General features: G+C 62.8%; 6 protein-coding genes and 1 pseudogene across 9 annotated transcripts in view; 1 reads left to right on the top strand and 6 right to left on the bottom strand.

Moving 5' to 3' along the window:
* PAXX (PAXX non-homologous end joining factor) overlaps positions 1-984 on the top strand; it is a 1,645-nt gene extending 661 nt beyond the window's left edge. Inside the window, exons 4-7 of the mRNA XM_036260744.1 lie at positions 1-184; positions 271-339; positions 510-594; positions 691-984. The exon at positions 1-184 is cut by the window's left edge and continues 7 nt beyond it. Coding sequence (XP_036116637.1) covers positions 1-184; positions 271-339; positions 510-594; positions 691-730 — 378 coding nt within the window. The 3' untranslated portion in view covers positions 731-984. The remainder of the gene's footprint in view (positions 185-270; positions 340-509; positions 595-690) is intronic.
* A 660-nt stretch (positions 985-1,644) lies between these two features.
* Positions 1,645-5,093, bottom strand: CLIC3 (chloride intracellular channel 3). 2 transcript variants are annotated; one of them, XM_036260743.1, is made up of 6 exons: positions 4,973-5,093; positions 2,644-2,753; positions 2,439-2,564; positions 2,208-2,314; positions 1,943-2,118; positions 1,645-1,859 (listed from the first exon to the last, which is right to left on the bottom strand). In XM_036260743.1, exons 2-6 carry the CDS (start codon positions 2,697-2,699, stop codon positions 1,701-1,703), a joined length of 624 nt encoding a protein of 207 aa, XP_036116636.1. In that variant the 5' UTR covers positions 2,700-2,753; positions 4,973-5,093; the 3' UTR covers positions 1,645-1,700. The 2 variants fall into 2 exon arrangements, with proteins under 2 accessions (XP_036116636.1, XP_036116635.1); XM_036260742.1 differs by lacking the exon at positions 4,973-5,093 and adding an exon at positions 3,583-3,620.
* A 2,371-nt stretch (positions 5,094-7,464) lies between these two features.
* Positions 7,465-29,248, bottom strand: ABCA2 (ATP binding cassette subfamily A member 2). Of its 2 annotated transcripts, XM_036260740.1 has the most exons (49): positions 29,183-29,248; positions 25,771-25,864; positions 25,480-25,482; positions 24,650-24,761; positions 24,406-24,569; positions 23,798-23,925; positions 23,506-23,619; positions 23,009-23,227; positions 22,277-22,644; positions 21,863-22,022; positions 20,950-21,078; positions 20,697-20,864; positions 20,533-20,629; positions 19,239-19,412; positions 19,066-19,168; positions 18,874-18,988; positions 18,594-18,784; positions 18,352-18,502; positions 18,075-18,279; positions 17,801-17,965; positions 17,530-17,710; positions 17,222-17,434; positions 16,528-16,724; positions 16,261-16,443; positions 15,874-16,058; positions 15,487-15,607; positions 15,040-15,279; positions 14,753-14,959; positions 14,431-14,533; positions 14,005-14,324; positions 13,720-13,933; positions 13,526-13,631; positions 13,320-13,431; positions 13,186-13,246; positions 12,929-13,103; positions 11,313-11,428; positions 11,088-11,235; positions 10,888-11,011; positions 10,476-10,608; positions 10,280-10,397; positions 9,984-10,162; positions 9,761-9,902; positions 9,560-9,694; positions 9,357-9,460; positions 9,187-9,279; positions 8,991-9,093; positions 8,781-8,918; positions 8,494-8,700; positions 7,465-8,160 (listed from the first exon to the last, which is right to left on the bottom strand). In XM_036260740.1, the coding sequence occupies exons 1-49, from the start codon at positions 29,246-29,248 to the stop codon at positions 8,125-8,127; spliced, it is 7,320 nt and encodes a 2,439-aa protein (XP_036116633.1). In that variant the 3' UTR covers positions 7,465-8,124. The 2 variants fall into 2 exon arrangements, with proteins under 2 accessions (XP_036116633.1, XP_036116634.1); XM_036260741.1 differs by lacking the exon at positions 25,480-25,482.
* A 1,583-nt stretch (positions 29,249-30,831) lies between these two features.
* On the bottom strand, positions 30,832-34,778 carry FUT7 (fucosyltransferase 7). Its single transcript, XM_036261179.1, has 3 exons — positions 33,382-34,778; positions 32,935-33,020; positions 30,832-32,843 (listed from the first exon to the last, which is right to left on the bottom strand). Exons 2-3 carry the CDS (start codon positions 32,938-32,940, stop codon positions 31,827-31,829), a joined length of 1,023 nt encoding a protein of 340 aa, XP_036117072.1. The 5' UTR covers positions 32,941-33,020; positions 33,382-34,778; the 3' UTR covers positions 30,832-31,826.
* A 3,051-nt stretch (positions 34,779-37,829) lies between these two features.
* LOC118630327 lies at positions 37,830-37,926 on the bottom strand (annotated as a pseudogene).
* Positions 37,927-38,307: 381 nt separating this feature from the next.
* On the bottom strand, positions 38,308-44,397 carry NPDC1 (neural proliferation, differentiation and control 1). Of its 2 annotated transcripts, none has more exons than XM_036261477.1 (9): positions 44,093-44,397; positions 40,766-40,912; positions 39,579-39,713; positions 39,313-39,486; positions 39,162-39,231; positions 39,002-39,086; positions 38,809-38,888; positions 38,572-38,668; positions 38,308-38,465 (listed from the first exon to the last, which is right to left on the bottom strand). In XM_036261477.1, the coding sequence occupies exons 1-9, from the start codon at positions 44,202-44,204 to the stop codon at positions 38,388-38,390; spliced, it is 978 nt and encodes a 325-aa protein (XP_036117370.1). In that variant the 5' UTR covers positions 44,205-44,397; the 3' UTR covers positions 38,308-38,387. The 2 variants fall into 2 exon arrangements, with proteins under 2 accessions (XP_036117370.1, XP_036117371.1); XM_036261478.1 differs by having other exon boundaries at positions 39,162-39,228.
* Positions 44,398-45,938: 1,541 nt separating this feature from the next.
* On the bottom strand, positions 45,939-51,216 carry ENTPD2 (ectonucleoside triphosphate diphosphohydrolase 2). Its single transcript, XM_036261111.1, has 9 exons — positions 51,100-51,216; positions 49,676-49,793; positions 48,981-49,131; positions 48,651-48,810; positions 48,343-48,570; positions 47,637-47,891; positions 47,438-47,557; positions 46,662-46,796; positions 45,939-46,550 (listed from the first exon to the last, which is right to left on the bottom strand). Exons 1-9 carry the CDS (start codon positions 51,214-51,216, stop codon positions 46,347-46,349), a joined length of 1,488 nt encoding a protein of 495 aa, XP_036117004.1. The 3' UTR covers positions 45,939-46,346.
* Between the last annotated feature and the right edge of the window lie 13,948 nt (positions 51,217-65,164).

The raw sequence follows: 65,164 nt of genomic DNA, 5'->3' as shown, positions 1-65,164 counted from the left end.
TTCAAGCAGCAAGCTGTGACTTTCACTCCGCAGGAGGTGGGAGCATCCCTGGCCCTTTCTGGGGGGCCCTCTGCTCTGGAGTTTGAGCTCTCCAAGGTGCCAGGCCCAGAGGCAGCCTCCAGGATACAGGCACTGACCCTGGGTCTGGCCGAGCGTGTGTGCAGCTTGGAGCGGCAGCTGGCAGGTAGGTTCGGGGGCAGGGGGACGGGCACACGGCAGCCTCGCTGGGGTCCCTCTGACTGTGCCTCCATTCCTGGCTTTCCCCCCCAGCTGTGGAAGAGAGAGCTGCCAGCCCCAGGAAGAGCCCTCGGCGAGTAGGGCCTCAGCAGTTCTTACCAGGTAAGGCCTCTCACCTATGACTGGAGTTGGGGCTGTGCTCATTCCTGTGACTCAGTTTCCCCAGAACAAGCCTCAAGCTCCAAAGAGAGGCTCTATCTATGTGGAGTAGGGGTTGTGGTCCTGGGATCCTACTGTATTCAGGAACCCCCCCCCCATCCTGCTTTCCCTAGACCCCGATTCTCAGAGAGGCTGCCCCGGACCTGGGGTCAGGAGACGGTGTCCTGGAGAGTCCCTCATCAACCCGGGCTTCAAAAGGTGCTCACCCACTGCCCCTCCCACCTGTGCTCAGGGTCCAGCCCGGGGCCCTTCCCTTTCTTCTACACACATAATGTCACCCCTCTTCCCTTCCAGTAAGAAGCCAGCCAGTGGTGTAGATTTTGACGACCTCTGACCGCACAGCACAAAGTGTGGCGTTTACCTGGGAGAAGAGGGGCAGTCCCGAGACCCCACCACATCCGCTGTGCGTCTGCTGTCTGGCAGGAGCAAACCTGCTTCTTGAGCCCCTTCCCCATCAAATAAACGGCTTCCTCAGGCAGAGGTCATGGCCAGGCTCTGGCTCTTGGGGGCCGGGTGGGGAGAGGGGCCATGCATTCCCCCCAGTCCTGCCTACAATCTGGGTGCTGGGCCACAGGATGTAAACAAGTGTGTCAGGTTCTTGATCCCTGGTGCAGACGGTGTCCTGGAGAGTCCCTCATCAACCCGGGCTTCAAAAGGTGCTCACCCACTGCCCCTCCCACCTGTGCTCAGGGTCCAGCCCGGGGCCCTTCCCTTTCTTCTACACCCCATAATGTCACCCCTCTTCCCTTCCAGTAAGAAACCAGAAGCCACCAGGTTCTCCCCACCTGCCCAGCTGTGCAAGGCAGGGCCAGGGCTCCCCAGGGCTGGAACTTGTCCACCCCATGGGGCCACACCTCTTGCAGACCCCAACCCAGCATGGCCTCGAGTACCCCATACCACGCACACAGTAGGTACTTCGGAAGATGGTGGGAGTGGCCTGCCACCAGGGGTGGGGCCGAGGAATGTGGGCCACCCCGCCCACTGGCAGGGAGCCCTAGGGTGCCCAGGGTAGGCTCTGCGCCCCACCCTCCTCGGCCATCCTGCTGCTCCACCCTGACCTGACTGGTTTGGGAGCCCAATCCAGTTCCCACCATCCCTAATGAATGGGGAGGATGGGCTGTGCCCCGCCCACCGACCTCTGCCCCTGTCAATCCCAGCTGTCATCTGGAACTGAGCAGCCCACGTGGGGGCTTCGGGGTGGCAAAAATCACAGGCCCTCTGGTCCCTGGGATGTGCGAACACGCTCACTGGAACAGAGATGGCTTTATGGGACGAGTGGGCGGAGGTGGCAGCGGAGGGGGGCGCTAGCGGGGGTGTACGACCGGCCGGTAGGCCGCCAGTATCTCGGAGCTGTGCGGACACGTGTACTTGAACTCCTTCTCCTGGAGCGCGCTGTCCAGGTAGCGGCGGACTCCGCGCAGCTCGGCAGGGATGGGCGCCTGGCGGAAGTGCGCGCACACCGTCTGCGGGCGGGCGGGCGAGGGGCGCGAGCTCGGTCAGGGCCTCCCGGAGGGCCGCCTCCCGCCCGCGCCCAGCCCGCGCTTACGTCCACGATGTGCAGCTTGGGCAGCAGGCCGCAGTCGGCCAGTGTGAGCTGCTCGCCGTCCAGGAAGCGGCGGCGCGACTCTTGCAGCTGCGGCTCCCGGGCCAGTTCGTGCTCCAGGGGCGTGCGCAGGTAGCCGTCTAGCTTGGCGAGGGCGCGCAGCAGCTGCTGGTACAGGGCTGGGGGCGCAGGGGGGCTCACTGAGGACCTCGCCTGGGAGGCAGCTGTCCTCACCTTCGCCAAGCCTTCCGACCCTGACCCTTCTCACCATCATCCTGCGTGGGCACCGGGTTCTTGATGAACGCGGAGAACTTGTGAAAGACATCGTTTCCCGCAGTGGCGGACTCCCTGTAGCGGGGAGCCAGGCTGGGGAATCTGGGATGGAGGAGAGCCGGGAGGGACTGTGGTCAGACCCTTGCACTACCACCCCGCCCCCGCCAGCCCTACATGTCCTTTCTGGGCGCCCCATCTTTGCCCTCCTGCTGTGCTGGGTTCTCACTCGGGGGGCCCCAGTGTCTCCTCCAGAAACTCCTCGATCTGCAGCGTGTCCGTCTTGGCATCACCGTCATAGAGCAAGATGGGCAGCTGTGAGCCAGGGGCAAAGTCCTTCAGCACATCCAGGGACCTGCGGACACGAGGGGGGAGAGGTAGTAGCCCCAGGGGACAGAGGTCCCCCAGGGGTCCCTTGGGGTGGAGGGGCTCACCTGCGAGTGTCCACCGTCGTGAGGGTGAAGGGCACACCCTTGAGTAGCAGGATCATGAAGAGCCTCTGACAAGAGGGGCAGTGTCCCACGCTCTCACAGTCCTCGCTCGCCTGGGGTGGGTGGAGTTGAGGGGTGTCAGGGCAGGGAGCAGACCCAGAAACCCCACCACCAGGCAGGGTGGGACCTGGCCTCCCACTGCCAAGAGACTGGAGCCATTCCAGGGCTCCGGCTAGGTTGGGCATGGCCTCAGCAAGTGGCCAGTGAGGGCCCTTGACTTTGTCCCTGGCGGTGGGGAAAGCCACAGAGCTGCTGGGAGCCTGGAGTATGAGAGCAGGCATAGGTGGGGGGGGACCCTGGCTCTGGGGCCTGACCCCTCAACCCTTATCTGAAGGGCCTGGGCAGAGGCCAGGGCCCTGGGCTCCAGGCCCCACAGGCTGGTCTCAAGGGTGGAGTAGGCCGAGTGAGCTGTTTTCGGAATGATTCACACGCCAACTGGGCACCAAGGCTGCAGCCCTAGCCACCCTGTGCCCCAAAAGTGGGGAGGGGGCCAAGGCCTGACAGCTTCATATAGAGCCCCACAAATCTGGGCACCAGTGGGGCTGTCTGGCTCAGCTCCCCCTCCTGCCACATTCACCCCAAGCTGCCTGGTTGGTGCCTCCCCACTAAGGGGTTTTATTTCCAAGAGGTCTGGGCTGGGCCCAGGAGCCCAGGCTAGGTGTTGGGACAGGGCCACCCCTACCCTTTTTGGGGACAACTCACTGGCCCTCTCCCCCAGGCTAACCCCCTTTTATTTAGCCTCCATAGGGCTGCCTGAGCCCACCCACCTCAAGAGAAGGAACACAGACACTGACATGGAGATCCACCCTTCAGCCCGCCCCAGAAAGCGGAGCCCCGAACAGCACCCCCTCCCGGAGGCCTCCCCCCAGTGCAGCCCGGCACCTTGACGAACAGCTGGAGTTTGGCAGTCTCAGCCATGGTGGGAGCTGCAGTGGCATGGGCGGGGACTGTCAGCTCTTTAAGGCTCCCTGGGCCCCGCCCTCCCAGCCCAGGGCCCGCCCTGGGAGTCACCTAAGAGGACGGATGAGGCTGGCAGCTGGCGGGCTGAGTCGGGGCATGAGGGTGTGACCATGCTGGGGGCTGAGTAGAGGGGGCTGGCACCTGGCACAGGCTGAGCAAGATGGGGACCTGAGTGCCCCCAAGGTACTGGTGTGGTGAGACAGCCCACGACCAGCGGACTGGGAGGCAGGGAGAGAGGGGCATCAGCCTGGGGGAGGGCAGCTCTGGATGAAATCACCCCCAGCATGAACCCCACTGCCCTCATGGTGTGAACATCCCGGTGTCTGTTGGGGCCCTGAGCCCAGAAAGCTGGGGGGTGGGTAGAGGACGGAACAGCTGGCCCCAGCCTCAGTTTCCCCATCTGCCTACCAGGGCATCACTAAAGTGGTAAGCTCACTTGGAGGGGATGCCCCCTCCCACCCACTGAGCTCTGTCAGGCAGAGCCCCCCCTCCCCAGGGCCGGCCCACATTCCAGGTGTGCCCTCTGGAGACAGGCCGGGCTCAGGTGTCCACCCAGCTGACCCCACGCCCCTGCCCCTCCCAGGCAGCTCAGGGCAGGTTTGTTTTGCTCTTAACCTTTAACAAGAGGAGCCAGGAGGGGTTTTGAAGCCGTAGCTTCCTGACCCAAGGTGTTGGCTCCCCTCCCCCCCACACCCTCAGCCGGAAGGCCAGAGGGCTGGGAGCCCGCCACCCCACAGGTGTGTACCTGCCCACCCTAAAGGGTGGCTTGGCACACCTCCCCCAGTCCACCAGTGGGTGGGCAGCTCCAGGGGACAACCCAAGGGAGGGGCCCACAGAAGCTCAGTGCCACCCAGTGGCGGAGAGCAGGATCTGCCCTGCAGTTCACCTCCCCAGGCTGTGGTCCCTCCTGGGGCCAGGTCTGATGGCTCCTTCCCAGACCCCACACCAGCCAGGCTCCTGGGCACAGGCCACAGGGAGAGCCCAGGGCTGACCTGGGCATGCTGCGGAGTTTGGCGCCCAGAGCTCCTCCCCTCCACCCACCTCCATTCCACCCGCTAGGATTTCAGGGGCTCCTCCACAACACGGGGGGCTTGCCCGCTTGTTTTCTTGGAAGGGATGCCCCCCAAACCAGGGCTCTGGAGAAGGGCCGAGGCCCCTCTGCACCTGTGAGCTCACCACAGATCTTGTGTGTAGAAAATACCCCCATACGCCTGTAAGGGAAACAGCTCTGCCCACGCACCTCCCCGCACCTACAGCACCTCGCCGCACTTACCGCACCTCCACCACACCTACCGCACCTCCCCGCACTTACCGCAAGACACAAACCGGAACAAGGTCGTGGTAGCGATAGGCTGGCATGCGGTGGTCACATTCTTGGCAGGAGTGTGGGAAAACAGACTTCTGGGGACGCGTGTCAGCAGCCTCATGACGGCTCACCCGTCTGGGAATTCACCCAGAGGAGTTCTTGTAAACACGAGGGAGGCATGCGCAGTGTGCGCTGGTGTGGGGTGGTCCGCGTGCGTCTGGGTGGTGTCAGGTTCAGTGGTGGTGTGAGCTGAACTGTGTCCCCCGAATTCATATGTTGAAGTCCTAGCCCCCAGCATCTTGGAATGTGATTGCATTGGGAGATGCGGGGTGGGGGATGTTCTTTAAAGAAGCAATCTAGTTAAAACGAGGTCACTGATGTCCTCACAAAAAGGGGAAATGTGGACAGACATGCACCCCGGGCAAACACTGCATGCAGATGGGGGCGGAGGTCAGGGGAAGGCTTCTGCAGGCCAAGGCGCCCAAAGACCCAGAAACACTATCAACTGGTACCCAGCGGGAACAGGGCTCCCTCCTCCTCAGAACCAACCCTGCTGACACCCTGATCTTGAACGCCTGGCCTCCAGGCTGAGAGCGTAAACGGCTACTGTTCTAAGCCCCCAGTTTGTGGTCATTTGTCATGGCAGCTCCGGGACCCCAGTACCAGTGGGAGGAACACCCCAGCCAAGGGAAACAGACCAAGCATCGGCGTGTGTCATTCCGAGCTCATGCTCATATACAAGCAGGAAGGGCGAAGGGAGCTGCAGGTGACCCCTGCCAGGCACAGGCACCAACTCCTGCTTCTCATCCATCTGACCGTCTGCTTTTTCTGCCAATTTTCCACAATAAATGTTTCCTTTTTTTAATTTTTATGTATATTTTCTTTTTAAATCCTCACTCGAGGATATTTTTCTTTTAATTTTTTTTCTTTATGATTTTAGGGAGAGATAGAAACATCGATGAGAGAGAACATCAGTTGGCCGCCTCCTGCACGCCCCTCACTGGGGATGGGCCCCCAACCTGGGCAGGTGCCCCGACCAGGCATCGAACTGGTGAGCTCTTGGTGCAGGGTTGACGCTCAACCCTGAGCCACACTGGCCGGGCCCGAGGATATTTTTCCATTTTATTTTCAGGCAGAGAGGGAGAGCTATACATACAGAGAGAAACACTAATGTGAGAGAGACACTCCGACTGGTTGCCTCCCAAACAACCCTGACCAGGGCCGAGGACCAAACCACAACTGAGGTACGTGCCCTTGACTGGAATTGAACCCGGGACTCTGGTCCACGGGCTAACGCTCTAACTGCTGAGCCAAACTGGCCAGGGCTAAAAAGATACGTTTTTAGCCCTGGCCGGTTTGGCTCAGCGGTTAGAGCGTCCGCCTGCGGTCCGGAGAGACCCGGGTTCGGTTCCCGCTAAGGGCACGTACCTCGGTTGCAGTTTGTCCCCGGCCCTGGTTGGTCGTGCGGGTGGCAGCCACTCGATGTGTCCCTTTCGCATAGATGTTTCTCTCTCTCTCTCTTCCTCTCTCTCCCTCTCACTCTATCTGTACAAAAAATGGAAAAATGTCCTCGGGTGAGGATAAAAAATAAAAAATAAAAATAAAAACGTATCTTTTTAAAAGACAACAGAATTGCACGTTTACACACGGTTGATGACATTTTGAACACTTCACCACAAGAAACACTTTCAAGGGGGACGGTGATGAGTGAGAACGTGTGTGTAAAGCCCACGGTCCGCAGTGGTTATTTCGGGAAGCGGGGGGGGGCTCTTTGCGAGACTGACAGCTGAGAAACGCAGAAGGGAAGTCCGCAGAAAATCTCCGTTTTGCAGCCCCCCCCCAGGTGAAAGGGAGCAGCTGACTGTGTGGCCCTCCACCTTCCTGCTCACAGAGGCGTCTAAGGAGGGAGACTGACCACGGCCACGCTCAAGGGGCCAGGCCCTGGGACCCTTCCTCGTGGCCAACCCATCTCCAGCCTCCTTGCGCCGGTCCTGGGAGCCTTTGTGCCACCTCCCAGCTCTGCACACGCTCCTGGACGTGGGTCTCCGCCCTGAGACCACCTCCTCCTGGAAGCCCTCGCACAGCCAGGATGAAGTGGAGACAGCCCGCCCAGCACGTGCCCACCGGCCCACGTGGGCAGTAGGCCCCTGGGAAGGGCGGCGGGAGCAGAGAAAGCCCACGCAGGGCCCGCCCGAGCCTAACCATGAAAACCCGCTGTCCACAGGCGCCTGAGCTCGGGGAGCCCGGCGGGGAGCGGGGGAGCGACGGACAGCCCCTGCCTGTCTGCACACCGGGAGCATCAGGGTGTGGGAGGGGTAACAGCCCCACCCCTCTCCCCAGCTGACCCGCTGTCCTCCCGCACACCGGGCCTGGGCTCCGGGGCACCGCGGACAGGCCTGCCCAGCAGGGGCCTACCACCACCCCAGCACCCAACTCCACACACACGCGTCTGTGGACTTTTCTGTTTATTTACTGAAACATCAGTGCGCTATGTACAGGTCGGCTCCGGGGTGGGCCGGTGGGCAGGGTGCCAATCTGGGTGGGGCAGCAGAGGCAGCTGAAGGGGTGGGGAGGGGTCAGCATCCTCTCCTGGCCAGTGGGGTCAGTTTTGCCATCCCCGGTACCCAGCCCACCGCCCCATTGCAGCCCCCAGCCCGGCCCACCGTGGGGACCTCCCAGCAGCAGAGCAGGGTAAGGGGGCCGCTTCCTAAAGCAAAATAAATAGGGACCTGGGTCTGGGACCCACCCTGCCCACCCGCAGTCCCAGGCCTCAGCAGCCTCTTTCATCCAAACTGGTGTAAGAAAGAGGCGGGCAGGAAGCCAGGCCACCAGGAGAGGGTCGGGCATCCCGCAGCCGTCACCCCAGTGCCCCCAGGGGGTTGGGCGGAGCTGGGCAGGGGCAGAGGTGAGGGCTCTGGCCCCATGGCTTTAAGGCAGAGCAGGGTGAGGGTGTCGCAGCCCAGGGCTGGGCCAGCCTTTGGCACAATGAGGGGAGGGCAGCCAGTGGCCGAGGGCAGGGGCTGGAGAGGACATGAAGAACCGGGGTCCTGGACCCTCCCACTCCAGGGCCTGGTGGGCGGAGCACGGGGGCTGGGGTGGGGCCCACCACCGCCTGAGTTCTGTGCCCTCCGCCGTGTCCTTGAGCCAGCTCCTGGAGGTCAGCAGAGCGTGTCCGTGTTGAAGGAAAGTTGGGCCTGGTGGATGGCAGGCAGGTAAGCTGGGGGGGGCATTTGGGGCCCAGCACTGCCCAACCCCGACTGGACGTGGTCCCCCCCTCAGCTCTGCCAGGGTGTGTGGCCTCTGCCCAGTCTGGTGCCCCCCAACCCTGCTCTGCCTATCTCTGAGGCTCTCCAAGCGTCTGTCGGGAGGGGTCTACAGTGGCTGTTTCCTCTGCCCACTCTTCCCGTGTGCACTCTTGTCCTGAGTATCGGGGATCCCTCTGTCCCCTTGAGCTTGGGACAGCCGCAGTCCCTGTGGCCACCAGCCCCAGACCCCAAAGCCTCTGCCCGCCTGGTGGCCCTGCTCACCCGTTCCTCCTCGAAGCTGATGAGGCCCTCGTCCTCCGTGTCCAGGTCCTCGGGCTCGTCAGCCACCAGCGCCCGCAGCTCTGTGGGGGCCGTCCGGCGCCGGAACAGGCTGAGCAGGCGGCCCAGTGGGGACTGCAGGGCGGAGGGCGGCCCTGTCTCCTGCTGCTCCAAGTTGTCGCTCTGCTTCTTGGCGAAGTTCACAAACACCTGGCAGGCAGGCAGAGGTGGGTGGTGGGCGGGGCGGGGCCCGGCGGCCGGGTCCCCGGCACCCCAACCCGGGCACTCACGTTGTCCAGGGTGGTCTGGCTGACCGAGTAGTCCTCGATGCCCAGCACGCCCACCACCTGCTCCATCTTGCTGAACACCTGGGCCAGTGAGATGCGCTCGGACTTCAGCTGGTACTGCACCTTCGTGTGGTGCCGCTCCTGGGGCGTGGGGGGCAGGAGGTCAGAGGCCGCTCTGGCCGCGCCCCCCACCCCACCCGGGGTCCCGCCCACCTTGAGCACGGCCTCCGGGAAGTTCCGGTTGAAGAACCGCACCACGTCCTTCACGTTCTGGCTGCTCTTGGTCCTCACGGTGATCATGTAGCCGTCTCCAAACCTGCCCGACAGGCCCGTGGCCAGAGCCCCGAATGCCCAGAGGAGCCCCCCGCCCCCCGCACCGCAGCCCGCGCCCACACCGCCCTCGGCTCACCGGTTCTTCAGGTGCTGGATGCTGCCCAGGCAGCGGAGACGTCCGTTCACCATGATGGCCAGCCGGGTGCACAGTGCCTCACACTCTTCCATGCTGCGGGCACAGGCACAGGCTGGCACCGGGCCGGGCCGGGCCGGGCCGGGCAGGGCGGGGGGCGGCGGGGTCCGCACCTGTGCGACGTCAGCACCACTGACCGCCCCGTCTTGATGAGGTCCAGGATGAGGTTCCAGAGGAAGCGCCTGGCCTTGGGGTCCATGCCTGTGGTGGGCTCATCCTGGGGGTGGCACCAGGCTTAGTTAGCAGCTCCCCCCACCAGTCACCTCCCTCCTGGACTCACCAAGAAAACGAAGGCAGAGCACCCAGCCCGGCTCACCAGGAAGACGAAGGCAGGGTACCCGATGAGGGCGATGGCGGTGGACAGCTTCCGCTTGTTGCCTCCACTGTAGGTACCGGCCGGCTGGTCGGCGTACTTGGTCAGCTCCAGCTTCTCCAGGGCCCACTTCACCACCTGGGGCAAGAGCGGACATCAGAGGCCCGCCCTCCCTGCGGCCCCGCCCCACCTGGGCCACCTCACCTGGGCCTCGTCCTTCCAGGGGATGCCTCGAAGCCGCGTGTACAGCTGCAGGTGCTCCCGGGCTGTGAGCTCGTCGAACAGGGCGTCGAACTGCGGGCAGTACCCCAGGCTCTGCTGCACCTGGAGCAGCTCCTTGAGCACGCTGGGGACACGGCGCCATCAGCACTGGGGTGCGGCCACGCCACCCGCCCAGACGCCCGCCCAGGCACGTGCCCGCCAGCACCTGTGCCCGTTGACGAAGGCCTCGCCCCCTGTGGTGCTCTCGTCGCCGGTCAGCATCTTGAAGGTGCTGGTCTTGCCCGCACCGTTGACGCCCAGGAGGCCGAAGCACTCGCCCGGACGCACGCCCAGGCACAGGCGGTCCACGGCCAAGATGCTGCCGATCTTCCTGGACTTGTACACCTGGCAGGCGAGGGGCGTCAGGGGTGCGGTGTGCCAGGCGGGCCGGCCCGAGCCTCGCCCCAACACCGTAGCCAGCCGGGGCCCGCACCCTGGCCCTCCCCAGCGCTCGAGGCCCACCTTGGTCAGGTTCTCGATCTTGACCATGTCATTGTCGGCGTCCCCCCGTAGCACCCGCTGCCGCTCACTGGCCACATCCACGTCGTCCTCCACGGGCTTGGTAGACACTGGCATGCGCCTGGGGACAGGAAGGGCAGCGTCTGGCCGGCCCGCCACACCGCCAGGCCCCCCGGCGCGCTCACCGGCCCGCACTCACTGTGGCTGCCGCAGGAAGTTGTACTGGCACATGATGGTGAGGAAGAAGCCCACGAAGCCCTCCACCGTCATGGCCACCAGCCCCCTGGTGACGATGTCCCACTCGAACGGGGACTTCATCTTATCAAACTGGCCTGTGGGGCGGACAGCTCAGGGCCTGTGCCTGGGGTCTCATGAGCCCCATTTGTCCACCAGTCCTGAAGCCCTCTGTCCTGCTGCCCACAGGCACATGCTCCTACCACCCACGGGCCCTGTGCCCCCCCACCCAGCCCCACTCCCGCTGTGAGGGCCCTGGTGCCCCCCCTGCCCGGGGTGCAGCCCCTGAGGGTCCCTGCAGCCTGCCCGCTCTGTGTCCAGCCCCCAGGCCCCTGTGCCCTCGCCCGGCCCCACGCCGTGCCCCGTGCCCGCCTCACCGATCTTGGCGTAGTACTCATTGACATACTCGTTGTACGCCATCTCCATGAGCCCGTGGCCCAGGTTGTAGTTGGGGAAGATGAGGAAGCAGCTCTTCAGGTAGCTGTTGACGACCTTCAGGTCCTGGAGGGGCACAGGGGTTACGGAGGCCCGGCGCGGCCTCAGCCGCCGGCGGCACCCCACACCCTGCCTGCCCCACCTTGTCATGCTCGAAGAGCTGCAGCAGGAAGGTGGCCACAGTGGCTGTGATGCCGATGAAGAGGTTGATGACGATGAGGAACACGTAGGCCGAGCTGGGGACCTCGAACCAGAAGGAGGCCGGGTACATGATGGGGGTGATGGACCACCTGCGGGCGGAAGGCGGACAGTGGTCAGCGGGCAGCCGGGCCCACCTCCCTCCCCCACCCCGCCCCCTCCCCCTTACCCATAGAGCAGGAACAGAGAGAGCACAGCGGGGAAGTTGGTGGGTGATGTGTAGGCCGGCAAGTCGAACACAAAGAGGATGATGACACAGCAGGTGGCTGGGACCAGGTAGTTCAGCTGCCAGAGCAGGGGTGGCTGGTGAGGGGCAGGGGTGAGGGACCTGGGGGTGGGGGTGAGGGACCTGGGGGCAGGGGTGAGGGACCTGGGGGCGGGGGTGAGGGACCTGGGGGCGGGGGTGAGGGACCTGGGGGCGGGGGTGAGGGACCTGGGGGGGGGGGGTGAGGGACCTGGGGGCGGGGGTGAGGGACCTGGGGGCGGGGGTGAGGGACCTGGGGGCGGGGGTGAGGAACCTGGGGGCGGGGGTGAGGGACCTGGGGGCGGGGGTGAGGGACCTGGGGGCGGGGGTGAGGGACCTGGGGGCGGGGGGTGAGGGACCTGGGGGCGGGGGTGAGGGACCTGGGGCAGGGGTGAGGGACCTGGGGGCAGGGGTGAGGAACCTGGGGGCAGGGGTGAGGGACCTGAGGGACTGGGGGCGGGGGTGAGGACCCCTGGGGGCGGGGGTGAGGGACCTGGGGCGGGGGGTGAGGGACCTGGGGGCGGGGGTGAGGGACCTGGGGGCAGGGTGTGAGGGACCTGGGGGCGGGGGTGAGGGACCTGGGGGCGGGGGTGAGGGACCTGGGGGCGGGGGTGAGGGACCTGGGGGCAGGGGTGAGGAACCTGGGGGCAGGGGTGAGGGACCTGGGGGCAGGGGTGAGGGACCTGGGGGCGGGGGTGAGGGACCTGGGGGCAGGGGTGAGGGACCTGGGGGCGGGGGTGAGGGACCTGGGGGCAGGGGTGGCTGGTGAGGGGCAGGGGTGAGGAACCTGGGGGCAGGGGTGAGGGACCTGGGGGCAGGGGTGAGGAACCTGGGGGCGGGGGTGAGGGACCTGGGGGCAGGGGTGAGGGACCTGGGGGCAGGGGTGGCTGGTGAGGGGCAGGGGTGAGGAACCTGGGGGCAGGGGTGAGGGACCTGGGGGCAGGGGTGAGGGACCTGGGGGCAGGGCTGAGGGACCTGGGGGCAGGGGTGAGGGACCTGGCAGCAGGGGTGAAGGCCCAGGGCAGGAGTGAGGGACCTGGGGGCAGGGGTGAGGGACCTGGGGGCAGGGGTGAGGGACCTGGGGGCAGGGCTGAGGGACCTGGGGGCAGGGGTGAGGGACCTGGGGGCAGGGCTGAGGGACCTGGGGGCAGGGGTGAGGGACCTGGGGGCAGGGCTGAGGGACCTGGGGGCAGGGGAACCTGGGGGCAGGGGTGAGGAACCTGGGGGCAGGGGTGAGGGACCTGGGGGCAGGGGTGAGGGACCTGGCAGCAGGGGTGAAGGCCCAGGGCAGGAGTGAGGGACCTGGGGGCAGGGGTGAGGGACCTGGGGGCAGGGCTGAGGGACCTGGGGGCAGGAGTGAGGGACCTGGGGGCAGGGGTGAGGGACCTGGGGGCAGGGCTGAGGGACCTGGGGGCAGGGGTGAGGGACCTGGGGGCAGGGGTGAAGGCCCAGGGCAGGAGTGAGGGACGTGAGGATCGGGTGAGGGGCCAGAGGTCTGGGGGTCAAGGGAACCCCCAGTCGGCCACGCGGGAGGGGCGCACCATGTCCCACACGTAGTTGGCCAGCCAATAGATGATGGGGTTGCAGCCGCTGACAAACTGCAGGTGCTTGGCCTTGGTGGACTTCTCGGCCACCAGGAAGACCACAAAGCTGGCCGGCACGAAGGACATGGCCACGATGATGAAGATGGCGATGACCACGTCCGTGCCCTGCAGCCTGGGGGCAAGGCAGTGCTCAGCCCTGCCCGGTACCCAGTCCCACAGCAGTGCCCCTGCCCCTGCCCTGCCCCCGCACATACAGGTAGTCCAGGGAGAGGCTGGCACTTGTCTTGTTCATGGGGTGGTTGGTGACAGTGATGCCTGTGGCACAGGAAGGACAGCCTCAGGGACCTGCTCCCAGCCGCCCTCCCTAGCCCGCCGAACCCCGGCTCACCATAGGCTGCCGGGTGGCCCTTGCTCTTGGGCAGATTGGCACGCAGAATGGCATTGTTGAGGCTGTTGAGGTAGGTGGGCATGCTGTGGTAACCCTTGTTGTTGTAGAAAACCTGGGGGCAGCACAGAAAGACCCGAAGACCCTGTGGGTGCCCGCAGAGCTCAGGCGAGGGCCGGATCCCAGGGGCCGGGGCCGGCGGTGCTCACCTGGGCTGCGCGGCGCACTGCGATCTTTCTCACCATGGCCGGGGCCCGGGCCCCGAAGGAAGCTGGGATGGACTTCTGGACGTTGCCAAAGGTGATGGCCCCGTACCTGGATGAGGTCGAGGAGCAATGAGGCCACCTGGGCAGTGAAAGGCTGCCCCTCCTGCTCCGCCAGCACGTGCCTCCCCCCCGCTCACCGGTGCAGCCGGAACCGGTCAGAGGTGAACAGCAGGTACTCAGAGACATTGTGGCCGGTGATGTCGGTTAGGATGTCGCCGGTGACCACCCGCATCTGGGGTGGGCGCCCGCCCACACCACTTGGGCAGGAGAAGCCGGTGCCCTGAGTGGAGCAGGTACAGCGAACGGGCTCCCGCACCAGGCGTGGCAGGGAGGGCGCCGATGTCCAGTTGTCTGCGGGCACAGCGGGCAGTCAGCAGGGCCTGCTCTGCCCCACACCCCCAGGCAGCTGCGAGGTTCAGTACCTGGCCCGGATGTGGGTGGCAGGGAAGTGTTCCAGGCCTGCAGCAGGTCCAAGTCCTGGGACACGGGCGAGTCGGACGGAGCGGGCGAGGGCGGGGGCGGCACGAAGTTGGACAGAGGCAGCCCCTGCGTGAAGGACTCCAGGCACATGCTGTCGAAGAACCTTGCGGCCAGCAGGCGCGACTCGCCGCTGCTCAGGTTCAGCGTGGACCCCAGTGAGCCGTTGGCTGGAGACTTGAGCACACAGGTGGCGCCCACGCCCGACGGCAGCCGGAATGTGCTCACGAGCTGCTGGGGGCTGGCGTCAGGCGACAGCTGAAATCTGGGGGAACCCGCAACATGAGTCCAGGTGGGGACATGGGTGCCCACCCACGGTAGCGCTCGAGCCAGGGCCCTGCCCACCACGGCTGCCTGGCGGGCGGCCTCACCGATATTCCCGGCGCTCCTCGTTGGCATAGGGGATGAAGTTGCCGCGGGGCTGAGTGTAGTTGTGATACTGGGAGGGTGACAGGACCAGCGGAGGCAGGTCACCTGGCAGGGTTTTCAGGGAAGCCTGAGCAGGTGTTGACTGCCTGCCCGGGGCCCTAGGCCCAGACCCCCTCTTCCCAGTACCCACAAGGTCCAAGCTTGGGTCTGGGCCCCAGGGAGGCATGAATCCCCAGGTGTGCCCACCAGTGGCTCGGGAGGAGGGCAGAGCCACAGTCCCATGGAGTGGGACACTAGCCCCGATGCCTGGTCAAGCAGCCGTACCGATTTCAGGGACGGAGAGGGCCACAGTCATGGCCACACAGACGAACAGAGCGGGGAGCAGGATCTGGGAGGACAGCGCCTTGGAGTTCCGGCGGGCGCAGTGGAAACGCTTCACCAGGAGCCCGTGGAACTGGCGCACCTTCAGCCACCAGCCCTCCAGCTTGCGGCTGCCCTGGCCCACCCTGGTGAGGGCCTCTGCCTCGGCCTCTGCACAGGGAGGCGAGGCTGAGCCAGCCGCCCCGCCCCGCCTCCAGGGACCCAGCCAGCCCTGCCCGGCTGCCCCCCACCTTGCAAGCTGACGTTATCGGGGTCCTGCAGGTTGTTGAGGAGGGGGTGGTAGTCACCGTAGACGTCTGCGTAGCCAGCTCCCTCATCCCCACGGGCAGAGCCCACGGAGGACGTGGACTGCAGCGACGCCTGTGACTGGGCCAGCTCTGCGCACCTGGCCAGGTTGCCGGCGTGAGCCTCACCCAATGAGGCCAGGCCCTCTGCCCCAGGCAGCGTGTCCTTCCTGGACTCCTTCACATCTGCCACGAGAAGGGAGGGACCCCAGACCCTGTGCTCACCCACCTGCCCAGGACCCCTGGTCCCGGCTGATCCCAGGGAGTCCTAGGCCCTTGTACCAACTCAGGACCCTGGCCACCAGAGACGGGAAGAGCGAGGAGCCCTAAGCCCAACTTTCGGCCAGGGGTGGGGGGGCAGCAAGGCTCATCAGAGGCTCTGGGGCCTCTCACCTGCCTCACTGTTCTCCAGAGACTGGTCCTCCTCCGACACCTTGAGGAACACCTCTTCTAGAGTGGTGTCCATCAGCCCGAAGCTGCTGAGGTGCAGTGAGTCCAGACTGCACTCCAGGTGCTGAGAAAAGTGCCAGGTGAGGCCAGCGGCAGGGCGGCACCAGAGGGTGGGTGCACCCATTCCCTTCACTGTCCAAGCCCCTCCTCCACTGCCCCGCCCTCTGCTGGCCCCACCCCTCCTCCAGCCCCGCCCCTCCCTCTGCCCCGGACCCCACCCCTCCACCAGCCACGCCCCTCCACGGCCCTGCTCCATCCCCTCTGTGGCCTCGCCCCTGTACCCAGCCTCCCACCTCCGCAGCCCACAGCAGCCCTGCCCTGCCCCCACACCTGGAAGAGGCGCTCGAAGGCCCCCTTCTTGGCAGCCTCGCTGGGCAGGATGTAGGAGAGCTCGGTGCTTGTGTCCGAGACCAGAAGGCAGGAGGCCACGTGCTTGCGGATGAACTGGGAAACCTGGGGTTCTGAGCAGCTGCTCAGCGGGACCCGACCTGGGGGGCTGGACGTCAGTCCTGGCTCTGGGAGGGTAGGGAGGGCTTCACTCAGGGGCCAAGGAGAGGGACCCTCTATGAGAGTAAGCCAGGTCAAGATGGGGGCGTGGGGAGAGGGCACCCTCGCCCATGGGGCAACGGTGAGGGTGCAGATCCTCTGCCTCACTGGTCTTGGGATCAGGGTCCCCAGGCAGGGGCCCAGGCCAGCTCAGGTGGCCGCAGCACAGACCTTGGGGGCCCCCGGGCTCGGCAGGACGCTTGACCAGTGTGAGGCGGTAGCCGTCCCCGTAGGCGCCCTTGAGGAACAGCGGGGAGCCGCAGCACTTGAGCTTCCCGTGGGAGATGATGGCGATGCGGTCCCCGAGCAGGTCGGCCTCGTCCATGTGATGGGTGGACAGGAGGATGGTGCGGCCTGGGGAGGCCAGGCTCGCGTCAGGCGCGTAGGGCCAGGCGGGGCCAGGCGGGGGCGCACACACGCGCGCGGTGCCCCACTCACCGGGCTTGTACTTCAGGATGAGGTCCCAGATGGCACGGCGGGCGTAGGGGTCCACGCCAGCCGTGGGCTCGTCCAGGATGATAGCGCGGGAGCCGCCCACGAAGGCGATGGCCACAGAGAGTTTGCGCTTCATGCCGCCAGACAGCGTCTGCACCAGCGAGTGCCTTTTGTTGGAGAGCTCCAGGTCCTCGATCATTCTGCAGGCGCACAGAACACGGAGCAGGTGGTGGGGAGTCTCTGCAGCCGCCTGGGCCCTGCCCCCACTCGGCCCCGCCCACTCCACATGGGCCCCGCCCACACTGGGCCCCAACCAGGCCCCTGAGCCCTGCCCATCCTACACCCAGCCCGGCCCCGCCCCCACTAAGCCACGCCCACCCCACATGGGCCACGCCCCCACGCAGGCCCCTGAGCCCCCTGTCCCCGCCCCCAGTCAGCCCCGCCCACTCCGCATGGGCCCCGCCCACACTGGGCCCCAACCAGGCCCCTGAGCCCTGCCCATCCTACACCCAGCCCCGCCCCGCCCCGCCCCACCCAGCCACGCCCACCCCACGCAGGCCCCTGAGTCCCGCCCTGTCCCCGCCCCCACATAGCCCCACCCACTCCCCATGGGCCCCGCCCCCTCGGGCCCCAACCAGGCCCCTGAGCCCCGCCCCCACAAGGCCCCGCCCATGCCCCTGGGCCCGCCCCCACACACTTGTCCATCTCCTTGCGGATCTCCTCCTGGGCCATGCTCTTCAGCCGGGAGTAGAACCAGAGGTGCTCCTCCACCGTGAGCCGGTCAAAGAGCACGTTGTGCTGCGGACACATGCCCAGGTTCTTGCGGATCTCGTCCATCTCTGTTCGGATGTCGTGCCCGTAGATGGTGGCAGAACCCGATGTGGGCGGGAACAGGCCGGTGAGGATAGACCTGGGTGGACGGGCAGGGTCACAACCCCACCTGCTTCAGGAAACCCACCCTACCAGCACTTGGTCAGGGACCCGGGCCTGTCCCCTGACACTCACATGGTGGTGGTCTTGCCGGCCCCGTTGTGGCCCAGGAAAGACACCACTTGGTTCTCATAGAGATTCAAGCTCAGCTTATTCAAGGCCAGCTTCTTGTCATTCTTATAGATCTTGGTGAGCTTGTCCACACAGACCACCAGCCGCAGGTGGGTGGGCTCTTCCTCCATGCCCCGAGTCTCCTCTGCACCAGGGCCGTGGGTCAGTGCCAAGGCTGCCCCAGGTCCCTGACACCCAATGACTGCCCCAGCTGCCACCCTGGCGCCTGCCTCACCCAAGCGCCGGCTCTCCATGGCACAGGCTTGGTCCTCCTCCATGACGCTGAGGCGGGGGACACGAGCCCAGGGCCAACTCCACTCCCATGCCTCTGTCCGCCCGCTGCCCAGCCAGTAGGACTTCTGCAGTGGGAAGTACCAGGGCCGGGGCAGTCCGTACATGCCTGGGGGGTGGGGAGAGAAGGGGAGGCTGACCCGGGATCTGGGGCCACTGGCGTGTCCCCACAGGGAGCTGCAGCCCATCCCCGCCTCCTCCAAAGGGGTGGCTGGTACCTGGGTGCACGGCCTCGATGTACCATGTGAGCACTCCATAGACGACAGCATCCACCATCAGCATGGTGACAGCCAGGAGCAGGTTGAAGTCATCCCCTTCCACGGGCGACTGGCTGAACGTGTGCCACTGGATGCCCACGCCCGCCACCTCGTACAGGGCGAAGTACTTGGAGCCCAGGCCGAAGGCCGTGGTGGACATCAGGGACTGAGGGGGCAGCGGTGTCAGTGCAGGTGAAGGAGCCCAGACCCGCCCCACCCCGCCCCCCACGGCGCTCACCGCAATGCACTTCTCGAAGGCCGTGATCCTGTCGTGGGCCACCTCCTCCCGGATCGCCACGTACATGTAGGGCACGTAGCTCAGGAAGTAGATGATGCCGCCGCAGGCCGAGGCCAGCTTAGCCTTGGAGTACAGCACGGACACCAGAAAGCTGGGGGAGGGGAAGCCGTGGACTCTCAGCCACACCCGAGCCAGAAGCACCAGGGCAGCCCTCCCCGCCCCCGCCAGCCACGGGCTCACACCAGAACATGATGGTGGCCACGGCGTAGACGGCCAGGAAGAGCCAGATGATGAGCACGTGGCTGTGCAGCAGCACCTGGCCGTACTTGAGGATGGCGGTGAGTGCCGTCACCGAGATGGAGAGCTGCACGAAGCCCGTGATGAACCAGGCCACCCAGTGCACGGCATTGTCCAGGCCCATTGTCTTCATCACCTGCGGCCAGGAGGCAGGTGCAGGCGCCTTGGGGCAGGGCTGGGAGGTGCCTGCAGCTGCCCACCCTCCTCCCCCGCCTCTCCCCCTACCTCTTTCAGCCGGTGCTCCTTCTCCGCCACAATGTGCTGGATGGTCATGGCCACCGAGTAGACCCAGGAGATCACCATGCACAGCGGCATCATGTGCTCGATCACAAACAGGAAGCTGGGGTAGGGGCGGGGCGTGAGGGTGAGCTCGCGGGTCCCGGCCCCCGGCCCAGCCCCCGGGCACCCCGCACCCACTCGTCTCGCGTGTAGCAGGGGTAGGGGAACATCTGCACGTAGCTGCCGGGCTCCACCACGTCGTGCCCCACGAAGGTGTTGATGATGGCGCGCTCCATCATGTCTGTGGGCGGGTCAGCGGTCAGCAGGCGCAGCGGGCCTCCCCCACCCAGGGGTCCAGGGCTGGCCCTCACCCTGGATCCAGACAAAGCCATAGAGGAAGTAGAAGCGGCCGCCGGTGTTGGGCCCCGGCCTCCAGTAGGCCCGGCGGATCTCGTTGGTCTTCTCGGTGAAGCTGGAGTTCTGGCGGATCTTGTAGTGCACGTGGGGTGGCAGGGAGCCGTCCTTGCGCGTCTGGAAGATCACGCCTGGGACAGGACGGGCACCGTGGAGGTGTGGGGGGGCAGGGGGAGAGGAGCAAGACCTGAGAGGGGCCTGCAGAGAGCAGGAAGGGACAGGAGGGGGTGTGGTGGAGCAGAGGAAGGGGCGGGGCCAAGAGGGGGACCCCAGGGGGGTGTGAGGGGGGTCATGGGGCGGGATGAGAGGTAGGACCACAGGGGGGTGAGGGGGAATCATGGGGTGGGATGAGGGGTAGGACCACAGGGGGGTGAGGGGGGTGATGGGATGAGGGGTAGGACCACAGGGGGGGTGAGGGGGGTCATGGGGCGGGATGAGGGGTAGGACCACAGGGGGGTGAGGGGGAATCATGGGGTGGGATGAGGGGTAGGACCACGGGGGGGTGAGGGGGAATCATGGGGTGGGATGAGGGGTAGGACCACAGGGGGAGTGGGGGGGGTCATTGGGTGGGGTGAGAGGTGGGACGAGGGGGGTCATGGGGTGGGATGAGGGGTAGGACCACAGGGGGGTTGAGGGGGGTCATTGGGTGGGGTGAGAGGTAGGACCACAGGGGGATGAGAGGGGTCATGGGGTGGGATGAGAGGTAGGACCACAGGGGTGACGAGGGGGGTCATGGGGTGGGATGAGAGGTAGGACCACAGGGGTGACGAGGGGGGTCATGGGGTGGGATGAGAGGTAGGACCACAGGGGTGACGATGGGGGTCATGGGGTGGGATGAGAGGTAGGACCACAGGGGTGACGAGGGGGGTCATTGGGTGGGGTGAGAGGTAGGACCACAGGGGTGACGAGGGGGGTCATGGGGTGGGATGAGAGGTAGGACCACAGGGGTGACGAGGGGGGTCATGAGGTGGGATGAGGGGTGGGACCACAGGGGGGCTGAGGGGGGTCATTGGGTGGGATGAGGGGTGGGACCATAGGGGGAGGAGGCGGGTCATGAGGTGGGATGAGGGGTGGGACCACAGGGGGGCTGAGGGGGGTCATGGGGTGGGGTGAAGGTGGGGCCATGATGGGTTGAGTCACTAGGTGGGTATAAAGGGTCTGGGTGGTCTGGGATGTGGAGGGACTGGAGAGGCCTGCAGAGCGGGGCTGACTGCAGGTGCAGTGAGGAGCAGGGGTCGGGGGCTGGCTCACTGGCGAATACGGTGACGTTGTCCTGGTAGGCCTGGTTGAGCGTGTAGTTGACGATGCTCTCCTCATCAGGGAACCCCTTGAAGATGTCCACACTCACCTGGGGGGAGGGGCACCGTTGGAGCCGGCCGGGGGCGCCCGCAGAGCCCCTGGGCTCACCCCCCCACCTTGGACATGAACTGGATCCAGCCGCAGGCCGCGTTGTCGATGGTGTCCAGCTGCTGCAGGAGCACCGAGCCGTTGGGCAGCGAGAAGTTGTCCTGGCGCAGGGCAGGCGGCAGCTCCCCCAGCGACAGGTTCAGCGCTTCAGGGTGCAGTCGCAGCTCCTCCACGTACTGGGGGGCGAGACGGGCTCAGCGGGGGGCCTGTGCCGACCACCGCCCAGGACAGAGTGGGCCCCCAGCCTGCCCAGCCCCGCACCTGCTGCAGCCAGGGGAGGTGCTGCTGCAGACCACCCCGCTCCAGGAAGCTCCGGAGCTCAGCCGAGATGTTGAGCCAGACCTGGGCGTAGTGGGTCACGTTGCCGACAAAGGCGAAGGTCTCGTTGGCCTGCAGCGAGTGAAGACATGGGGCGTGGGGCTCACGCAAGGACTCCGGCCGGCCAGCCGCGCGGCGACGGGGTTCTCTGCTCCTCACCTCGCCCCACCCCGTCAGCACCTGCCACTAGCCAGGCCCCACCAACTCCTCTTGCTCTGGTCAAGCTCCCACCTGGACGCTCCAAGCCCCCCCCTCCCTGCCTTTCTGCAGCTCCCCCAGAACCACGCTCTGCACCCCCCACTCCAGGGCAGCGTGGTGTCGGTTCCCCTGCCTCCCCGCTGTGCCCGCCCAGCTCCTTCCTCAGACCCCTCTCCACACACCCCTCCAGCAGCCCTCGGTCCTCATCTCTCCCCACACTCTGCCCCTCCCTTCCCTGGGCCGTGCCCAGCCCTGGCTTCTACCTGTTGCAGACAGGACCTCCCCTGAGTTGGCCCCTTGCCCTCAGCTGGCCTCAAACCACCCAGCTGCCTGGCTCACATCTCGTCCACTAGACACTGTTCTGGGAGGTTTCTGCACCTAACCCCTCCATCTGCACCAATGCTGATGGGCCCTGGCCACACCAGCCCACCGGGACCCTGACCGCACCAGCCCCTCCGGGGCATCTCCACGGAAGCCCCCACGTGCCCCTGCACCTCCATCCCGCCCCCGGTTCCATCACCCACAGAGTTATGTCAGAGCTTGAGGACCAGGCTGCACCCTTCCTCTGTGCAGGGGTCTCAGTCTGCAGAACCACCCCCCCGCTCCTCCAGCTCCTGCCCCTGTACAGCTCGAACCCCAGGCACGCAGACTCACGCACCTTGAGGATGACTCGGTCGGCCTCGGAGCCCGCGGGCGCGTACAGGATCTTGGGGTTGCTCGTCATGAGGTGCACCAGGAGGCCCAGGTTCCGCTGTTCCTTGCTCGTGAACCCCAGGGAGCTCATGTTGCCACTTCGCAGAGCCTCGGGCTCGATGGTGCTGGGGCAGGGACACACCGTCAGGGCAGAGTTGGGGTTCAGGGGTGGGCGTGGGGAGGGGTGGGGCCTCAAGGGTGGGTGGGAACAGCCTTCAGGATCGCTGGGGCGGGACATGAGGCGGGCTTCCCCAGGGAGGCCTGGAGTGGGGGTGGGGCGCCAGGGCAGAGGAAGTCGGGGAGTCAGAGCCAGGCCTTGAGGTCAGGCCTGTCTGCGGCAGCTCCCATCTCCACCCCCTCTTTCCCGCCTCCCACCCACCGGTCGTTGCCACACAGGATGGGCTGCAGGGCCGCCCAGAGCTGCACGAAGGCTGAGCACTGGCCCCGCAGGACGTCCGAGGGGGCTGGCGCCGCGGCAGATGGGGTTCCATCTTCGGCCGTGGCGTTGGAGCCCGTGCCCGCCCCGGCCCCTGTGCCGTTGGCCATCCCACCAGGACTGCTGGCTGGCGGTCCAGGAGCCCGGTGGGTGCAGGCGCCCTGGGGCAGCAGCAGGGCCAGGGCCGACAGGACATCCACGTCCTGCAGCACTTTCTGGGCGTCCAGCAGGTCCTCCAGGAGCGCCTGCAGCTGCCGCGGGGGTGGGGGCTGCTGCTGGGGGGCTGAGCTGTTGGGGCCCTCCAGGCCCAGCTGAGGAGAAATGGGGCATGTGGGGACGTGCAGGCCCAGGGGAGGGAACAGGGGCTGGGGGCTGATGGACAGCTGGTGACAGAGGTCGGAGGGGACAGGGTGGCAGGAGGGACTGGGGGAGTCTGCAGCCTAGGGGTCAGGGGCCACTGGCCAGGGGCTGGGAGAAACAGACAGGTGAGGACACGGGGCAAGGCAGGGGTGCAGGCATCATCGGAGGGTGCAGGATGCCAGCGACAGGCACGCCCCACGCACGCAGGGCCACAGGCCCAGGAGCCCTGCAGGAGCTCTAGTGTCTCCGCCGGCCTGGGCGTCGGCCCCGTGGGCCCTGTGGCCGGCAGCCAGACAACAGGCAGGGCCGCCTCACCTGCTGGGCGATCCTGGCCACATCCAGCTGGTTCCGGAGCTCCGCCGCCAGTCCAGAGAAGCGCCGGGCACGGGCTGCAGCCTGCCCACTGCAGACAGCGTCCCGATAGCCCTGCAGCACTGGCTGCTGACCCTGGGGCACAGTGAGGATCCGGCCCAGCTCCCTGGAGCCCAGCGTGCATGTCAGCTGCTCCAGGACGGCGGGGGCCACCAGCAGCTCCTGGGGGGAGGGTGCAGGCGAACGGCTAGGAAGGAGCTCCAGCCAAGGGGAACCAGGGCCCTGGCCCAAGACGGCCTCAGGCCTCAGTGCCCTCCCGCACTGAGCCACGTCTGAGTTCACAGGCTGGGGGGGGGGGGGCAGTCACAAACCTCCAGGGCCCTCCCTCACCTCCAGAAGGAGCTCAGCATTATTGAGGAGCCCCTTTCTGCACCCACCGGGCAGAAGCCACCCCCCCCCCAGGCCAGTAGCAGCTCCTTCCCGCGAACAGGCGCCCTCACCTCCAGCCGGAAGAGGGAACTGGTACCCAGGCGGCTCCCCCCAGGCGCCTGGCCCCTGGGGAGGGCTGACTCCACATCCAGGACAGGCGAAGGGCCAAACAGCAGGCGATAGACCTGGAGTGCAACGGGGTACAGCTCAGACTTGGGGTTGCAAGCCTGGCCCCAGGGCGCTCTCATAGCCGAGTGTCCCCTCACCCCCAGCCCTGCAACCAGGGGAGGGCAGAGCGGTGGCCAGGCCTGGGAGCTGCCCCCAAGAGCAGACGCGCTCACTGCCACTGCCCACCCGCCTCACCTCGGGCACGTCCACCTGGGCAGCCAGGAGGGCCTGGGCTGTGCTGTTAGGCAGTGATAGGTTCTGCGTCAGGAAACGCCGCAGCTCCCCTGGGTCCCTGGCCACCGAGTCCAGAGAGAAGGAGGACACTGGACAGGCAGAAGGACGGGGCTGAGGGCCAGCTCTGAGCAGGCTGAGAGCCAGGCTCCTGGCCCACAGCGGAACCACTGCGGCGGGCACTCGGCCCGGCCCACCTGAGGGGTGCACCCTGGGAACTCAGACCCGCCGTTTAGACCAGCACCTGTCAAGCTTTTACATCCCGTGGCACACAAGTAGTCACTAAAGTTCTTTTTTTTGCCCATCTGACCAAAAGTTAGGTGTGATGTTGCCTCATTCACACTGGATAGCTGTGGCTGTGTGAACTGTAGTCATTTATCTGACAGCCTACGGGGAGAGGTCGGCGCTCTGGAGACACCGTCAGCCTGGCACCGTGAGAATCCTGTGCCGGCTGAAAATCGCAGACCCAGCCCGTGGCAGGGAGCCACGCAGCTGGGGTTCCAGCCCCGCCGACCCTGGAGCCTGGCCCCACGCCACACGCACCGGCACCGTCCCGCCTGCCCAGGACACACCTGCAGGCCCGTCCCAGCGGCTCCTCCAGGTGTCGGGGCCCGTGCCGAGGGCCTCCAGGCGCTGGCGCAGGGCCTCGAGCTCCGAGCCCAGGTCGGGCCGCCCCGGGTCGAACAGGTTGCCCTCCTCCACCACACGGTTGAGGCGCTCCAGCAGCTGGGTGACCCTGCAGCACCAGGGGCGTCAGCGCCGCCCCCCGCGGCCGGGGCGGGGAGGGGTCGGGCTTCTGGGGCTGGGGGCGCTCACGTGGAGTTGGTATACTGCAGGAAGCCGAACTCGTCCCGCTGGCCATCCGGGCACAGCGACTGCATGACAGGCAGGATGCCGGCCGAGGTGAGCGGCGCTGCTGTGTAGAAGGCTGGGGGGACAGGGCAGGTGAGAGGGCCGGAGCGGGACAGACGGACAGATGGGGAGGAGACAGGCCCAGGAGAGAAAGGGTTAGAAAGTCAGGAAGGAAGAGCAGCTTGAGGCAGCAGACGGGAACCAAGGGCCAAGAGTTCTAGTGCAGATGACCCCAGCAGGCCAGAGGTCGAAGGGCACCTCTCCACCCCTTCCCCACTCCCAGAGCATGTCTTCCTTCAGCCAGCCAGAGCCAAAGTGCCCTGACACCCTCCTCCAAAAATTCAGGTGTGGCATAGCCCACAGAGCCCAGGGGATCATGTGGGCCCCCTGCTGGGCAGCGACCTCTGACCTCTCTGGCCAGCTGGTTAGCAGAGTGAATGCAGGAGCTCACAGCAGTCTGAGGGGTGTCCGGTGCCCAGCCCCAGCCCAGCTAGCCCAGGTGCCCCAGCCCTGCACGGCAGTGCCAGGAACCCCACAGAAAGGGGGGCATCCTGAGAGCTTGGCCCAGAGCCCCTGGTCCAAGTGGCCCAGCCCTTTGCTCCCAGCACCCACTACCCCTCCTCCAAGCCAGCTGTCCCTGCCAGTGGGCAGGGGGCTCTGCAGCACGCAGCAGGTCTGGGAAAAGCTGTTACTGCAAGCAGGGCTGGGGGGTGCTCAAGCCGCACCAGGAGGCCCCCCAAAACCATCCTGCGGCTGCGCCTGGGCCAGCAAGGAGGAGGCGGCCGCTCACTTACAGACTGCATGCGGGTGGCGGAGGAGGACAAGAGACATGCAGGGGAGGGCAAAACAGAACAGAGGAGAGAGTGAGGAGACAGCACTCATGGCCACCTCGGCCAGCCACGTCCTCCAGCCCAGCCAAGAGGCAGCGACCACTCAGGGGACAGCTCACAGGCTGGAGGAGGACGGGGGATCTGGGACACACGCGTGGTCACCAGCACACAGGACATACGTGCATGATGCAGTGAGGGCTGCCCGCCTCACCCACCCACCCCGCTGTGTCCCGGCCCCCCACCAGAGACCCTCACCTTCTTTCACAGAGATGGTTGGTTTCTTCTGCCGAAGCCCCAGCAGGATGAAGAAGAGGACCAGAGGGATGAAGATCTCGAAGGCTAAGACCCACTGGAAAGGTCAGGTGGGTGAGGCCACCTACCCAGGCCTGCACAGGACATACCTGAAGCCCTTCCCTGCCAGGCAGACGCCCTCCCGAGGCGCCAGCTCAGCCTCCACGTGCTCCCTCAGGGGCCACCAAAGGTCAACCCTTCCTTAGAGGACCTTTCGAAGGGTAAGTATTGTCTGGCCCAAGTGAGAAATGGGTCTCCTGCACCCCCAGCCCAGGTTCTGTTTGCTACACTGAGGGCCAGCAAGGACAAATCTGCCAGCTTGTGGTCCACTCTGACCCCTGCATGTGCCCAGCTCTTCTTCCCCACCTTTGGGGCCTAGGGATGTGAGGCCTGGCTCTAGCCCAGGGGCCTGAGCCTCCTGGAAGACCTGGTCGGGGTCCCTAGGCAGGGGCACCTCTTTCGGCCTGGCCCCTCTCCCTCACCTCAGGTGGCTCAGCTGGGTGCAGCAGCCCTGCCCACCCTGGGCCTCTGCTCAGTGTTCCTGGGACGGCTCCTGCCACCCGAGGCTAGGCACCGGCTGAGGCCTGCTTGGACCTGCTCTGAGCGGGAAGGAACTGCCGGGGGCCCTGGGCTCAGTTTCATCTGGACAGCGGAAGGGACTTCACTGTCTCACCTCTACCTCTCCCAGCTCGGGGGGCGGGGGCAGGAGGAGACTCTCAGGCCACCTGCTCTTGGGGGAGCCCCCTGCCCAGCCCAAGGGTATGCCCGGACCCCAGCCCCCCAGCTCTTCTCAGAAGCACCAGGGCTCCTTCATCCTCGCCCCCCAACCACAGATTCAGAGGCCCCTTCCCAGGGGCACCCTGTCTGGCCCAGGGTTTGAGGCCCTAGCCCCCTGGGGTGGGGCAGCTGGTACTGTGTTTACTGTGCTTTGACAATAGTGCTCTGTGGTCTGGAACACCCGCCCCAGCCGGTGCCAGCCTCCACCCCTCCCCAAGCCAGGATCCAGCCCAAGCCTGGCTGAGGCGGCATCGTGGGCACCCGCGGGGCAGGGACAGACGTACAGCACACACCTGCGAGCACCCAGAGCGAGGTGCTGCGTCTGAGCAGCCACTCAGGAAGCCTGGGTCACGGCCTGCCAGCCCCACCCACACCCACCCTGCCACGGGGCACCTCCAGCAAGTAACTGCAGCAACAGGCCTCGCTGCCTCCTCATTGCTATAGCAACGGCTGCACACGAGCTGCTAGGAGGAGGAGGAGAGGCCTGCTGGGCGGGCGGAGGGCAGGTGGCCAGAGGGGCATCTGGTTACAGGCAGGCGCCCTGGTCCAGCCCCACCTGGCATCTCACCCAGGGACCTGCAAGGGGGTCACAGCAACCCCTGTCCCTGAGCCAGCCCAGTGCCCCCGTGCTGTCTCTGGGGCCCGGCCTGAGCTCCTTCCTGCTGGGTCAAGGGCAGAACAGGTGAGACGAGGATGGAGTTGCTGCCTCCTGCACCAGTGACTTGATGACAGCAGTCCCTTCACCAGGAGCAGCCTGTGGCCCCTGCACTGCTCAGAGGTGACAGGTCACACCCACAGAGGGAGAAGCCAAGGCCCAGAGCTCAGGAAGAGGGAGCAAGCAAGGGACAGAGGTCCTGGGTTCCTACACTCCAGACCAAGCGTCCACCGGGTGCGCCTCCCCTGCCCCCGAGCGAGGCCCACAGTACACAGGGCAAAACCTCTGCGGGCCAAGCCCAGGGGTCCAACTCTGAAGCTCGAGACCCTCCCGGGAAGTTGGGGGTCCAGCAGGATCGTGCCCTGCATCCAGGCAGCCCCAACCCCACAACACAAGCCAGCAGGGCCTCGGCCACCTGTACCAGTGGCAGCAGGCCAAGGACCTCCACAGGGGCTGTGGGGCAGGGGCACAGGAAGGTTCTGGGGAAGGCCCACATAGCAGGTGGGGGCCACTCCGGGGTGTAGGACAGTGGGCACCTCCCACCTGCTTGCCAGGTGCCCTGCTCCCTTCCCTGAGCCTCGGAGGCCCGGGTGGAGGCAGGAACCGTCGTTCCAGACTCTGCGGAAGGGGGCCCTTCCCGCCAAGAACCACGGGGCTCGTACCCAATCTCCCTTCTTCGCCTGAGCCCCACCCTGCTGTCCCCAGTGACCTAAAATCTGAGGTGGGGAGGCTGCATCAGAGGCTACCTGGGCTGCAGGCCTGACCCAGAGCCAGGCAGCTCTAGGCACCCTAGGCAGAGCGTGTACCCAACCCTGGCTCTTGGCCAGGGCCAGGTGCCCAGGGGAATCCTGCCAGGCCATGGTGATGATGGCCACTCTGCCCAGTCCGCAGCCTCGAGTTTCCCATTGTGCACTTCGAAGCCCTTCCTAAGGAGGGACCCAGGCAGGAGTGTCGGCCCCAGGGGTCCCAGGGCCAGGGGGGACAGGGCCCTCCTGGGCCCCAAGTGGGCAAGAGGATGTCTCCTCCTCAGGCCCCCACTCCAGACCTGGCCTGCTCTGGGTTGTCTTCTGGAAAATCCCCAGAGCCCATTCAGAAACCCAAGCTGCCCAGGCCTCCCCAGTAGGTGCTGCTGCCCTTCCTGGGACCAGGTCGGTGAGGCCAGCATGACGACATCCACACCACCCCAGCCCTGTTCCTCCCCAAGCCTCCTGCCCCTGACAGCTGCTGCCCCTGAGCTCTCAGAGAGTGGGGAGCCCGGTGGTCATAGCTCCAAACAGCTCGGCCTGGCCCCCAGCGGAGGCTGGGTCAGGGGGCTAAGGGAGTGGATCAGCCCCGGGGAGGGCTGCCCCAAAGGACAAAAGGGTGCCGGACTCAGGCAGCCGCGGCTGGCACAGCAAGGACATTCCCTCCCAGTGGTGAGAAAGCAGTAACAGCCAGGGCTGGTGGACATGGTGGGAGGAGGAGAGCCTGCCCAAGGGCAGAGAGGCAGCGCAGGGAGGGAAGGGGCAGGTCCCTGCAGGGGCTCCAGGGGGCTGGGCCCAGAGACCACGGAGCCCCGGAGCTGAACCAAGTCCCCCAGGCCAGCCCTCTGTCCTGGGATCCAAAGCCTCCTGCCACCCCAGGGTCCCCGGCCCGCCTGTCTCCCCACCCCTGAAACTGGCCCTGGAGAGCGCGCCCGTGACTCAGCCAAGCACCGCGAATGTCAGCGGGCGCGGGCTGCGGGCTGGGCGCGGAGGAGCCCCCGACCCGGAGGCTGGAGCCGGAGCAGGGGCGCGCGGGACCCGACTGGCAGGGGGCTGTGGCCCGCCGCCTCGCTCGCGCCACCCCCGCGCCCGCCCGGGGTCTGCGCGCGCCCGGCCCGCGCCGCACGTGTGCGTGGGGAGCGTGGCGCCGGCCCGGTGCGCGCGGCCTGGGCGGCCGGGGGCCGCGGCGCGGGTCGCTCACCGGGCTCCGGCGCTTCAGCGTCACGTTCTTCCAGAGCAGCAGCTGCAGCTGGTGCAGGAAGCCCATGGCGGGGCCGCGCTCGGCCGCCTCTGCGCCGCGGCCCGCTCCTCTGCGCGCCCCGCCGGCCCCGCCGTGCGCCGAGCCGCTCGGCATCACCCGCGCGGGGCGGGGTCTCGCGTCCGGGACCGGCTCCCCACTGGCTCCGCCCCGGAGGAGCGGCGACAGCCGCTGGCACCCGCCTCCGCCCGCGCCGCCTCCGCTTAAAGGCGCCGCGCTCGCCTCGGCTGTCCCGCCCCCGGCCCCCGACGCCGCCCGTTCGCGCGGGCAGTTCCTGGAGCTCTGCCCGCCACCGAGGCTTCCGGTCGTCCCCATCCCGCCAGGCGCTGGAAGGACGGCCCACGGGCCCACATCCAACCCAGATCCTCACTCACCCCTTCCAGGGCGCTCTTCTCCCGGGGTCCCCAGGCCTGCGCGCAGTCCTCACCCCCGTTCGAATCCTCTCGCAGAGGCGCCCCAAGGTGGTTACTGGCCCCGAGAGCGTCCTGAGGGGACGCTGGGCCCCCACCGGGTCACCTCATCCGCCCGCCTCCCTCGCAGGACTAGTGGCGGGAATCTCAGCTGGACGTCTAAGCCCCAGGTTCCGGTCACTGCCGGCTGGAGGGGGACAGTTCCCTCACTTGGGGAGGGGCGATCGTGACCCTGGATGGAGATTCCACCTGGGCCGGTCGTCCACTACCCTCAAGGCTTGGAGACTCCACGTTCCACCCAACCTGCGCCCTTAGTGGGGGTGGGGCTGCCCCTCCCATGTCCCTGGGGAGTGAGCCACCTGGGGACTAAGTGGCAAGATGGGCCTGGCTGCTTCCTGGGCACGGGGGGGGGGGGGGGCGCTGACCCCAGAACTGCCCTGTGCAGCAGGTAAAGGCAGGGTGCTTGGGGGGACTGAGGCTGCCCCCTCTGTGAGCGGCTCATTTTCCAGAGCAGCAGCTGCGGCCATATCGGAGGCCGAGACTGACCTCTGCACAGGGGGTTTGGGGTCCAGTGAATCACGCAGAGGTGGTTTGGTGCCTGCTGGAGCAGGAACCGGAGATGCGGCCTGAGAGGGCTGGGAGGTTGCAGCGTCCATTCCCGAGGTGGTCAGCAGAGGGCAGCAGAGGGAAGGCCAGCCCCTGCACCCTGCGAGGCCCGGTGGGTGGCTCTGATGACTCCTTCTCAGCCTCAGTTTCTCCACGTGTGAATGGGAACCGGAGGTTATGTGATGGCCAGTGTCTGGGGTGCACATAGAGGTCACACCGAACACTGATGGCAGACCTCGGGGACTGAAGCTCCCAGCTCCTTCTTTGAAGTGGGGGGGGGGGGGCAGCCTGGGGCAGGTGTGTGGGCACCATGCCCCACCCACCCACCCCTGCAGCCTGAGCACACTTCCTTCTCCCTGGCTGGGTCGGAAGATGGGAGAGTGGTCAGCCTTGGGAAGGACCGCCGGGCTAGGTCAGGACAGGAAGTCACCGGCAGGCCTCTCCTGCAAGCCACTGCCAAGGGGGAGGGCAGTTTCCTGCCTAGGCCCACTGGCCCAACCCCACCTAGGGCAGGAACAAGTCCTGAGCTCCTGTCACAGGGGCTCAGCCTGTTGGGGCCCCTGTCAGCACCCCCAGCTTCTCTTATTCAGCCCCCTGCCCCCAAGCGTCCCCAGCTGCAGCAGCGTCCTGGGGGCCCCTCGCTGCCTCCCTGCCACCAGCTGCCTGGCAGAGGGAAACCCACATCAGAAAGCAGATCCAGCCTGAGGATGAAATTCCAGGTCTTCGAGAACGGGCATCTTCCACCCTCCCCGCAGCCAGGTTCCTGACTTTGCCCCCTGCTGTTTGCCCACTCGGTCTTTGGGGGGTCAGGGAAGACTCTGATTCCCAGCCATTTGGTGGAGGCTGGAGGAACAGGGGAGTGGCAGAGCCATCCGGGGGAGGGTGTCTCGGGCAGAGGGAGTCCTTGAGGTGGAGCAGGAAGTTCCTTGAATGGGACAAGGAGGCCTGTGTGGCGGGGTGGCAGATATGTGGGGTCCTGTGCTTCCCAGACTTGACACATACCACTCGTCTTTCATTTCTTTATTGGTCAATGGCCCCTCCCCGAGTGGGCTGCAGGCTTGCTCAGCGCAGTGCCCAGCAGCACAGGGCTGCACATCAGGACTCCAGACCTGTGGTCGGAGTGGGCAGTGTGGCTGCATACCCTGGGCCTGGGGACCTTGGGTACAGAGGAGGCTCCAGGGGGGCAGGTTTTGCCCCCACAAACCACAGGGTGGCATGTCCTCAGCCCCAAGTCTCCACATCCCCACATCAAGGCACAGCCTTGACTTACCCAAGATTTGATCAAGGTGGGGAGAGAGGTCCTTAGCAGCCTCTCCGATCCACCTCCACATCACGTACCCCATTGATTCCCTCACTGCTCTCACCTCCCCCACAAATGCCTGCTCCAATGCCCACCACCTCCTCCTCCAGGCAGCCCGCCCAGATAGCCCACTGTCTGACTCCAGCCTCCATGTTAGCCTGACAGTTGCCTGTGGGAGTCAGAGGCCTGGTGGTTTGACTTGACCATCCAGCTGTGCACCCACACAGCCCATTCTCAGCCATTCTCCCCCACCTCCTCTGCCTGCCGGAGCTCAGGTCTGGAACCAGCCCTGGAGGTCCTGGTAGACCTGGTCGCGGGGCAGGTGGGGGTAGCGGGCACAGATGGCGCAGAAGCGCTCCTCCCAGGTTTTGAACCGTCGCACACAGAACCGTTCTCGCCAGGTGAAGTAGCTCCGGTACTGGGTCTCATTCATGCCCACAAGGAAGGCAGCCAGCTCTCGGGTGGAGTTGAAGTCGTCCACGTGGACAAAGGCGTCAGGAGGTACAAAGGCCTCATAGGTGGCCCTCGGTGGCCCCAGCACCACGGGTACAGTGCCGGCCGTCAGTGCGTTATGCCAGAGCTTCTCCGTGATGTAGTCTGTGTGCTGCGAGTTCTCGAAGGCCAGGTAGAAGCGGTACCGGGCGATGGTGGGCAGCAGGCAGTTCCCGCACAGTGGCCGCCTGTTGGCTTGGCCGAACACGTCCACTGGCAGGTGTGGCGCCAGCTCCCGGTACAGCTGCACACGCCGCTGCGTCTCGTGGAAGTTGCTGACCACCCAGACAGCCACCCCATTCTTGGCCGGCAGAGGGGGCGCGGGCCCCTCGCAGGGCTCCAGGCGGCCGTAGGGCACAAAGATGTCTGAGTCGTGCCGGTAGCTCAGGACCCAGTTGAAGATACCTTGGAAGCGGTTAAGGCCATGTGTGTAGGTAGGCGACTCCAAGGACACCCACACCCAGGGCTGCCCCGGTGGCCGCTTGGCCAGGGGTAGCTGGGTGCGCCTGTTCTGCAGCTCCCGGTGGTGGAAGACCACAGCGTCGGCGCTGGCCAGCAGGCTGCGGTTGGTGCTCAGGCGGCAGTGGGGCACGCCGTAGCGGGCGCAGGTGTCGCTGGGCAGCTCTGGGGACTGGCTGACGAAGGGCCAGTGCCAGATCAGGATGGTGAGTGTGCCCCGGGGCACTGGGACCTCCCCAGCGCCCCACCAGGGTAGCCACAGGAGCCAGAGGGCCACGAGCAGGGCTGCCCCGGCCCAGGCCCACCAAAGCCTGAAGCTTCTGGGCACAGTCACACCCTGTGAAGGACACAGAAAGACAGGCTGTTTCCCCGTCCTCACCCACAGCCCCGTCTCCCAGCCTGGGCCTCTCTAAGAAGCAGACACTCACCGACATTATTCATCTACAGCTCCCAGAATCAGTCATCTAAGAAACCCGAGGTTCTCAAATCACGGCAGCCACCAGGCAGAGGTACCCTGAAATTACAGGTGCACACTGCACTCAGCCGCACCTGAGCAAACTCCTTTCATCTGCCCAGGGTGAGGGAAAACCAGAGCATCCTCCCCCCGCCCCACCCCTGCCTGCACCCTGGAGATGACCTGAGGCACGAACCTCCACTCCTACCCCGCCTCCACCCATCCTCTGGGTGTGAGGCGAGGTGCTCATAGGAAGGGCACCCCAGAAGGGCTCCCCAGAAACCGAGGACCCAGCCATTGCCCCCCGCCCAGGCCTGGGGCACCTGGGGAAGGCAGGCTTCCTTCCCTCGGAGGCCTCACCGAGTCCCGGACCAGCACCCCCGCCTCTCCTGTGGTGGCATTGCCCACTTCCCCTGCTCACCATCTGCTCGGCTCTGCCATGGGCTCCCAGCCCCTCACACTGCAGACTTGCTGTGCTCAGCTCTTTGCCAGGAGGCGGAGGTTTCTCCTGTTGCTTCTAACAGGGCCACCTCACCCCACCCTGCCAACCTGCTCCTCTCGGACACCTGGTGCCAGAGCTCAGAGTCCCACTGAGGGTCCATCACAGGGTCCGAGGAGTGAGGCCCTGTCCAGTGAGGCCCTGGCACATGCCCACCGTGGGCAGCTGCTCGGCTGGGCCTGGCCCCGGTCGGCTGCAGGGCCCTTCCCCCCTGCCCCACGACACATGTTTGTGGAAACCCCAGGCTGGAGGCAGGCCCAGGGTCCTGGACGGCTGATGAGCAGGACAGGGGTGGGAGGATTGTCCTTGGGGGCTCCAGGTCTCTTCCTCCAGGCCCACAGCTCAGGATGAGGGTGGGGGCAGGCGGGGGCTTTCCAGGCTGGAAAGGGAAGGAGTCCTTGTGTCCCTGACGCAGGCGGGCAGGGGGCTGGCACCTGATCTAGGAAGAGGAAGGCTGGGATCTAGAACCCTTCTCCTCCCCCCCTCCAGCCAGCCCGGGTCCCAGCCTGGAGGTCCAGTTACTTCCCCTTTTGCTCTGGGTCTTCTGAGCTGGAGATATGGCCGGTCAGCGTGGTCAGATGTCCCACCCCAGCCAGACTCTTATTTGGTCCAGGATGTGGCCCAGCAGGTCCGGGCCCTTGTGCTCAGTGTCCTGGAGGCCTCAGGTCAGTTGGGTGCCTGGGGCTTCGGGCCAGATGTTGTAGAAAGAGCAGCAACCAGGAACCGCTGACTGGGTCTGCGGCCCCATGCTGCGCCGGAGGCCTCCCTCGGTCCTGCCTTCCTGTCCTCCGCTCTTGAGTCCCGGGGCTGCTGGCCTCCCCCAGCTCCTCCACTGCCATCAGGGTGGGAACCAGGGAGCTGGTAGCAGACCCACAGAGGACACAGGCAGGTCTAGAGGGGGGAGTGTGGCTCCTCAGAGCTTCCCCGCCCACAGCAGAACCTCTGAGCTGTGGCGAGGCCTTGTGCAATATCGAAGAAGGGGCGGAGGGTTGTGGGTCGTCGGAAACCCTCTGGCAGACCCAAGGTGTGGATGCAGCAGCCACACCTAGCTCCCTGCTGCCCAGCATCAGGACCTGAACAGAGAGGGTGGCTGTCACCAGCCCCCGCCGTCCAGTCACCCCAGCATTTAGGGAGATGAACACGGTGGCACTGGGCTTCTGGCCCCGCCCGGGCATCTCCTCTCTGGCAGGAGACCCCACAGGAGCCACGCCCTGCTCTGGGCCTGGTGCGAACCCACCGCTTTTCCCAGCGGCGGGCACCCAGCGGCAGCAGGGCACACAGGAAGGCGCTGGTCCTGCCGCAGCCCGATAGCAGCCTGGCTTCTGGTTGCCAGAACCTTTGTCCTTCCTGTTTGCTGGGTCAGGCCGGCCCAGACCCTTGCCACAGGCCTCGCCCACACCACAGTCGGCTCCCTTCCTGGGTGGATTCGAAAGCGCCTGCCACCTCCGCCCTGGCTCTGCTGCTCCCTTATGAGAACTTGCCACTCCGTTGGCCGCCACGGTGCCCCCTCAGGGGAACCTGCGGCTGGGAAATGGGGCTCCAAGGGGGAGCCCAGAAATGGTTCAGAAGAAGAAGTTCTCAGAGGAAAGGAAGGTGAGCCTGATGAAAAGGAAGTGGGGGCCTCCTCCTGCGGTCTCCTCCCCAGACCTCGGGGTGCAGGTGGGCACCCAACTCCAGCTCACGGCCCGGGAGCATCTCAGAGGCAGGAACCCACCGTCACTGCAGCTGAGCCCTCGGGCCTGTTGCGGGGCCAACCTCCCAGTGGGCACCAATTGAAGCCCAGGTAAAGGGCAGGCAACTAGCCCCCTGGTCACTGCCCCTTGCAGACAACAAGCCACCCAGCCCAGACCAAGGGGCCCTTGGGGAGAGAGGCCAGAGCCTCGCTGCCCATCTGCCGGCTCCAGGGCCTGCTTGGCCTGCGCTGGACGGGGTGCAACCCTGCGTACCGAGGCCCCCTGGTGGCCGCGCTCTGGCAGGGAAGCCAGAGCAGTTGATTGTGAACCAGAGGGTGGGGCAGCGGGGTGTAGTTCAGGGTACCCCTTTGGGAAGTGGGTGCACTGAGGCTGGCAGGTGGTCTCCAGCGTGGGGCGCAGCCAAGGGGGCAGCTCTGGGTGATGCTGGGAGCCATTGGGAGCAGGCAACAGGAGAGGCTGTCCTTGCGCCTTGAGTGGGACCACCCGAGCCCAGGGGTGTCCTGCAGGCACCAGCCCCCCTCTCCGGTGCCTTTCCCTTCTCTCGGGCTTGGGAGCACCACCACATGCTCGTCGGGGAGGAGCTCCAGGATCTGGGGGGCTCCTCTGGGATCCACTCGCTCTGCTTGACTTGGACTCACACCCTTTGTTCCGCACGGAGGTCTGAGACCCACTCCTGGGGTGGGGGCCGGTCTGCAGCTGGGAGACTCAATCCAGACACCGGGGTTGGGGTCTCCAGAGTCCCTGTGGAGACTGGTCGCAGGGCAGCCCGCCACATCCCACACGCCAGCGCCTGTGGAGGTAGAGGGTTTATGGGTGTGGACAAGAGCGGGGACTGGCCCTGGGTGCGTGAGCCAGGGGCCGATGGAGGCCTGAAAGCCAGTGGGCAGTGGGTGCCGCGCTGCTCAGGGCCTGTGCCAGGCGAGTGGGCTGAGGAGGCCTCACTTCCGGGGGGGGGGGCAGCCCCGCCTGCTCGGCCCTGGCCCGCTGCAGCTCCCTCTTACTGCAGCTGCCCTGGAGGGCCTCTTTGCTGGGGCCCAGGAGGTGGCTGCGGGGACTCTGGGGACAGGTTGGGGACCATCGAGGAAGGTGAAAAGACAGGGCACAGTGGGGGGCTGCTCTCTGCCCGGTTCAGGACCCGAGGGGCTGAGCCCAGAGCTCCGGGGGAAGCCCCTGGCCCTGGGTCTGCAGGATGGGCAGTGAGACAGACTGGCCTGGAGCAGACCCAGCTGGGTGCCGGCTACCTTGCTCCTGAGGCCATCATCTCTCTGCACCCCGTTTTCTCTGTCATTATCCCCCCTAATGGCACAGGTGAAATACCAGTGGACATGTGATCCTGTCACCGTGCCCTCATCCCACACGGGCTCCCAGCCCCTGGCAGCTGTCCCCGTCCAGGTCCCACAGCAGTGCCCAAGGGAGAGAGGCTGCAGCTGAGGGCCAGCCAAGGCCACCATCCAGGGCTTGGGGCGGGGGAGGGACTGCCCAGCACGGTGGGCTCTGACACCAGAAGCATGCTGATTGATTGATTTTTAATCCTCAACCGAGGATATTTTCCTATTTATCTTCAGATAGAGTGGGAAGGAGGGAAAGAAAGAATCAGCGACGTGAGAGGGACACACCAACTGGTTGCCTCCCACACAACCCTGACCAGGGCTGGGGACCAAACTGCAACCGAGGTACGTGCTCTTGACTGGAATCGAACCCACGACTCCTGGGTCTGTGGGCTGATGCTCTAACCGCTGAGCAAACTGTCCAGGGCAGAAGCAGCATGCTGATTTAGAACAAGCCATTAGCTCCAAGCAGGGCCAGCCCAGCCCCACCTGCCTCTCCTCGGGGACCTACCTGTCCAACTCAAGGCTGCCCCCACCATCCAAGGGCCAGAGGTCCAACGTTCTCTGGACTCCCGCCCCCAGGAACCACCCAAGGACTTCTGAATGCAATGCTTCCCCCTGCATAGCTATGGTAGGACACAGGTCTGACCCCTTGTCCCCAGAGACCCCTTTTCCAGGCCCAGTCTCAGCAGCTTTGACAGAACAGTACCCCACCCCCACACACACCCCACTCTGGGCCTTCAGCTGAAAGCCACCCTCCCCTTCCCTTCTCGTTCCTCAATGGGGTGTTGGGATGGGCCCAGATCCTGCTCCTGATATTGGGGTCCCCACCCTCTCCACTCCCCAGCCCACCTGGTAGACCCGCCTGTGTCCCTCAGTCACTGTGCCGGGCAGCGCCCCCAGGGGCCTGTGTGGTGCTCATGACAAGCCACACTCTGGCCGTCTTCTGTTCCTTCTGCCTGACCCAGGTGGACAATGGGCTGGAATGGGGGTGCTGGGTGCCCACTGCCAGGGATCTGCGGATGCGCACTACCGAGCTCTTTTGTTGTCATTAGTCCTCACCCTAGATTTTTCCATTGATTTTTTTTTTTTTTTTAATCCTCACCCAAGGACATTTTCCCACCCATTTTCAGACAGAGTGGGAGGGAGAGAGAAACATCGAGAGAGAGACACCGACTGGCTGTCTCCCGCATGACCCCTACCAGGGCCGGAGTATGAACCGCAACCGAGGCACCTGCCCGACTGGAATCAAACCCGCGACTCTTTGGTCCGCAGGCCGACGCTCTAAGCGCTGAGCCAAACCGGCCAGGGCCCATTGATTTGTATTTGTATTTGTATTTGTTTATTTAAAAATATGGAACGCTTCACGAATCCGCGTGTCGTCCTTGCGCAGGGCCGTGCTGATCTGTGTCGGTCCACTTTTAGTGTGTGCTGCCGGGGTGAGCACCTGGCCATTGACTTTCAGGTGGAAAGGAGGGAGGAGGGGGGAGAAAGAGAGAGAGACTGAAGTCTCCCTTCCCCAGCAGGGCAGAGGTGCCCCTCTCTTGGGGTGTGGTTGGAAGCCCCAGGTCCCACTGCAGGGTCTATCCACCATGGCCCCAAAGGCTGGGGCTGGGTCTCCAGCTCAGAAGCCAGGTCTGAAAAGCACTTCAGTTGGCTCATCTCCAGCAGGCCCCTCCATGCCTGGTCTCAGGGTCCTCTCCCACCCTCCCTTGGGGGCCGGACTCTAAGAACAGGTGAAGGGGAAACAGAAGGTGCCCTGTCCCAACGGGGTTCCAGCTGGCACCCCAGCCCAGCCACAAGAACGGGCAAGTGTCAGAAGGCAGTTACTTTATTGGGAAACACGGGTCCCTCTTCCCCACCCTTGAGCCGAGGGTCCTCCAGAGGATGGGCGTCACCGTGCGGGTCACTGCGGCGGAGGCGGCAGGGGCGCAGAGAGCGAGGAGTGGTCAAACAGCGGGTTGCGCACCTCCATCTCCCCGGTCTGCAAAGGGGGATGTCAGGCCCTGGGGAAGGGAGGGGGCAGGGCGCCCGCGGCCAGGAAGGCCCCCAGGAGCTGGTAACCCCTCCCCCCGCCCCCACTCACTCACCGGCGCCAGGCCCGGGCACTCGTACACCGTGAAGTCCCCGTCTTCGTTCTCCTCCTCGGAGGAGGCCGAGTCCAACTCCTTGGGAGGCTCTTTATGCCTGGTGGGGGCAGGGTGCCGGGTCCTCCCTCACCCTCCAGGTGCCAGGGGCCCAGAGTGGAAGTGGGTGCTCGGCCACCTGGGCCATGCTGGACTGGGGGGTTGCTGGCTCTGGGGTGGGGGGTCGGGGGGGTATCTCACCGATCCAGGCACCGCATCTGCTGTCTCTGGTGTTGGTAGTGATACACCTCGGCGCTGTGCGCCAGCCGCTGGTCCCCGGGCTGTGGGGGCAGGCGGGGGTCAAGCCGCAGCGCGGGGGGGGGGGGGGGGTGCGGGGGATGCGGGGCGGGGGCGGGGGCTGGGGCAGCGAGCCCGGCCGGGCAGGACCACGCACCGAGATCCGCGACGGTGTGGGGGAGCTGGACACCTGCGGGGCCGCGTAGTCAGCCTTCTGGGTCAGGCGGATGTCTCGCTGGAGCCTGGGGGAGCAGCGTGGAGGGAGACTGAGACCTGCGGGGTGGCTCCTGCCCTCCCGTCCGCGGGCCTTGGCTCACCTGCACCAGCAGAAAGCAGCCACTACGAGGGCGGCCACACCGGCCACGGAGCACGCAAGGATGAGCACTGCTGGGAGGGGCGCGGAGAGGGGGCGGTGAGGGCGGCCCTCCCGGTGGAGCCCTGCCGCCCCGCCCACCGGCCCAGACCTACCGAGCGCGAGGCCATCCACGTGCCCGCCCCGGGGCTCCAGGGGAGCCATGTGCACAGGCCCAGAGGACACAGGAGAACCCAAGGAGGTGTGGGGCGTCGGCGCCGGGGCTCCCCGAGTAGGAGGGAGTCCCAGGTCTGGGCCCTGGCCTCTCTCTGAGAGTCCTAGGGTGGCTGCTGCAGAGAGAAGGCGAGTTATAACACCAGGACCGGGCTGGGGTCAGGGAGGTGGGGAGGCTGCAGGGCAGGGGGATGGGGCGGGATCTCACCAGGCTCCAGGAGCCCATGGGGCGACTCAGGCTGCGACAAGGCTGTGAGCTGCCAGCGCCCTGCCTCCTGCCGGGCTAGTTCCTGGGCCAGGAAGTCAATCTCGTCTTCCAGTCTGGGCTGGGCCGGGCCCTCCCCTGGGGAGGATAAGGGGCCATCAGGTGAAGAGGCCTCCAGCCCCTCCCTGGAGACACCAGCTGCAGGTGGCCTCCAGAGATGGAGGGACCCATCCTGGAGCCAGTCAGTCCCCAGGCACTGGTGGCCTGAGGACCAGGTACCTTCCCGCAGCCTCTTGTCATCCTGGGTTGCCATGGTGACAGTTGAGGGGGAGCTCTGTGTGAACAGCAGCATTCCCAGGAACAGTGTGGGAGGGGCAAAGGGTAGAGGTGCCAGGAGAATGTGCATAGGCCGGAGAAGGGCCGGGGTGCCCCTTACCAGCAAAAGGGTGGGCAGAGCATCAGGACAACACATCACTGCACCCCACCACCTTCTCTGCCAAGGAGGGCAGCGACTCCCCAAGGAGTGGGGAGAGGCCCCATTGTCCCCCCCCACCCCCACCAGGAGGGTGGGCAGCTGTCGGGTGGTGCTGATGGCTGGCCCCCCTTCTCCCTGTGTGGGCTCCGCAAGTCAGACAGAGGCTCTAGGTCAACACCCACGCACAGCAGGACACCGCCTCCAGCAGGCCCTGCAGGCTCAGCCCCTCCCCCTCACACTGCCAGGGACGGCTCCTCCAGGAAGCCCCTCCACCAGCCCAGACTCTTAAGCACCCAGCAGCCCTGGTAGTGCCTCAGCACACCTGAAGTCACAGCCTCTGGCTGGCCTTCCCCACTCCAGGCTCAGGTTGGCAAGTGGGGCACCCCCAGCACACATGGTGTGATTGAGTGAGCGAGGGAGAAGACGTGATGGGGAAAGGAGGTGTCTGAAGGGTTTGGGGCAGACTTTGCAGGGACCCAGGCCTGGGAACTCGGACCCTGCCTCTCAGAATCACCCTGGCCTTTCACACTGGCTATCACTTGCCTCAGTCTCCCACCAGGCTCTGGGCCAGTGCCATCTGCAAAGGATCACCAGGCCACTTGGAGGGTGACATGAGAGTTCCTGGCATCCCACAGAGCTCAGGGAACCTTGGAGCTGAGGCTGGGGGGCAAGTGTGTTAGGGTGGGGAAGGGAGGAAGGATATCCTTTCCCGTACCCAGAGGCCGGTGCACCCTGGGCACACAGAGCCCATGATGATCCTCCTGAAAGGGCTGCAGGCAGGGCCCACAGATGTGAGCCCCTGGGGGGCACCGTGCTCGCCTCTTCAGGGCACAGTCCAGGCTCCCAGGACAGGTGGTTTCATCTGGGAAGGAAGCAGAAGCAGATTGAGGTTGAGGCCCTTCACAGAGGCAACAGTGTCCCAGGCACCCCTCCCCCACCCCACAGAGCTGGCTAGGCCTGGCTCTGGCCATTGTTCTGGGCAGGCCCTTCCTCCCAGCCACCGGGAATCAGAACCAGGAAGACAAACAGTCCAAAGACTTATTGGAACTTCCCTGCCCCACCCACTCCCCAGAGTCCAGTTTCCAGCCTGAGCCAGCCTTCTGCACGGAAACTGACCCTCACGGTCCGGACAGCCCCGAGCTCTCCTGGGCAGGGCTGTGCAGTCCTCCACATCCTCTCTGGTCTCAGTATACCCCAGAGCAAGCCTGTCTAGACTGGGGGCCCTAGAGGGTGGGGCTCAGGAGCAGCAAAGGATGCTGGCCACCCACTTCTCCCAGTACATGAGGTCTGCCCTCCTAAACCTTGCCACGTCAACCCATAGCCCTAGAGGGCAGAGCCAGAAGGCACGGCAGAATAAATGCCCGGCCTGGAAGACAGTCACTCCCTCCACGCCCAACTTCTGGCTTGTCACAGGGGGGCTGCTGGGGTTGGGAAACGGGATAGAGTCAGCCAGTCTGACTTGCTTTAGGAGCAGAATCCAGGCTGGGGTGCTCCCAAACCACCACTCCCAGGGACCAGGGAGTGCCTGGGACTCTGTCCAGGCCCAGTTTCTGATTTGGGGCCCAGACCATTGTCCTATACACACATCCAATAGATCCCATCCGGATACTCAGGGATGGAGGGCAGTGGTCCTCTCTGCCTTGGTTTCCCCTCTGGTGCAGAAAGTGAATTGTCTTGCCTGGCTGGTGTGGCTCAGGGGTTGAGCGTCAACCCATGCACCAAGAGGTCACCAGTTCCGATTCCCAGTCAGGGCACATGCCCAGGTTGTAGGCCCGATCCCCAGTGGGAGGTGTGCAGGAGGCGGCCAATCGATGTTCTCTCTCATCGATGTTTCTCTCTCTCTCCCTCTGCTTTCTTCTCTCTAAAGTTTTTTTTTTTTTTTTTTTTTAATCCTCACCAGGGGACATTTTTCCATTTTTTGTTCAGGTAGAGTGGGAGGGAGAGAGAGGAACAGAGAGAGAGAGAGAGAAACATCGATGTGAAAGGAACACATCGAGTGGCTGACAACCAACCAGGGCCGGGGACAAACTGCAACCGAGGTACGCGCCCTTAGCGGGAACCGAAACCAGGTCTCTCAGGACCGCAGGCCGACGCTGTAACCGCTGAGCCAAACCGGCCAGGGCTAAAGTTTTTTTTAAAGAAAAAAGAAAGTGAATTCTCTCAAGGCTAAGGAATGTCCTGAGGCCTGGGACACTGGCCCCAGTCATTGGGCAGCAGAACCAGTGGGATACCCAGCAAGACCATCAATCCTGCTTGGGGAAGTAAGGATGGGGGTCCCTCTGGAGGACTGGGACCCCTCTTAGCCCAGGCCCTCACATTGCAGGAGGGCCGTTGGGGTGAAGGGTGGTGTGGGGGATCAGAGAATGCCCAGCCCTGTTCTTCTCCAAACCTTAACTGGTCTGACTTGGTTTCCATGGTAACCGGACAGTCACAGCATCCTGGATGCTGGCATCCCCTCCGGGAAGTCCAGCAGCCCCCATTCTGCACAACCTGGGCCAGCAGGCGCCAGCATCCATGAGCTGGACTGTGAGTTTGGGTTAAACATTAAGCCTGTGCAGGCAGGTTTGTCTGGACCCCACCCACCAGCTGGGTGCCGGGGAACCAGGCACTCCACTCCCTGCCCCTGTGCTGAGAACCCAGAGTGCACCAGGCCAAGGGTAGGGGCCTGAGGTCCAAAGCTGGCTCCAGGGTCTGGGTTCCAGGTGCCTCCCTACACTCCCAGTCCCCTAGACCAGGAGGATGTGGCTGCTGCCTGTTGAATCCTGGAAAAGTCCCCACTCCAGCCCCAGGGTGCAAGAGGAGGTTCCAGGAACAATGGCAGCTGGAGAGTGGCTGACACCCCACCCCACATCTGGGTGAGCATAAAGTCAAGAGCAGCTGGCATGGTACCTGCCCACCCTGGGGCTCAGCACAGTGGCGACTGCCCGTTTCCGTCAGAAGTCCCTGGAGCCGGGCTCTCAGCAGGCAGCTCCTGCCATCCTTGGCCAGCCAGGCTCTGGCCCTCAGGCCTCCTCAGGCACCTCTCCTGGTCATGCCAGCCTACCAGCTAGGGGTGCCGTGCCCAGGAGAAAGCCTGCCCTGCTCTGGCCTCTTGGCCACACATATAGAACCACACTGCCCAGGTCAGCATCCCACCAAACCAGTCACTTCATTTCCCTGTGCCTGGGTTTTATCATCTGTAAAATGGGCTAAGAACAGCACCTCCTTGTTCACTCAGGAGAACTGCGTGAACGTGGGGACACAGACTGTTGCAGTTCAGCCCACTGGGGCCCTGGGGCCCTGCAGACCGTCACTGCCTGGAACCTCTGTGCCCATCTGAGAAGCAGGGAGGGTCTCCCAGGCCTGGAGCTCACCACTCTCTGCTGGAGTCTACCCCTGGAGGTGCCCCTCAGCCCCTAGCACAGAAGACAGAAGGGCGGGGTCCTCCAGGGCAGAGGGTGCGGGAGGAAGCTTGAGACCGAAGCCCTCTGGCTTCCACTGAAGCCAGAACAATACCCTAAGCCTGGAGCAAGCTGTCCGAGACCTTGGGAACTTTCAGACCCTGATCGTGGCAGCAAACCAAGTCACATGCCCAACACCGCCAGAGGCACGGGGGCAGGCGGAGCAGGCCTGCGACCCCGGCTCCAGAGCGGACACGAATAGCAAGGGACGCGAACCCCAGAAAGGCGCACAGGACCGACGGCGTCGGCAGGCCAGACACGGAGCCCTCCTAAGACACAGACACAGACAGGCTCACGGACAAAGACAAGAAGCCGTTAACTTCGGGTTCGCCAGCAGGACCCGGGAGAAGCCCCGTGCAGTGGAGGCCCAGGGCGGCCCGGGCCTGTTTGCCCCATCCCGCTCGAGGCTGGGCTGGCGCAGCGGGCGCGGGCCTGGCCTGCGGGGCCTGCGGGGCCTGCGGATCCTGCGGGGCCTGCGGGGCCTGCGGGCCCGGGACAGGGCGGCGGCTCTGAGAACGACGGCGACGCCGCCCAGCACGCCCCCCGCCCAGCCACCCCGGCCCCGGGGCGCCCTGCGGCCTGCACCGAGCGCTGTCGCTCACCCGGGCGGCCGGCGGCGGCACCGCGCAGGGCGGCGCCGAGGACGAGGCCGGAGAGCAGCAGCCGCAACAGCCGCAGGTGCCGCGGGGAGGGCGGAGGGACAGGCGTCGCCATCCTTCAGCGCCACCGCCGGGGCAGCATGGCACCGCAGCGCCCGGGGCTGGGCGCGGGCTCGGAGAGCCGCGTTGGCGGAGGCGGAGGAGGAGGGAGCGGAGGAGGAAGAGGAGGTGGAGGCCGTGCAGGAGGAGTAGGAAAAGAGGCGGCGGCGGCGCGGCGCTGACGCTGCGGCAAAGGATCAGGGATGCAGGCGCAGCGACGGGAGGCAGCGCGCGGGTAGTGCGCCTGCGCGCTCCACCTGCGGGGGCGGGACCGCGTTTTCGTCCTGCGCCCCTCCCCCTTTCTCCTGTTCTGATCCATCCTGCATTCTCTGGGTCTCAGGGTACCTCCACCTCTATGGCTTCTGCACCCGTCTCTGGTCCCCAAAAGTCCGACTAGGGTCTGGCTGTGGGTGGGCTTCCCCGATGCGCTTCTCTCACCCTCACCGTGGGGCTGCCAACTCCCACTCCACCTCCACCCGCGGGAGCAGGGGACCTGACCGGATCTGGCGGCGCGAGCAACCAGGAACACAGGGACACCAGGCGCGCACAGGTGGCCAAGTGCACGGGAATGCGCAGAGTGCCCAAAGACGCACCGGGCACTCAGAGACACACTCCTAAAAGCAAACACACGCCCAGAACTAGATGGCCTGTAGGGTTGGAATGGGGCAGCTGCTCTCAAATGAAGCCACCAGGGGGCAAGAGTGGCCTGGAGCTGTCGATGAGAGCAAACTGGGAGCTGTCCACGGTCCCCAGGTGACAGCCTTTTAGTTCCTTGGGGCCCCAGGACAACAAAGCAGCCATGATGCACCCAATTACACTCCACCTGTTGCCTCCTGAGAGCACACCCACCTCATCGCACCTGGAAACGTCCCTCTGGCTCGAGCCATTGAGGGAACAAGGATGAACCCCTCAACCCGATGCTCCCTCTCAGGCTTTGTGTCTCTGAACTCAGAAGATGGGGCTGGCTGTCCTCATGCTTGTAAAATGGCTCACAAGCCGGCAGAAGGGTGGGGTGCGGGGGTGGTGGGGAGCAAAACAAGGCTGCTATCCTCCCGCACAGGGCACTGACCAGACAGAAAGTATCAGAGCTCACTTCCCGGAAGTTCCAGGCAGACGGAAGATGCAGCCAAGATCACACCCCATGCCTGGAGAAAACGGTGCTTGGGGGGGAGGGGCTGCAAGAGCGCAGGTGGTTGCCAGCTTGTCTCTTGGGGATGAAAAGCACCCAGGCAGGAGGCCAGCTGTCTGCCCGTGCACTGGCGAAGCTTGGCTCTAGACCCAGGCTCTACATAAGGTTCACCCCTCCCAGAGATGGAGCCCAGCATCCCTCCTGGCCCTAATCTTAACATCCCTGCACACCAACTCCTGTTGAGGATTTGCCCCTCCCCCAGTCTCTTCTAGCACTGCTGGGACCCCAGGCATCTGCTTTGCCCGTGACCTACCCTCTATGCCATCTCCACTCCCCCAATCCCCATGCCCAGGCCCACTCTAGATCCCTGGGGGTGCTGCAGGGGCTCTGCTGGCCAGAGAGGACTCAAGGGACTCAGGGACTCTTTGGCCAGCCATCCAGCAGCTACTTCAGGCCACAACAGTGGAGCACCGGACCCTGGTCAGCACCGCCCCAGGTCTGGACCCAGAGAGGAAGTAAGAAGAGCCAAGGCCCACCCTAGGGACCAGGAGTGAGCGTGTGTGGCCAACACAGCTGTGGGGAGGGAGGTCAGGCAACAGCATTCTGTCCACTGCTCTAGGACAAACTTTTTATTACAAAATTTTACAAGTTGGCGCTGGTCAGGATCTCAGCCCCTGGGCTCTGACCCTCCTCGGAACACAGACCAGATTGGGAAGGGGGGTTCTGAGGGCCCTGAGTATCAGAATAAAAGCTCCACTTCCTGGAGACCCGCCCTGTAGTCACCGGCTGAGGGCTGAGGGGTGTCTGTTACCCACCCTCAGCAGGAGGAGGAGGAGCACCAGGCCTGGAGATAGAGCCAAGGCTGGAGGGCAGGATTCGGTTCCCCTCGCCCACCCGGGCCCGCTGTGGGAGCGGGTGTCAGAGTCTCTGCCTCGGTTTCCGGGCTGCATTAGGGGCAGAGATGCTGAGGGTGGGGTGAGGTGAGGGGTGGGGGGACATGGGGCTGGGGCAGCTGCCCCCAGGCAGTCCCTAGACTGCGCTGGGCGACTTGGCAGGACGCGCCTGGCGCAGCAGCAGGGCCACCGCGGCCAGGAGTATGGCGGCGAAGAGCAGGAGGACGACGACCCAGGAGCCGAAGTTGATGCCTTTGAGCAGCCCCGGCGGGTCCGCGGGGATCAGATTGGTGAGGTTCAGCATGTAGCCGAGCGCCCAGCCCACCGCGGTGTCCCCGGCCTGCGGGTGAGGGGGGTGAGGGGCGCGGCTCAGCCTCCGCGGAGCGCCGGGAGCCCCGCCCCTCCGCCCACGGCCCCGCCCCTCCGCCACGGCCCTCCGGCCAGCTCCCACCTTCTTCTGGAAGGTCAGCCGGCTGAAGGCGCGCTCGTCAAAGTGGTAGCCTCGGCTCAGCAGCTGCTGCACGAACATGGCCCCGGCGCAGTAGTTGGGCAGGTGGGCCCCCGCCCCCGGCGCGCGAGCCTGCAGCTGGAACAGGGGGGCAGTGTTAAGCCCCAGGCTAGCAGGTCTCGGCCCCACCAGGAGGGGTGGACACACACACACACACACACACACGCAATGCCGGGTAGAAAGACAGAGGCCAAGGCTGAGGGGCCCCAGGCAGGGTTATTCCCTCCGGGAAGAACAACGTGACTTCAGGACGGCTTTGAGCACCTGTGTTTGGGAGGTGGCTTAGGAGTGGACGGCAAGGATGGCCACCCAGAAAGCAGAGAGCTGCAGCAACCTCAGCATGTGGGCGGGGGAACAGGAGAAGAAGCTCCAGGCTTGAGCCCCAGTCCCTGGGCTTGCCTCCTCCCCCCACTTCTGTCTGCCACTACACACAGAGGACAAAAGCTCCCATCACCCCTGAGCCCACAGACACTTATGTGTTTCTCCCAGAGTCTCTGGTGGGCACCTCACGCCTCACAGGCCCTAACCTCTCCACCTGCCTTTTCTTGGCACCTGTGTCTGGCTAGTGGCAGAATCCAGCATCTTGGCAACTGTCCTCAGTCCTCACCTGAGCCAATGCTACCTGCTAAGTCTCTCCAGAGTCCCACTCCTGCACCTCCTCCCAACCTGTCCGGTCCCCGCTCCCCGCGGTCACACGGCATTGTGCTGGCTGTTCCCACCTCAGTCCACGTCTGGTTGCAGACAGTGACCACAGCAGACTCCAGCTGCTGCAGGGTGGCCACAGGCAGCCCCATCACCGTCCTCAGGAAGTCCACGGTGTAGAAAAAAGCAGAGAAGGCCTGCGAGGGGGTAAGGTCACATGGAGCCCAGCCCAGGCGCTGCAGGGCATTGGTCCCCCACCCTCTTCCCTGCACTCACAATAAAGTCCCCAGCCACCGGGGGCTGGAAGATGCCATTGAAGGAGCATCGGGAGAAGGGGCAGGACGAGGAGTTGAAGAGCCTGGAGACGAGGCCACGGCAGAGGGCAGGGTCACTGCCCCCTGACAGAGTGACCCTGTCACTGCTGTTGAAGGTGTGGGGCCGCTGGTCTCTGGTGCATGGCGACTCATACACAGCCTGGAGCAGCACCTGCTTGGAATAGCCTCTCGGCCAGCAGGGGTGGAAGCTGTGGGTCTGGGGAGGGATGGTGGGGGTTATACCACCCCCACTTTAAGCACTGTCTACACCAGGACGCTTGGAGGGCCTCCCCAGAAAACCAGCCTGATGAATCTCCCACAAGCCCCACTTGGTGACTTCTGTACCCAGCGGCAATCCGTGGCTCCCCATTGCTGCTGCGCAAAAACCAAACCGTGGCCGGGTACTCCAGGCCCTCTGAGATCTGGCCCTGGCCCTCCTTGCTCCCCAGCCTGGCACTCAGCAGGCGCACCCCAGCCACTGCGCCTTTGTCCACACTGGGTCCCTCCCCACGGGTCCTTCCAGTGGATTAGAGCTCTCGGCTCCTGCTGCCTGGAGAAGCCCTCCTCCGTACCGCTGGTCTCGGCTCTGCTCTGTGCCCTGGGGCCCATCCCTTCCTGCCCCCTCCCTCCAGCAGGGCCCAGTCCTCAGGTGTCTCGGGGCGCAGCACCTGGAGTGCACTGGCCTGCAGCCTCTGGAGGACCTGGTCGCGGCCATAGCAGAGGAAGCTGTGGGTGTAGATGCGGTACTGCTGGCCGTAGAGCTGCAGCTGGACCTCGTTATCTGGATCCTCAGCCGGGCCGGCCATCTCGAAGGTGATCTGTGTGGAAGCGCCTCCCAGGTCCATGGCCCCCAGCGTTCCCTTTCTTGGCTGGAGCCACTGGCCTGTCCAGCCATACTGCGAGGAGTGGAGGTTGGGGTCAGCCCGTGGGTGGGTGCTCACACCCCCTGGCCCACGGGGCTGGCCAGCAGGCCCACCTTGATAAAGTTCTCCAGCAGGTAGTTGGCGGTCACCCAGCCAAACACTCCCTCATCCTGGCCTGAGAGGATGCGGGCACCACGGAAGTCAAAGGGGTACTGGGTCAGCGTCCGCGTCACAGCCGCGAGCACCTTGGCTGAGGCCTCTGGACTGCTCAGACTGCGATACAGGGAGGTCTCTGAGAGGCGTTCTTCCCGGCGGCTGTGATCCTGCTGCTCGGGTACATGGTGTCTGCCCAGCTCGCCAGCCAAGAGGGCCCCAGCCCAGGGCTGCTGCAGAGGGCTTGTGGGGACCCGGGGCCAGGAAGGTCAGGGGGTGGGCACACTCACTTGAGCAGGCGCATGCCTGCTGTGGCTCCCAGGTAGAGGGGTGTGCCCACATGTCTCTCCCTGGGCACGTCCCGAAGGGCCTGGTCCAGGCATTCAACAAGACTCTGGCCTGCCCCAGAAGGGTTGTCTGCATAGCTGGAGATGCCCCCACCTAGAGGGAGTTAGTGAGATGGGCTGAGCCTGGCAGTCAGCCCTCAGGTCTGGGGAGCTTGGGCTCCCAAACCAGGTGGCCGCTTAAGGACACACAAAGGGGCCCGCCCGAGTGCCACCCAGAGTCTGAGGCTGCCACCTGAGCAGTGGGTGTGTGCACAGGTGCCAGGACAAAGCAAGGGGCACTGTCAGCTTGGCCTAACCTCCCGGGGGCCTGCCAGGGTGTGTGTGTGTGTGTGTGTGTGCACGCGCGCGTGCACGCACCCACCGGCTCCTCAGAGCCCCTCTTGCTCTGTCTGGGATGCAGCGAACAGTCTTGGGCCAGGCAAGGCCCCAACCTTCCCGGGCTTCCTTTCTAGAATGGAGGTGCCTACAGCCCCTATGAGGCTCAGGGACCAGCCTCTCTTTGGGGGGCTCCTGCAACTCCGGCCTGGAGCGGGCCCCACCCAGCACTAAGCAGAGGGGCTTGGCTGCTTGGGCCTGCAGAGGCTAAGACCCCAGAGGGCCCTGAGGCCAGAGCACACCCAGTGCTTGGGGACCCTCACCGCGTACATCACAGGAACTGTGCTGGCCCACGATGCCGGTATTGTTCTCCTTGTCCGCCGGCCACTTGTAGATAAACATGGATGTGTGGGAAGAGCCCGCGTCTAGGACAATGCCGTACTAGGGGTAGGGTTGGAGGGGTCACTCTCAGGGGTGAGCGAGGGGCCTGAAGCCCGTGCCCTTTGCCCACGCTCCCGCTTTCCACCCCACCCCACCCTGTGGAGGCCAGGAATAGCCACAGACAGATTGGTTGGAGGATGGGGCCAGGAGCCTCTCCCCCGGAGGGTAGGAACCGTCTTGGCAAGGACAAACAGAGGGGCTGTCAGGATCAGAGCGTAGTCCCAGGACCACCTTTGGAATCTTGTCCTGGGGACACGAGGTCCCCAGACTCCAGGAATGAAGCCCAGCTGCCAGAACCATCTAGGGCCAGCTCTTCCTTCCTCCCCCATCCCACTGTCTCTGACCTCAGCCCAGCCTGAGGAGGTGGAAGCCAGTGCCCCAGGGAGAAGGATGGGAGAGGCTTCCATCCTCGCTGGCCCTGCCAGAAGGCGCCACGCCCTGGGCCATTAAGAGCTCAGGCCGGCAGAACGGAGGGGGCGCTGGTCCGCCTTCCCCGCTCGGTGCAGGTTGGGTGCGATAAGCCACTTCCCGGCACCTGCTCCCAAGGGCCTGGATTCCAACAGGCAGAGTCAGGCTGGAGAACATGCCCTCCTGAGCCCTGGGGCGAGGTTGGGGTTGAAGGGGCCACTCCAGCCCTCCCCCCACGACCGAACTCCAGCCAGCATCACAGATCAGCAGACCAACTCCCCCCTTCCCCCCCTGCCCGGGGTGGCCTTTGGCTACAGAGTGCCCACTCCTGCCATGGCCCATCCTGGGCTTCTGGGCTTGCTCCAATACACACACACCAAGCCCCTCTCACCCCCACAAGCGCAAACGGATTAAGGGAGCCAGCTGGGCTCCTGGAGGCTGGGCCTGGCCTCGCCCACCCCAACCCCTTTAGGACCTGTCAGGTCTGACCCCCCACCGCTAGGCCCCCCTCAGGGGCAGCTGCCTCACTGTCAGGACCACCAAGGAAGTGGGAAGCGTTTCCTGGGCCCGGCGCCTTCGCACCCCATCTAGGCTGAGCCCTGACCCACCGCACTGCTGTGGGCTACCCGCGTCCAGCCAGGATCTGGCGCCGGGGCGCGTCTGGGCAGCAGGGAACCAGCCCCCGCAGCGCCCGGGCAGGCTGGCGGAGGGCTGGGCAAGCGGGTACTTCCCGCAGCAGCGGCCTCCGCACCGCGTCTCCCCGGAAGCGCCGCCTGGTCCCGCGGACCCAGCCGGCAGAGGAGCGCGGGGGGCTCTCGGGCGGCCGCGTGGGCGCCGCCGGCCGCGCAGGCTCCGTCCCCGAGCCCGCGCCCGCCGAGCCGGCTGCCCGAGCATGCACCTTGAAGGCGGGCGGCTCCCGGACGTCGCGGGTGGGGACGCACAGCAGCAGGAGGCCGGCTAGGCCCGCGGCGGCCAGCAGCAGCGGCGGCAGCAGCGACAGCACCTTCCCGGCCATGGGCGGGCGAGCGGACGGTCCAGGCGCAGACGGAGGGGCGGCGGGGAGCCGGGGCCCAGGTCCCGGGGCCGCGGGGTAGGCTCCCGGGGCGGGGCGAGGACCAGCACCCGCCACCGCTGGCCACGCCCCCTGGCGGGCCGCCCCGCCCACCGCCCTCCCAGGCCGGCTCCAGCAAGGTGAGACTCAGCGGTGAGTCACCCAGGTCGCAGCCCCGGCCCCTGAAGCTACTGCCTACCTTCCTTCCTGTCCCCTTACCCTCTCCCAAAAGACTCATCGCCCCTGACCTCCCACTGACCCCGAGGGTCGTGGACACTGGAGGTGCCACTGGGGCAGGACCTTGAGAACCCCTCATCCTCTGGGGTGGTGGTGGTGTGGCTTTGGGCAGGAAGCCTGGCATGGGGGTGGGCTGGACTGGGCTGGCTCACAGGCAGGCTGGGTCCCTGCCATACCTCCCTGTAAGAAGGGCTGGCCAGCCTATTGTGCGGACCCAGCCCTGGGCTGCGCTGCCCAACACCTCACCAGTCGGGTCGGGCCCCAGGGTTGCTGAGCTGACTCAGGCGGGGCTTGCCCTTGGGGTGCTGGGAGCTCAAAACTGAGCAGCCAAGCAGCATGAAACCAGACCTTGTCATATGGGCTCCGGTGCCAAGTTGAAAGGTGAGGTGCAGGATGGCCATGGGTCACCAAATCCAGAAACAAGTGACCTCCTGACTCAGGGCCAGGGCCATCCTGTTTTCTCCTTTGCTTGGGGAGCTCCTGTCCAGAAGCCTGGCCAGGGGAGGCCTTCCCACGGAGGGAGCAGGAGACAGGTCTCTTTGCACAAGAGACCTTGTCCTGGAGTTATGGGAGAGGGTCCCCCAAGCCAGGCTTGACAGCACACAGGTCCCAGGATGCTGTCTGGGCTGGAAAGTGCTCAGCCACCCCAGAAGCAGCTCTGCCTTTCCGTCCCTCAAAATGTCTGGCTTCTGTGCTTCGACCCCCCCCCCCCATGCCCTGTGTGCCAGCTGGCCGAGCATCACCCCGTTCCCTGGCCAGAGGCCACCCTCACTTTGTGCACTGGGCAGAATGGGAATTCCAGCACCAAGAAGAACCCAGCCTAATAGCAGCAGGAAGCCATGTGGCAAGACCACCCTCTGGGAGTGCCAGCGACAGGGGTGGGGCTGGGGGGGCCAGAAAGGCAGCATTTGATGGGGGCAGGGGCTGGGCAACACCCAGGTCGGTTGGAACCGGCAGGGTCAGTTGGGCTGGGATCGCTGCCCGGACTGAGGGTCTGGTGTCACAGGCCCAGCAAAAGAGCCTTTCTTTCTGTTTCGGACCCCAAAGGGGAGGGTGGGAACCCCAGGAGTTGGCTCAGCCTCCTCGGAGCCCCGCCTGGCTGAGCCCCAGCAAAGTCCCTGGGTGGGGCCAGCAAAGGGCTCCAGGCCCTTGTTTCCCGCCAGCTCTCCCCCCTCCCAGGTCTTTTCTTCCCCAGAAAGCCCAGAGGCAGGAGCTTGCACCAGCAGCTGAGAACGAGGAAACAAAGCCTTCCCATACAAGGGCATGAAAGGCAGGCATGCTGCAGGCCTACCCCCCCCCGCTGTGCCCCCAGAACCCCCACCTCACCCCACTAGGCCCAGCAGGGCCCCCTGATGTCCTGAGCTGCCCTTGGGTGGAACCCCACCAGGCCTGAGAGGACGGGGCTTGGACCCTGCCCTTGGAGGAGCCAGGCTCTGGCCCAGGGCCCAGCTGAGCCTGGGAAGGGAAGAGAAGGAGGCAGGGAGCAGGAGCAGAGAGGACCAGGCCCGGGGTGCGTTCCCCCCCAGGGAACCAGCGTGGGAATGCCTCTCCTCGGCCAGGAGGTGTCCCTCGGAGCTAGGGTCTCGAAGGGGGTTGAGGAGGGTGGGGTTCGAGTGGGAGGCCTGCCCGGGCAGGAGCCCACCTGGCAGGGCAGCCTTTGGGGACCTGGGGTGGGGGTGGGGGGCTGGCTCCAGATGGCCCCAGAGGGGACTGCACTGTAAAGAGGTGTGGGAGACCCTCAGGGCAGGGGTCCTAGAGCCCCCTCCACAGGAGCCTGCTGAAAAGCTTATGTGGTCACTCGACGCACGTTTGCTGAGCTCTCCCGTGGGTGCAGGTGGGCACAGTGACAGGCTACGGGTGGGCTCCGGTGCCATCGTGATAGGCACTTCTCCCAGCACCGGAGAGGTGTGGGGCAGCCCCCAGAGTCAGGGAGCGGGCTGACCCGACCTTGACCCCTGTCCTCTCATATAAATGAATGTAAATGAGAGACTCTAGATAAGGCGCATGTTAAGGGAATTTGTTTATTTATTTATTTTATTTTTTATCCTCACCCGAGGACATTTTTCCATTTTTTGTACAGACAGAGTGGGAGGAAGAGAGAGAGAGAGAAACATCCATGTGAAAGGGACACATCGAGTGGCTGCCACCCACACGACCAACCAGGGCCGGGGACAAACTGCAACCGAGGTACATGCCCTTAGCGGGAACCGAACCCGGGTCTCTCTGGACCGCAGGCGGGCGCTCTAACCGCTGAGCCAAACCGGCCAGGGCTAAGGGAATTTATTAAGACATGAAGACATGCGCGCTTATTAACGAAGCAAACCTATGCATCTGGCTTCTGGAGCACAGGAGGCTCAGCTAATCCGAGAGCGAGCGGGGTGGGGATTTCCTGCGTATGGACCGGCTGTCTCTAAATTGTCCTTCTGCAGTTCCTCTGCCTGGTGTCCTGGTACAGATGGACCCTAAGGTCTCCCCTTTTCTTTGTGACGACTTTCCCACAATGTAGGGGGAGTACTTGGCTTTTTTTGTTTATTCTCCTCTTTCCCCTCCTCCCTGCAGTTTTAACAATTTCAGGGTCATTTGCACCAAGTGATCTCCCATCCCCTCCTCCTCCCCTACATCCTTCTGGAGAAGGAGTGCTTTTAACCCTTTGTTCTCAAGGTAAGGCCTGCTGCGAGCAGCCCATCGGGCTTGATTGAGCTTTCCTGCCTCAGTTTCCCTATTCCCCATGTCCCAGAATTTCCCTAGCTTTTCATTCTCCTACACCATTCCGTCCCCACCCCCACCCCCCGGAGACTTCATCCTTAAAAGCTTTTGGGGTTGAAGAGGGAGGATGGTCCTTCCGTTATTGTTCCTGCTGATAATCGGTCGTAGTCCACACCTGTGTGGGATCTGGAAGTCTCTTCCCCGCCTGATCTAAGGGCCGCAAGGGAAGGGGATTGGAGACTGGAACCGAGAGGCCTTTGGTTGATTCCTCCAAAGTAGGAGGGGGCTGGAACCCCCCAAGCATCATTTTGACATGGAGGTGCTGTTTCCTAGAAGTGACACTTTTGACAAAAGACGGATTAGAGGGGCGGAAGACAATTCTATGAATGCCTCGTCACGACCTTATTTACCTGGAACAGTCTTTGTTTCTTGAAGAGGAGGTGCTGTTTCCTAGAAGTGACACGTTTGACAAGTTTGACAAAAGACGGTTAGAGGGGCGGAAGACAATTCTATGAATGCCTAGTCACGACCTTACTTATCTGGAACAAGATTTGTTTCTTTTTTTTTTTTTTTTATCCTCACCCGAGGACATTTTTCCATTTCTTGTTCAGATAGAGCGGGAGGGAGAGAGAGGAAGAGAGAGAGAGGGAAACATCGATGTGAAGGGACACATCGAGTGGCTGCCACCCGCACGACCAACCAGGGCCAGGGACAAACCGCAACCGAGGTACATGCCCTTAGCGGGAACCGAACCCGGGTCTCTCTGTACCGTAGGCCGACGCTCCAACCGCTGAGCCAAACCGGCCAGGGCAAGATTTGTTTCTTGAAGAAGAGCTTGAGGTCCCTGATGGGCTCACAAGAGTAGGTCTCAGGTTGAGGCTCCCCACGAAACCACACCCAAGGATACTGTTTTCATTTAGCTTCACATACAGTGTGAGGAAGAGGGAGAGAGAAACATTGATGGGAGAGAGACACATTGGTCACCTCCCGCACAATCCTGAGCAGGGCCGATGAGGTACCTGAATTGCACCCGCGACTCTTAGATCCGGAGGCCAACGCTCTAACCGCTGAGCCAAACTGGCCAGGGCATAGCTGTGGCATAGTTTAAAGGTCTCTACTTTGTTTCCTTTTACAGGGAGAGGCGTGCCCCTCCCCCCAGTAGCTTCTGCAGTCTGGGTAAGAGCCCCTCTTCATGTCCTTTGTTAACCCTTCAGGAGGCTGGAGAAGAGCTGGGCCTGTTCCTGGGACTGCAGCAGCTCCCCAGCCTGCAGCCGCTTGGATTTTAAAAGTGCCACATTCTTTCCTTTACAGGGGGAGCACCTCCCACCTTCCCTGCCTTGCAGCATCTGCAGGACACTGCTGCAGCTCCAGCCTCTAGGAAGAGAATCTGGAGCATTTAAAGTATGTACTTGTATAGTCTGGCCAGTGTGGCTCAGTGGTTGAGTATTGACCCACGCATCAAGAGGTCACCGGTTTGATTCCCGGCTAGGACACATGCCCAGATTGTGGGCCTGACCCCCACTAGGGACATGTGGGAGGCGGCCAATGGGTGTTCTCTCTCATCGATGTTTCTATCTCTCTCTCCCTTTCACTTCCTCTCTCTCTAAAAATCAATAAAGGAAAAAAACTTTTGAAATAAATAATAAAGTATTTACTTGGATATATTTTCTTGTAATCGTCTTAGCCTTGTTCCCATGTCTAAGTACCCGGAAGTTTAGAACAGGTAAGGTGTCCCTCCCTGGTACGGGAAGGGGCTTCTCGGCTTCGCAAAGAAAGCACGAGATGCCACCAGCCGCCAGGGGTGGCATGCAGCGGAGCCCTAACGATGCCACTCGCCCCAGCGACCAACTAGGTTTTGGAAGAAAGAGGCCAGGTGAGTGAGTGGGAGCAGAGCAAGCTGTTCCCGTGTCTAATACAGATGTGTCACGTCAAGGTCACTCTTAGCTCCGTCCCTTCGATGATGTTCTTGGGGGTAGGTAATGGGAGCATTTGGCCCCTGTCAGTTCAGGGTCTGGGGACCCTCCAGCCCTCACCCCAGCACAGTCCCAGCTCTAGTTCCTGCAGAAGGGGCACAGCCCGTGAGGAAGCCCTTTCCCAGGGTGCCCCCTTCTCTGTGTCTTTTTTTTTCTTCTTCTTCACTGACTTTAGAGAGAGAGGAAGGGAGAAAGAGAGAGAGAGAGAAACATCGACGAGAGAGAACATCGATTGGCCGCCTCCTGCGTGCCCCCCACTGGGGATCAGGCCCACAACCTGGGCATGTGCCCTGACCGGGAATGAACCAGTGACCTCTTGGTGCAGGGTCGACGCTCAACCACTGAGCCACACCGGCTGGGCATAAATTGTCCCAGTTCTTTAAAATGCATCCCAGAGGCCCATCTTGTGGTATTGAGGTTTGGTTTCCATCGGAAAGGGAATAGAGGAGAGAATGGGTGTCCCCGTCGGCTCCTGTGTTACCTCCTGGAGAAGGTGTCCCCTCTCAGGCATGGGTCTCCAGGCTCAGCCGGCCTCACTGTGCAACCTGCATTGTGGGTCTCCAGGTTTGACCAGTCTCACTGTGTCAACTTCCTGGCTGTGGTCACCTGTGGACACGTCTACCCCATGCCTTGGGGGTGTAATTATTTAACCCCACTTTGGCAGGGGCTCAACTCCAGTTCAGTGTCCTGAGCCCCCCATGTGGTCTCTGTTCTCAGTGGATTTATAACCTTTGCCGCCGCCACCCCTTCCCGGTGCCGTGGGGAGGCCCCGCCCCCGGGTGCAGTCCTATCCTATTCAGGCGGCAACGCCACCAGCTCCTGACCCATCTCTCCTGCCAAAGGCCCTGCTGGAGTAAGAACTGCAGTATTTCTAGTCCTGCCAACCTTTGTAAAGATGGGACCTTTCCAAATTCTTACAATATTCTCATTCCCTTGAAAAAATCTGCTACCCAATACATCTGTCCACTGGAATGTCTGAAGATCTGCAGTTCCCGTCTGTCCTCCACGGTCTCGTAAGTCCTGCGGAGCCAAGCATAACACAGTCCTGGACAGCATTGGCAGTCCTGCCCGTGTCCGCACCAAACGGGTCGGCAGTGACATCCCTGGGTTCTGGTAAGGCTCGGCAGGACAAAGCCAGCATTTCCTGCCGCACCTGCAACTTTTTCCAGGTATTTGATAAAGAAATGGTCTTCGAGTCTCAGACTTAGGCATCAGAGTCTGAAGTATGCACATGAAGGTCAGGGTCCCCAGGTGATTCTTTCCCTTGCTGCCCCACAGATGCAACACTCTCCGCCTACATTTTTTTTTAAATCTTTTTTCTTTATTGATTTTAGAGAGAGAGGAAGGGAGAGGGAGAGAGAGAGAAACATCGATGAGAGAGAACATCGATTGGCCGCCTCCTGCATGCCTCCCACTGGGGATTGGGCCCACAACATTGGGCATGTGCCCTGACCGGGAATCAAACCGGCGACCTCTTGGTGCAGGGTCCACGCTCAACCACTGAGCTGCACCGGCCGGCCCTTCTGCGTTTTCTACAAGGGGATGCAGATGTAAATAGAGCTTCCCAAAGCCGTGGGGTGCAGCGGCTGACAGCTGATTGGTGATTTAAATTTACTTTCTCCCTGCCGTGTTCCAGAGACAGAAAAGCTGAGGGTTCCGCCCTGGCCAGTTTGGCTCAGGGGTTGGAGCCTCGGCCCGTGGACCAAAGAGTCGCGGTTTGATTTCTGTCAAGGGCACCTACCTTGGTCACGGTTGGTCCCCAGCCCTGGTCAGGGTCGTGTGGGAGTTAACCAGTCAATGTGTCCCTCTCACGTCGACGTTTCTCTCCCTCTCTCCCTCTCTGTCTCCCACCCCCTCCCATTCTATCTGAAGATAAATGGAAAGATATCCTTGGGTGAGGATAAAAAGAAAAGTAAAGCTGAGGGTCTTGTGTGGCGGGTCAAAGTGCGCTGCCTGTGGAGGGACCTCCCAGCGAACCGGACCACTTAGTTTAAGGAACTCCGTTCTGACCAGCAGCCGACGCCTGTGCGCACTCTGACTCATCGAAACTCCGTGGCCGTGGGGAACCGGAACCATAGATAAAGGAATTAGTAACAGCCTTGGGAAACCCAGAAAAAGGATGTGGTTTGGGCCTTTATAAGTGGGCTGCAAGAATGCTGCTTTTGATTTGGGGAGCCTGCCGGTGGATAAAGCTCCTGTCTCCTGCCGGGTGCAGTGCGGCTGTGCGTCTCTGATGGTCTCGCTGACACACTCTGACACCAGGGGCCGTGGAGCCTGGGTCGTCCCTGCTCCCCTCGCGCGTCTGTCCCTCCCCTTGGCCCGCCCGCGTCTAGAACAGCCGTGAGGACCCTGCGTGCTGGGTGGGCAGGCCTTACCAGCACTCCCAGATGGGTCAAAGTTTCATTACAGTTGTATTTTGGGGTCCCTATGAGGCCCCTGAACGTCTTAGGGTTCAACCCCAGACCCCTCGGCAAGAGCTTTATTCACATGAGGACATTTGGGACTCCAGCCGGAGGAGGGAGGAATTTGCCTCTTCTTTGGAGCTTGGGTGGGGACCCAAGCACTCTTGGGTTTTATTTCCAGTTTTCTGTCCCCGGACACAGGCCTCTATGTCTTGTTAATGTCTCGTTATGCTGCAACCCCCAACCCCAATGGCAAAGCAGAAAAAGAAATCCCGACGGGACTGAGTCACTGAGCTCTTGGAAGGATCGGGACAGCCAGCAGCGGACGGTTAGCTGGCCCCATCGACCTCAGCTCCTAATCACGGCCTTTGAGCCGAGCATGGCACCAGAATGTGGCAGGCACCTGTCCCAGGCACCAGAGAGCTGTCCCTGGACAGCCCCCGCGTAGAGGGAGCGGGCTGTCCCAGCCCCGATCCCTGTCTTCTCATAGAAAGAATTTCAATGAAAGAGTCTAGAGAATATTTGCGTTGAGTGAATTTATTACAACATTAAAGCATGCACACTTACTTATTTATTTTCTTATCCTCACCCGAGGACATTTTTCCATTTTTTGTTCAGATAGAGTGGGAGGGAGAGAGAAAGAGATACGTCGACGTGAAAGGGATACATCGAGTGGCTGCCACCCACATGACCCAACCAGGGCCGGGGACAGACTGCAACCGAGGTGCGTGCCCTTAGCGGGAACTGAACCCAGGTCTCTCTGGACCGCAGGCCGACGCTCCAGCCGCTGAGCCAAACCAGCCAGGGCAAAGCATGCACACTTATTAACGAAGCAAAGCGAGCAAACCCATCCATTTGGCTACTGAAGTGCAGACGGGCCCAGCTAATCCGAGAGCCCGTGGGGTGGGGTTTCCGCCTTATAGACCCTCTGTATGCTTTTTGTTTTTGTTTTTAATTCCTCTGCTAGATGTCCCGGTAAACATTAATTCGAAAAGTCTCCCCTTGTCTGTGTTATGACTTTTCCCACTGTTTATGGGAGGTACCTGGCTTTTTTGTTTATACTCTCTTCTTCTCTGCTGTTTTTTGTTGGTGGTGCTGTTTTAGTATGTTTTTATTGATTTCAAAGGAGATATAGAAACATCGATGAGAGAGAGCCATCGATTGGCTGCCTCCTGCACCACCCCCCATGTGCCCTGACCAGGTATGCAACCAGTGACCTCCTGGTTCATGGGACAGATGCCCAGCCAATTGGGCTACACCCTGATGTTTTAACAGCTTCAGGATGATTTGCACTAAGTAGTCTTCCTTCCTCCTCTCTCCTTCCCTTCCCCTCCTCCCCTGCATTCTTCTGTGAGCAGGAGCGTTTAACCCTGTGTTCTCAAGATAAGGCCCTGCTACAAGCAGCCTGCCAAGCTTTTCGGCTTTCTTTCCATTGTCCTACAAGCTGTGGGCACTGGAGAGGCCCCCTCACCACCTGTCCTGGGGGAGCAGACTTTTCTGTGTTTTTTTTATCCTCACCCGAGGGCATTTTTCCATTTTTTGTTCAGGTAGAGTGGGAGGGAGAGAGAGGAACAGAGAGAGAGAGAGAAACATCGATGTGAAAGGAACACATCGAGTGGCTGCCACCCGCGGACCGACCAGGGCCGAGGACAAACTGCCAGCCGTGGGGTCCGTGTTGACCCTGGGGCTGTGACCCGTGTGCGTCCTGGTGGCGGGATTGACTTCTTTCCTCTGGTGTGAGCATTTCATGTCTTGTGTGAAGCATCTGTTCACATCTACAGTTCATTTTCTTTTCTTTTCAAGGTATTTTTTTTCTTTATCGATTTTTAGAGAGAGGGAGGAAGAAAGAGGGAGAGAGAGATAGAAACATCGATGAGAGAGAGCATCAACTGGCCGCCTCCTGCATGACCCCCACTGGGGACTGGGCCCACAACCTGGGTATCACACTGGTGACCTCTTGGTGCATGGGTAGACACTCAACTACTGAGCCATACTGGTTGGGCTTTTTCAAGATTTTTACAGAGAGAGGAAGGGAGAGAGAGATAGAAACATCGGTGTGAGAGGGATACATCAATCGGCTGCCTCCTGCACAACCCTTTACCAGGGATCTAGCCGGGTATGTGCCCTGACTGGGAATCGAACCCGCAACCTTTTAGTGCATGGGATGATGGCCCAACCAACTGAGCCACACCAGCCAGGCCTCTTCCGTCCATTTTCTAGGGGTTGTTTTTGTTATTGACCTGCAGGCATTCTAAGTACACAGCTGACCTTGAACAGTGCAGGCTTGGACTGTGAGGGCCACTTACATGCAGATTCTTTTCAATGAAGAGTATAAATGGGTTTCTCACACTCATGATTTTCTTTTTTAATTTTTTTTATCCTCACCCGAGGACATTTTTCCATTTTTTGTTCAGATAGAGTAGGAGGGAGAGAGAGGAAGAGAGAGAGAGAGAAACATCGACATGAAAGGGACACATCAAGTGGCTGCCACCCGCATGACCCAACCAGGGCCGGGGACAAACTGCAACCAAGGTACGGGTGCCCTTAGAGGGAACCGAACCCAGGTCTCTCTGGACCGCAGGCCGACGCTCTAACCGCCGAGCCAAACCGGCCAGGGCATAATTTTCTTAATAACAGTGTCTTTTCTCTAGATTGCTTTCTTGTAAGAATATAGTATTTAATACAACATACAAAATACCTGTGACTCTACTGTTTATGTTACTAAGAAGGCTCTGGGTCAACAGGATGCTCTCAGTAGTTACATTTTGGGGGAGTCAGAGTTATACACTGTCTTTTTTACTGCACTTGGGGTGCAGTGCCTCAATCCCGTATTGTTCATGGGTCAACTGTACCCTGGACATTAATCCTCTGGCCATGAGATTGTGGAAACTGCTTATTAGTCCAAATGTGTCTGTTTCCTACTCTTTTTAAAAAATGTTTTTATTGATTTTTTAGAGAGAGAGAGGAAGGGAGAGATAGAAACATGTACTTGAGAGAGATACACTGATCAGATGCTTCCTGCACGCCCCCTACTGGGGATTGAGCCCACAACCTGGGCATGTGCCCTGACCGGAAATTGAACCCGGACCTCTCAGTCCATGGCACGATGATCAGCCCACTGAGCCACACTGGCTGGGCTCCTGCCCTATCTTTTGCTCTATCGGGTCTTGTGTGAATGACCTACCGTGAGGTCGGAAGACACTTCTAAAGGTCCTTTCGAAAGGTTTGATTGCTGATTGCAAGCATGCGGTACCCCCGGACGAGGTCGTCTGCAGAATGGGCAGCAAGGGGCCAGTTCCTGTGCTCTGTCCAGGGAACGGGCTGTCCCAGCGCTGTGTCACAGGGCCACCTGTCTGCCCTAAGGTCACGCCTGGCGTCTCCCTATCACCCAGGACGTTTGCCCGGGGTCATCAAGTCCCCTCTGCCCACTTCTTTTCCCAGAGCCTAGCTCTTCCATGAACATTTTGGAACAACCTGCCCAAATTCCTTGAAAAACTGTTGGTTTTTCAATTTTGAGTACATTGAATCTATACACCAATTGGGGAAAATGAACATTTTTTTTAAATTCATTCATTTTTTAACCTTCACCCGAGGGTATGTTTTTATCAATTTTTAGAGAGAGAGAGAGAGATCAGTATAAGAAAAACATTGATCTGTTGCCTCCCATACGTGCCCCAACGGGGGGGTCAAACCTAGGTACGTGCCCTGACTGGGAATTGGACCAGCAAGCTCTTTGGTGTATGGGAGGATGCACCAACCAACTGAGCCACCCGGCCAGGGCAAAACATGAACATCTTTTAAATATTGAGTCTTTTGCGCAGCCAGTGTGGCTCAGTGGTTGAGCATCAACCCAGGCACCAAGAGGTCGCCAGTTCGATTCCTGTTCAGGACACAGGCCCAGGTTGTGGGCCAAATCCCCAGGGGGGGCATGCAGGAGGCAGCCAATCGATGTTCTCTCTCATGGATGTTTCCATCTCTCTCTCCCTCTCCCTCTCTCTAAAATCAATAAAAAGAAAAAAAAAAAAAACCTTAAAAAAAAATTGAGTCTTTTGCCCAGCTGGTGTGGCTCCGTGGTTTGAGCCTTCTCCCATGGACTGAGCGGAGCCAGTTCAATTCCCAGTCAGGGCACATAAGGTTGCGGGTCGACCCCCGGTAGGGGGTGTACAGGACGCAGCCGATATTTGTTTCTCTCTCCCATTGATGCTGCTCTCTCTCTCTCCCTTCTTCTCTCTCTAAAAAAAAAAATCAATAAAAATATATTTAAAAAAATAAAATGTGTGCACAGATCTTGAGTAGGTGGAGCCTCCTTTCTTTGCAGATGTTGAGAAAGGACTCACTTCTTCTTTTTTTTTTTTTTGGCGCGTGCCCCTAGCAGGAACCGAAACCGTGACTCTCTGGTCCGCAGGCCAACGTTCCAACTGCTGAGCCAAACCGGCCAGGGATCACTTCCGAGGAACAGGAGACAGTAACACTGTGACTCACTCGCTGGCTCCTGACACCGGGGTCAAAAAGACATACGGCTTCCTCCTAGACACGTGCTCCAAGGGATCCCGTGCCACCCCAGTGGGGACACCCCAGCAGCCCTGCGTGGACGAGAAACTGAGGTGCTGTGCCAACAGCCAGACCAGTGCACTGTCTGGGAAGCGGGTCCTCCAGCCCTAAGCAGCCTCCAGAGACCCTCCTGCGATGCCAAGCCAGGGCCACTGGCACGGTGGCTCCGAAATTCCCCGCCCACAGAAACCCTAGGACGTGACTGTGGCGTCAAGTCGCTGAGTTGTAAGAAATAACTCATCATGTCTGACTCCTTGAATTTTACCTTCTTTCTGCGGTCCTGCCCCTAAAATTTCTTTTTTTTTTTTTTTTTTATCCTCACCCGAGGACATTTTTCCATTTTTTGTTCAGGTAGAGTGGGAGGGAGAGAGAGGAACAGAGAGAGAGAGAGAAACATCGACGTGAAAGGGACACATCGAGTGGCTGCCACCCGCACGACGGACCAGGGCCGGGGACAAACTGCAACCGAGATACGTGCCCCTTAGCGGGAACCGAACCCGGGTCTCTCTGGACCGCAGGCCGACGCTCTAACCGCTGAGTCAAACCGGCCAGGGCCCTAAAATTTCTTTAAATAATGTCCCGTTGGTGGTCAACTCTCGAATTTTGTTTGCACGTGTTTTTATTTTGCCCTCATTCTTGAAAGGTCGTTTCTCTGGGGATGGTCTTCGGGTTAACAGTTACAGTCTGAGCATGAAAGGTACATTCACCTCTCTGGCCTTCGTCTCTGAATTATTATATAATCTTGTAAGAGAAAATGTGCATTTCAAATTTTTTTTGTTTCTTTATTGATTTTTAGAGAGACAGGAAGGGAGAGGGAGAGGGAGTTAGAAACATTGATGAGCGAGAACATCGATTGGCCGCCTCCTGCACGCCCCCCACTGGGGATCCGGCCCACAACCTGGGCATGTGCCCTGACCAGGAATCGAACCGGTGACCTCTTGGTGCAGGGTTGACGCTCAACCACTGAACCACACCAGCCGGGCAGAGAAAAAGTGCATTTTTTATTCACTCCAGCTGGGATTGCTGGATCTGTTTTTAGATAATTTTTGAAAATGTAAGCATTCCTTTTCTTTCTTTTTTAGAGGGGAAGGGAGACAAAGATAGAAACATCCACGTGAGAAAGGATCGGCTGCCTCTTGCACACCCCCTACTGGGGATCGAGCCGGTAACCCCAGCATGTGCTGACTGGGAATTGAACCGGAAAAGGACCTTCATGGGACCACGCTTAATCCATTGAGCCACACCGGTCGGGCTGTAAGCATTTATTTTCATACACTGCCCCTTCCCTGTCACACAGGACATCCAACCAGATGAATGGCCCCCGTCCTTTGTGACCCACCTCTATTTCCCCATTTCTCTGTCAGTTCACCAAGTCTCTCTTCAGCGGCAGCTCTGAGAATTTCACCGACCTTTGGTCCACTTCAGTTTTTTTTTGTTGTTTTTTTTTAATCCTCACCCGAGAGCATTTGTTTTTGCATTTATCTTCTACCACCCACACAACCCCAACCAGGGCCGGGGACAAACCGCAACCGGGGTGTGTGCCCTTAGCGGTAACCGAACCCAGGATTCTGGTCCACAGGCCGATGCTCTAACCACTGAGCCAAACCAGCCAGGGTTTAGGTTTTTAATTTCAATTATACATTTGTATTTCTAGTTCTATTTGATCTTTACATTTTATTGGTCACCTTTACAGAATACTATTTTTTTTTTATAGAAGAAGTCATAGACTATTCCTTGTTCACATTTTCAAGGATCTTTTATTTCCTTAGACATATAAAAGTTATTTCATATTCTGATAATTCCAAACATCTGAAATGTCTAGTCTGTGGTTTCTGCTGGGTCTCGCGGTGGTCTGTCCTTGTGTTTGTGAAAATTTGCTCTTAATCTGAAGGTGCTCCTTTTCCTTGGGAGCAGAGGTCCCCCACTCCACAAGCCAGGAATGCTGCTCAGTACCCTTCAGGGTATGGGGCCCTCACATTTCCCCACCCCAAACACCACTGTACACGGCTCAGGGACCTCTCCAGAGATGTTTGCCTGTGCCGG

This window comes from Molossus molossus, unplaced genomic scaffold (assembly GCF_014108415.1).
Source record: "Molossus molossus isolate mMolMol1 unplaced genomic scaffold, mMolMol1.p scaffold_m16_p_14, whole genome shotgun sequence".
In the NCBI taxonomy this organism is placed as follows: Eukaryota; Metazoa; Chordata; class Mammalia; order Chiroptera; family Molossidae; genus Molossus; species Molossus molossus.
This window is presented reverse-complemented; position numbering and strand designations above follow the sequence as displayed.

Bases quoted from the DNA above. Each gene is read 5' to 3' on its own strand.
- CLIC3 (XM_036260742.1), bottom strand. From the start codon at position 3,618: ATGGCTGAGACTGCCAAACTCCAGCTGTTCGTCAAG. The intron at 2,565-2,643 runs GTGAGCCCCTCC...TCGTGTCCGCAG, and splicing joins ACGACGGTGGACACTCGCAG to GTCCCTGGATGTGCTGAAGG. The intron at 1,860-1,942 runs GTAAGCGCGGGC...GCCCGCCCGCAG, and splicing joins CCAAGCTGCACATCGTGGAC to ACGGTGTGCGCGCACTTCCG.
- ABCA2 (XM_036260740.1), bottom strand. From the start codon at position 29,248: ATGGGCTTCCTGCACCAGCTGCAGCTGCTGCTCTGGAAGAACGTGACG. The intron at 16,725-17,221 runs GTGTGTGGGGGC...GTGCGCCTGCAG, and splicing joins ATCCGCAAGGAGATGGACAA to AATGATCGAGGACCTGGAGC. The intron at 11,236-11,312 runs GTAAGGGGGAGG...TTCCGCCCGCAG, and splicing joins TCTCTGTTCCTGCTCTATGG to GTGGTCCATCACCCCCATCA.
- NPDC1 (XM_036261477.1), bottom strand. From the start codon at position 44,204: ATGGCGACGCCTGTCCCTCCGCCCTCCCCGCGGCACCTGCGGCTGTTG. The intron at 40,913-44,092 runs GTGAGCGACAGC...CTTCCTTCCCAG, and splicing joins TGCCGCCGCCGGCCGCCCGG to ATGAAACCACCTGTCCTGGG. The intron at 39,714-40,765 runs GTACGGGAAAGG...TATCCTCCCCAG, and splicing joins CAGGGTGCACCGGCCTCTGG to GGGAGGGCCCGGCCCAGCCC.
- ENTPD2 (XM_036261111.1), bottom strand. From the start codon at position 51,216: ATGGCCGGGAAGGTGCTGTCGCTGCTGCCGCCGCTGCTGCTGGCCGCC. The intron at 49,794-51,099 runs GTGCATGCTCGG...CCCTACCCCTAG, and splicing joins GGGAGCCGCCCGCCTTCAAG to TACGGCATTGTCCTAGACGC. The intron at 47,558-47,636 runs GTGAGTGCAGGG...ACCCCCTCGCAG, and splicing joins CGGTGGCTGGGGACTTTATT to GCCTTCTCTGCTTTTTTCTA.